Genomic DNA, 72,089 nt, shown 5'->3' with positions numbered 1-72,089 from the left:
CGTGTCTCTAGTCTTGTTCAATGGTAATCCTAAAATTCAATTAAACCGAAGAACCTTTGACGGGTATTTTACATACGTGCAAGCTAAAAAATACCGAATTACACCCGTTCACTGCAAGTATACATATCAACTAGTAGTTTAGGGTATATATCGGGTTGATCCCACAGGGAAGAGTGAACAATTACCGGTATTACTAAAGCTTCTCTATTATTTAGACTATCAATGAATTATGACAAATTTATCCTACTGAAATTATACAAAATAACAAATAAATGCTCCTTAGGTTGTGGTATCCCTAACTACTCATGCAAGTGCTATATTTGGATCATTGAATGCTACATCTAGGCTAATTATGGTGTAATTTCTTTATGTATTTGAATCCTACTTTCGTAGTGAATCAATTATACTTATAACTAATCCATACCTATTCTCATGGTTATGAAATTAGTTACAAATTCATTTCTTCAGTGAAATTACATGAAATGAATCACTAAAAACCACATAGGTGCACCTCTATTCTCGTGAGTGTACTTCCTATGTTTAGCACTTCTTGAACTAGTGTTAAATCTCAATTTTCATTGCAGAAATAACACCTTAGATAATCACAATTAATGGTACCAGATTAATCATGATTTCAAGAGCTAAAGTGCTAAATAACTTGCTCAAATCATAGCAGTTAATCATCTTTTTATTCTATTTAAACAGATATTTATTCATATAACGTAGCTAAATATTATTTAAGTTGTGAAAGTATCTTTTGAAGCGAGAATCGACATTTTTAGATGAAAATCACCGGTTACTCAACACTTCACAGACTCAAGTTGTTTTGCATACTCTTAATTCAAGTACCATTTTACGCGAAAGTCGACATTTGTAGATGAAGACTCCCGGTTACTAAGTACAAGAATCATTGGAGTAGAATAAATCTTTTTTTTCTTCTTTTTTTTTTCATTTTCTCTTTTTTTTTTTCTTTTTTTTTAATAGCAAAGAGAATAATAATTTTCTAAAAAAATAATCATGAGAAGAGTATTGCACTTATTGACCATATTTGTCACTTAACTAAATAAAATCAAGTAAAGAAAAGAAATTTCATTAAATATGCAAAAAAAAAAAATAGGCATAATTTTCTGCACTTCGCAAGATATATTTTCCTACAAATGCAAAATTATAATTACATAATAGTCATTTCCAAATTAAATGAGAAAAGTAGTTTCCAAATCATATATATTTATCTCAAATGTAGAAGGAATTTGAACTACTAATGGTATGGAACTTTGTTACCCCTTTGGATGAAATTTAAAATTTAAAATATTTGGGGCAAATTTGCAATTTTTGACAAGATGTTAGAAAAAATTTAAATTTTAACACAAGTCCAATATTTGCAACTAATAAGTCAATCACATACAATATATATAATCTCAATTCTCCCCCCACACTTAACATACACATTGTCCTCAATGTGTAAAAAGAAAAATCAAGATAAAGAAAGTAATACTCCCCTATGATGTGATTGAGTATGAAGCTTCAAGGTACGTTGTTCGCCTTTCTTCATCGCTTCATGAGTTCCATTTGGTAACCATTAGAGATATAAACCTAAAAATAGAAAATGAGAAACAAAAGTGATAATAAAGGCTTAATAAACATATAACGGCGATCCGTAATTCCTTAGCCTTTGTGGTGGTGATGTACCTATAGAAAATACATAATAAGCAACTCAAGGTACAAGAAAATATATGAGGAAAAGAAGAAAAATAGAACCAGGGAAGTTGCATTTTTTTTTTTCAAAAAAACGTGCTCAGAAAACGCGACTCTTAAAAAAAAATGCTCAGAAAACGTGGCTGAACAAAACGTGCCATAAAGCTGCGTTTTTGAAGTCGCATTTCCTTCACCAATCTTGCAGGATTGAAAACGCGGTTCTTTGAGAAAACGCGACTTGGAGGCGCGTTTTCTAAGCCGCGTTTTTAGTTTGATCCAGGCTTGAAAACGCGACTGCCATCAAAATGCGACTTCAAGTCGCGTTTTAAGGGCTCGTTTTCTGTTCTGCAGGTGCAGAATTGAAAACGCGATTCTGTGAACACGCGACTCAGAGGCACGTTTTCTTGAGAAACGCGTTTTCTGCTGCGAATTTTAGCAGAAATTCAACTTTTGAAAATTTACAAATAATACCCCAATCATTCAAAATGCATCATAAATCATTTGTTTGTAAAATTTATCAATGTGCACACATGTAAAACATTAAAAACATGCATTTTAGCCCCTTTTAACGGATCAAAAACAACAATTACTCAAATCGAGGGGTTGAGTTCCTTGATCAAATTTCGCCTTTTTCACCTCATTTGGTCACTTTTGCTTCCATTTCCAATACCTACAAATGAAAAATAACAAAATAACTCAAACACATACTTTAAACATAAAATCACCCCAAAATAACATAAACTTAAACAAACATTGGGTTGCCTCCCAATAAGCGCTTCTTTAAAGTCAATAGCTTGACTATTTCACCTTATTTTTCAAGGAGACTTAGTTAACGAATAATCCATCATTTTAGGTCGTGGTGGATCATTAAAAGGTGGCTTTATCGCGAAAGCCACATAATCTAATGATGTGAGAAATGAAAGTGCCTTACATATTCCAAATGTTTCATAGATCTTACCTTGAATATGCACCACTTGAGAACTTACCAAAGGAAATGCCATGAAAGTATCTTGGGCAGGAATATCTTTAAAACCTGTACTTTTTATACACTCCTCAAGAGGGGTGAAAATTGAGCCATTAAAACTCACCTCTTGAGGTTCAAAGTTAGTTCCAAAGATATTATCATGTGAAATGGATATTTGCTCATTAAAACACTCTTGAGATTCATCATTTTCATCAAAATGCAACCCATTTTCACATACAACATTCCCATCATTCATGCTAGGATCATTTTGCACATTATTAGAGGAAATAACTTCACACAATGCATTCAATTGCTCATGTATTCTACCAAAGTGAGAAGCTAATTCATCTATTCTTTCCTCAATCCTATCAAAACGGTCGAAAGTTGCATTTGCTAGCTTTTCTATTGCTAAATCAAATTGATTAGAAAAATTTTCTACAGCTAGCTCCCAAGATGCATTAGAATCATTAGCTAATGGTTCACTTTCTAATTCCCAAGGCAGAGGTGCATTAGCTAACTTCTCTATTGCCAACTCCCAAGATGGTTTTGATTCATATTGGACACTTTCAGGTTGGTAATCATAAAAATTTGGAGAGTCACTATATACACATTGATTTTTCCAACCATAAGCAGGAGAATTGCTCCAATTAGCACTATATTGATCAAAACAAGGATTGTAATGCTCTAATTCATCATAATAATCCACATTTTGTGCTTGCATACATGTATTAGTAGCATGATAACCTCCACACAAGTCACAAATCACATGATAAGAATTAAAAGCATTAGCATTCCCCCCTTGCTCAATTTCATGCATCATGGTGTCCATTTGAACTTGTAACTTAATTACATCAAATTTTGCCTTTAAGCACCTTAAACCATCTTCAAAAGACATACATTCAGTAAATTCTTGGTTACATCTGTTGAAGGAGCTTTGCACTTGATAACCATCCATTGCCAATCTTCCACTTCTCAAGCATTGTCCTCCAAATTGACCTACCCTTCTCATCACCTAAAATTGCTTTTAAACAACTTAAGAGCAAGATTAGTAAGAAGAATAGGTTATAAAACACATACACATAAAAACACTAAAATAACAGAAAATAACATTCACACTATAACTAATAAAATGTCTAAACTAATAAAGTTGCTCTTCACACCGATATTGCCAAATCTTCCCCGGCAACGGCGCCAAAAACTTGACGGGTATTTTACATACGTGCAAGCTAAAAAATACCGAATTACACCCGTTCACTGCAAGTATACAGATCAACTAGTAGTTTAGGGTATATATCGGGTCGATCCCACAGGGAAGAGTGAACAATTACCGGTGTTACTAAAGCTTCTCTATTATTTAGAGTATCAATGAATTATATCAAATTTATCCTACTGAAATTATACAAAATAACAAATAAATGCTCCTTAGGTTGTGGTATCCCTAACTACTCATGCAAGTGCTATATTTGGATCATTGAATGCTACATCTAGGCTAATTATGGTGTAATTTCTTTATGTATTTGAATCCTACTTTCGTAGTGAATCAATTATACTTATAACTAATCCATACCTATTCTCATGGTTATGAAATTAGTTACAAATTCATTTCTTCAGTGAAATTACATGAAATGAATCACTAAAAACCACATAGGTGCACCTCTATTCTCGTGAGTGTACTTCCTATGTTTAGCACTTCTTGAACTAGTGTTAAATCTCAATTTTCATTGCAGAAACAACACCTTAGATAATCACAATTAATGGTACCAGATTAATCATGATTTCAAGAGCTAAAGTGCTAAATAACTTGCTCAAATCATAGCAGTTAAATAGCCAAATAATAAACACTAACAATCATAGAAAGTTCAACCAAACCCAAGGCATAAACTTTAGAGACACATAAATAACACAAAATCCAGAACTTGCATATTAACTAAATTTGGAATCAAGTACAAAAGATAAAGAATTGGAAAGGAATGTAACCCATGTCACTTGAGCTCATCACCTTGCCTTCTTCATCTCCATCTTAATCCTAGTCTAGCAATATACAAGAATGGATGAACTACACTAGCTAAACTATCATACACAAAGGAAATTGAAGAACTACATTTCTGCACTTCAAGCTCTCTCCCCCGTATGATTCTCTCCCTCTGATTGCTCTCTATATAAAACTGATATGAGGTGCCTTTCCACTGGTCCAAAATTTCTGCTATGATTCTCCAAATCTGAATTTGTTAAGGGAGTCAAAAATAATGGCTTTTGACTTGGAACCTTGGCTATATCTCTTCCTTATATCTTCTGAAGCATGTGCAGCCTACATTTTCTCTCCAACTCTAGCTGGAAAGTAGAGTGAAGATGAGAAAAATGGCTGAGCAAATTACAGAAATTCGGCTGCCATACACGTTTTCACTTTTGACCTCACTTCAACTGCATTTTTCTCCATGATGAAGGCCGAACTGGCTTTTGTGGAAAACAAAAAAGTTGTAGCCCTTTGAATTAGCGTTCCAATGCTTCAAGAATCATCTAATTTGGAGATCAGCGGACAGAGATATGGTCAAAATACCATAGACTGGTCAATTCTGGGCTTCAGCTTTCGACCATCCAGATAAGTTTCTGTGTTTCTACCTTTTGACCAAGAAAACGGCTGAATTGGACTTTGATGTCTTCATACCAAATGTAGATATATCTCTTAGCTTCAAAATGGTACCAAGATCACCTTGATCCGATCATTGTAGCTCCTGATATAGTCAAAATACGAAAATGTGTCTGAGTTGTCAAAGCTGACTTTTCTTGATTTTTGTCCTCAAATTGCATTTCTTCCTTTTACACTTCATATTTTATTTTCACCACTTTTGATCCATCATCAATCATCCAAATATCTTCTCAATGCACTTCATTTGATGATTGAATAATTAAACCTACAAAATATGAAGTTTTTCCCATAAAAATCAATAGAAATGCAATGTTAGCCACTTTAACATAAAATGTAGATTTTTACCAAAACCTTAGTTATTTTAGTTATAAAACTAAATAATCAAACCAAAATTAACTAATAAAACACACTAAAAATACGTAAAATAAACTCTTATCAACCTTAAATCAAAAGGTAGTGATGAAGTATACAGAACATGCAATAATGAGTTAAGATTAATGATCGGTTTGATAGACTCGATCGGTTTGATCGTATCTAGTTCGATCGGTTCGAAAATTTATAAATGATCACTAAGCAAATTGTCTTACACTTGGATCGGGTTGATCGATTTGATCGAATCCACCGGTTCGATCTGTTCGATCGTGTCTTCAGTCTTATATTTATTGTTAATCCCAAAATTCAATTAAACCAGTTTCTCGACCAAAGATTCAAAATTCAATTAAACAAATTGAATGATCAGTTCGATCGATTTGATCGTGTCTCTAGTCTTGTTCAATGGTAATCATAAAATTCAATTAAACCGAAGAACCTTAAATCAAAGAGTAGTGATGAATTATACAGAACATGCAATAACGAGTTAAGATTAATGATCGGTTTGATAGACTCGATCGGTTTGATCGTATCTAGTTTGATCGGTTCGAAAATTTATAAATGATCACTAAGCAAACTGTCTTACACTTGGATCGGGTTGATCGATTTGATCGAATCCACCGGTTCGATTTGTTCGATCGTGTCTTCAGTCTTATATTTATTTTTAATCCCAAAATTCAATTAAACCAGTTTCTCGACCAAAGATTCAAAATTCAATTAAACAAATTGAACGATCGGTTCGATCGATTTGATCGTGTCTCTAGTCTTGTTCAATGGTAATCAAAAAATTCAATTAAACCGAAGAACCTTAAATCAAAGAGTAGTGATGAAGTATACAGAATATGCAATAACGAGCCAAGTTCAGTATGATCGGTTTGATAGACTCGATCGGTTCGATTGTGTTTGGTTCGATCGATTCGATCATGTCTTCACTACATTCACCAAAACCCAGTATTGTTCACTAAATTTTTATTAATTTAAAAACATTATTTCAGTTAAATTCAAATTTTTTTATTACATTCACAAATAAAACCACGGGTTCAAACCTGTTGCGGGTTTGAAAACATTGGTATATTTGTTTTTATTGTTGTCGGTTTGAATTGTTGTTTTTTGAAAAACTAATTTTCCATTGTTTTAAAAAATTATTTAAGAAATTTAGAGATAAAAGTTTCAAACGGATTCAGTCAATTAGCTACTATTAAAAAAATTTTTTTACACCAATTGTCACCCCTTTAACTTTATATATTGTATAGATAGATGTATAGATGTTGCTCTCCTAAAATGGCCAAGGAAATAAGCTAATCCAAAAAAGCTTCATTATCAAGCTCTTGAAATTATATAAGCGATATTCCGTTCTTAAATTATCTCAAAATTTAGTTGGCATGGCATTGGCCACTACTAAGTGATTTGGACAAAATTTAGTTGCTGCGTATAATAATCAAACGAACCAAAACTCAAAAGCTTCCTTCAAGACAGTCCGTACATGGGAAACAATGTCCAGGTCCAAATTCTAACATCTAACTTTCAAAGAACAATAGAAGACCAACAAACCACATCTTGACCACTCATTGAATTGCAAATTGAAATAAATGACAGCCACTAGTAGACCCCTAGCAATTCAAACAGAGAAGAATAGGGCCAGCAAGCTTAGCAACTATAAAAGATACTAAATCAGATTATATTGGCTCAAATCAACTTCAATCCCAAGTCCATCCTCACGAACCCAACTGATTTCCTCATTTTCATTCTCAACAGCAGGATTGCCTACATCACTTTGCAAATATGTCTCAACATCCATGGTTGTCCCCATGTTATATCCAGCTCTTGCAGTGGTAGAGATAACAACTTGCCAATCCTTATCAGTTGGATCCTCCACATAAAAAACCTGTGATGCTTGTGAAGTGAGTATAAATGGCTCAACATGAGGCCTCACATTTGCAAAATTGACTACAGTAAACCCATCAGCATCTTGTTTCATTCTCGAACCATTCGATATCCAATCACATTCGAATAACACCACCCGACGACCTCCGTAAATTAATTGAATTATATTTTTCAAGACGCCAAAGTAAACTAGTTCACTCAAAACTGAATTTTGATCCCTTACACTTGCAAAACTGGATGTTGTTGCATTGACTGTAACACCACTATTCTACGTTTTTCTTTTCTTCTCAACTTCATTGGTATGAAACCGAAATCCATTCACAACGTACTTGTCATGTTGGATTCCAACAACATCTGGACCTTTAGCAAGGAACCTCAAGTCTCTCAACACCGAAACATTTTGAGGAAGTTCTAACTTGTCAATCTGAAAAAAAAAGATGATGAAACTATATTTCAATATGAAGAATTTGAATATTACTTAATAAATTATTCAGAATTTTACTTACATGTTCAGCAAACCAACAAGCAAAATTTTTGTCGTGCAACCGCTCTTTTAGATGCTGTGCAACTTGAGGATGAGCTTCTTTTATCAACCTACGATGCTGCCTAGAAGCACCAAAGGTCAATATTGTAATCATACATCAATTCTACAATAAAATTTTAATGCATCAAGTTCTAGTTGAACTTACTCTATGTAAGGTGTGATAGCATCACAGTTAAATAAAATATACTGATGCGCTTTACTCAAGATATGAGCATCAAAGACTGTTGGCTTGCCCCTCCCCAAAGGATGTCCTGATTCAGAGAATATATCTAAACCATCTTCAATTTCCTTACGTACTTCTTCATTTCTGCTTGAACGATTGAATTTTGTCTCAACATAGTCCGCAAGATACAATGAGCAAAAGTTAATGCATTTTTCTGCCAAGTAGCCTTGAGCAATCGAACCTTCAGGCCTACTTTTATTTTGAACATAAGATTTTAATGTTCCTAGGTACCTAAAGTATCATCATTCCAAACTCTCTAATTAGTTCCAAAAATCAAAGAAAGCAAAAAAGGAATAAACATTTAGGGCATAATTAGAATTACAAGCAGTACCTCTCAACATGATACATCCAACGATAATACACCGGCCCACCTAATTTCACTTCAGTTGCCAAATGAACAACTAAATGCACCATGACATCGAAGAAGGTTGGTGGAAAGCATTTCTCAAGATCGCAGAGTATAACGGCAATTTCACTTTCCAAATGAACCACATCTTGAGGACAAATAACTTTAGAACAAAGTTGCCTGAAGTATCTACTCAATCGAATCAAAGGATAGCGCACAGATTTTGGCAAAGTCTTTCTCAAAGCTATAGGCATCAATTGCTGCATTAGGATATTATTATCATGACTTTTAAGCCCCGAAATTCTTGGTGGTTTTACTCGAACGCATCTTGAGACGTTAGCTGCATAACCATCTGGAACTTTCACCTTTTTTAGCACATTGCAAAACATAGTTTTCTGTATTTTATATCCATTGCAAAGGAAGATGGAGGTAAGTACACCTTTCCAGGTTCTGTCTCAATGGGATGCAGCTCTTTTCTTATTCCCATTTCTCTCAAATCACGGAGGGAATTATAATGGTCCTTTGTTTTATCCTCAATATCCAGCAATGTCCCCCAAATGTTTTCACAAACATTCTTCTCAATGTGCATGAAGTCAAGATTGTGTCTTAAGACATTATCTTTCCAATATGGCAAGTCAAAGAAAATACTTATCTTTTTCCAATTAAAAGGCAGCTTCGGATTACCTTTCACAAGTTTTCCAAATTTAATTTGCAAGTCTCCCAATTCACTCACAATCATATCCCCAGTTTGCAAAGGTGGTCGCTTTCCATATTCTTCGGTGCCATCAAAGAATTGGGCTTGCTTTCTAAATTTATGCTTACTATCTAAGAATTTACGATGACCCATATAACAATATTTGAAACTATGAGTCAAACGTCGTGCATGAGTGAACTTGTGACAAACAGGACAAGCATATTCACCTTTAGTGCTCTACCCAGATAACATTGCATATCCAGGGAAATCACTAATGGTCCACAATAGAGCTGCATGCAATTGAAAATTTTCTTTTTGGGATGCATCATAAGTTTGAATACCAAAATCCCACAATTCGGTCAGTTCTTTAACTAGAGACTGTAGATAACATCAATATTATTCCCAGGAGAGGATGGTCCGGGTATTAACAAGGACAACATGAAGTACGGTTGCTTCATACACATCCACGGAGGTAAGTTATATGGTATTAAAACCACAGGCCAAGTACTGTGTGTAGAACTCATGTTGTTGAATGGATTAAACCCGTCAGATGCCAACCCCAATCTAACATTTCGACAATCCTTAGCAAATTCTGGATGTAGATGGTCAAAAGTTTGCCAAGCTGGAGAATCAGCTGGATATCTCATACAACCATCTTTTGTACGTTTTTCCTCATGCCATTTCATTTGAGATGCAATTTTAGAAGACATAAATAGTCTTTGTAATCTAGGTTTTAAGGGAAAATGCCACAACACTTTTTGAGGAATTTTCCTTTTTTCCCCAGTTGGATCATTTTCTGAAGCAACCCACCTAAGCTCGTTACATGTTTCGCATGAAGTTCTTTTTTCAGCACTACCCCAATAAAGAGAACAATCATTAGGACATGCATCGATCTTTTCATAACCCAACCCCAATGTATTCATCAATTTCTCAGCCTCATAATAAGAATAAGGCAAATTAGTCATGGCCTCCGGAAATGCTTCTCTCAACAGCTCAACAAGCATATTAAAAATCTTGTTACTCATCTTACCAAGGCATTTTAGGTGAAGCAAACGAATAATGAAAGACAACTTCGAGAAATTTTTGCAACCACTGTACAAATCCTGTTGAGAATCATCAATCAATTTGTAAAATTTTTCAGCCTCTGACATAGGAACGTCCCCTTCTCTATTCAATTCACTTGTTCCATGTGGTATCCCAAATACATCATGGACCAAGTCTTGCATGTCATTAGTCCCATTTGAAACCCCAATTGATGTATTTTCAGAATTAGATGTGGCTTCATTGTAGTTTGAAAGTTCTCCATGTGCTATCCAATTATTATAACCCTTGATAAATCCTACCACTTTCAAATGATCACATGCTTCCATTTTAGTCACACAAACACCCATGCCGCAATCTTTACAAGGACACAAAATCATTCCGTGACAACTTGATCTAGAAAATGCGAAGTTTAGAAATATTTGAAGTCTTGTCTCGTACTTTTCACTTGTTCTTGGAAAATCCATCCAACTTTTATCCATACTTTTAATATAAATAAATGTCCTCCAACAAGCTTCCAACAGCAAGAAAACAACAACTACACATTAGTACTTAATCAAGCAGTCTCGAATTGCAAGTTCAAGAATTTACAGTCTCCTAAATCAAGCAGCCCAGCAAATAAAGGAAATCAACAAAATGCACAATTTCTCAACAATCTGTCAAAACAGAAATTGCAAGCAAGCGAATAGAAATTTTATTTACCTAATAACAGGACAAAGCTCTTCGTACCAACTCCTGCGCTCGCGTTTTCGCAAAATTCCTAAGTTCAATCTGAAATGTCAAAGGTTAAACAAACATATGACCTCAGTGCTAAACTGCCCTCAGTGCACCAAATATAGGGATGGGCACAATATAAATATCAAATATTATTATCCACCTTTGAATTAAGAAAATTTTAGTGAAGAAATTTTAAACTTTTTAAACAACTAAATGTCAGCCTCATCTCTTATCCTATACCCTTAGAACCCTTTCTAATAAACTGTTCAACTTTAATCCAGAACAATTCATCAATCACATAAAAAGAACTAAAGAAACCAATTTATATATTTGCACAAATATGCGAGATTTACCACTTGACCATGATATTAATTGATACGCATTATAAAGAATCAAAACTCTCTAAAACTTTTATGAAATAGAAGGTTTTCAGCCCTTTCGACTACATAGATCCATTTAAATAATTCAAGGAGCAAGTTACATATGAAGTGAAATGCAATGCAAAAGGGAAACAAATCAATTATGTTCACCAAATAAATTTTATCTGCCCAATAAAAGGCAAAAAAACAATTTGAGAAATCACATTGAACAAATTACGTTGTTATAGAGACAATAAATTCCGACCACATTTCCTCTTTTTGAAGCAAAAGAACATTGCCTAGGTAAAGGGTTGCCTTCATTTTGGCTATTGATGTGAAAAAGATGACAGTCAGAACAGAGTGAAATAGTCTCAAGGCTTAATTGGAGTTCACACATCCGAAGCCACCTCAATTCTGGAATTCCAACACTTAGGTAGCTACGGCTAAGATGAGGAAAGCAAAGGAATGGAACGAGGAAGATCAGGGGAAACCTCTACACTAGCCGACTAAATTTAAGCCAACCAAAACTTCAAAGAAACATATATCACAAGAACAGGGTAAGAGGTTCTTTTCACATTTGGATAAATGTTGCTGCACAAAATCAAGAATGAAGAAAAATATGAACATAGTTGCTTAAAGAGAACTTCAATTATAACTAAGTTTCATAGATTAACATCAAAAAGAGATTCAGAGAAAGTAATGAAAAACAGGGGGGATTGACATTTTATCGAATAGGTTATTTTATCGAATAGGTTATGGGCAACAAGTTCATTGTGTTTACCACTTTCTTTTGGAACAACATATGCCTGAAGTATCTTCCCGCTTTCCCAATGTAGAACTCCAATCTTCTAACTATTACTCCTTGCCTGCCCTTCCAGATGTCTTAGCCGAGGGACAACAGTTGATGTTAGAAAAGATGAAGATGGTTTTCAAGGTGCTTGGATTCCTACAACTTTCTTTTGGCCGAGATATAGCTTGTTTGCGGAGAGGTGAGAGAGATGAGAAGAAGAAAATTTTGGCCGACACATATAGCTTGTTTGCCGGCAGAATGAAACTTCAAAGTATTTCACCAAAGTGTTTTGGATTTTGCCAGCAAAATGTTTTGCAAAATTTTCACCAAGTTTTGGCAAAATAAAACGACGTCGTTTTGTGTCTTTTTTTTTTTTTGGTCATCTCACATTTTTTCAAGTGTCATGATAGGTAGTCTAAAGGCACATTATTATTTTTATATCAGATGAAATAAAAAAATTTATAGTACATATTATTGAGTTGATTAATAAGTGTCATGATAGGATTGCTATAATAACACAAACCAGAAAGTGTCCTTATAGGTATGTCAGGAAAGGCTATTTTTGTTGTAGTGAATAATGCTCTTACTTTAGCCAATACACTTGTCAAAAAACCGAATGGAATTGAAAAAGCAAACATTTATAACTGTGTTTGGATAGATTGCTATTTGAAATAATTACGGTAACACTTTTTGTGATATGATGTATATGGGATAAAAAATAATTGAAAATATAAAAAGATGGGTTGGAAAATATGTTTACGATGCAAGCAAAATATTATGTGAAATAATTCAGGATCTTGCTGTAGTGACGACAAGTCACCTCACGAAATACTAAAATAATGTTAGGTGCCGGTAGTTGTCTAAGTTACCTACCTTTAGCGACAATTTTGGTCCTTTAGCGTCTTTTCTAATTCCATTAAAATAATGATTATAAATTATGTGTAAGTTTTTAATTAAAATGGTAAGTTTGTTCACTAAACTAGTAACTTTAATCATTCATCAAATTTAAACTTACTAATTATAGTTGTTGTAACTTTCTTAAGTAAAATGGTAAGTTTGTGAAAGAAAATAGTAAGTTTGGACAATTCACCAATTTACCATTTGATTTGTAAAAGTTACCATTTTTCAACAAAAACTTACCATTATGTCAATTAAACTTACTAATTATAATTGTTGTAACTTTTTTAAGTAAAATGATAAGTTTGTGAAATAAAGTAGTAAGTTTGGACAATTCACCAATTTACCATTTTATTTGTAAAACTTACCATTATTTGAATTAAACTTACTAATTATAATTGTTGTAACTTTCTTAAGTAAAATGGTAAGTTTGTGAAATAAAGTAGTAAGTTTGGACAATTCACCAATTTACTATTTTATTTGTAAAACTTACCATTATTTGAATTAAACTTACTAATTATAATTGTTGTAACTTTCTTAAGTAAAATGGTAAGTTTGTGAAACAAAGTAGTAAGTTTGGACAATTCACCAATTTACCATTTTATTTGTAAAACATATCATTTTTCAACAAAAACTTACTATTATTTGAATTAAACTTACTAATTATAAAGTAATAAGTTTCATTAGAGAAGTAGTAACGTTTGGTATTTAAAGGGTAAATTTCATATCACACTTATAATTTACTAATTTTATTACCAAAGTTACCATATTACCACTTGATGTTACTGTGAATATTAGAAACCTAAATGAATAGTGGTGCAATTGTCGCTAAAGATACCAATCTTGGATGTGGGAACCGCTGTTAACTGGTTGTACCAATACTTTAATGTAAAATATTCACAAGTTATAATAATGATCGGCACTATACGAACAGCCATCAATATTTAATTTGAGCGTACCCATGGGAAACTGCCAAGCCACCAATTTGAAAAAAAAAAACCGAGGCTGACAAGATGAAACATAGGCATAGAAAGGTTGCCATGAACTAGTATCCACCAATCACCCCGGAAAATTCAGCATAAAAGCAGCAACTAATTCTGCCATAATGCTATCCCAGATCGTGTGAATTTGTGTTTTCTTTCACTCAAAGACAGCATAATTACGGGCCTTCCACAGGAACCAGCAAATATAGCAAGGCAAATTTTGATTGACAAAATCAACAAATCTGTTCTGACGAGGCCGAAACCACCATGCAAGAACCTTCCTTTAATATATTTTTAAATACTTTTAATCTTGATTTAACATTGAAAATGGCAAATTAACATACTCTTGCAATAATTTTTAAAATATTTAAGGAAACTTCAAGCATTAGGCAACAACCTACAAAACTCAAAAAAATTCCTTAATGTACCAAATTTAACGTTGTTAACAATTAAATTTGTACTTATCAACTACCTCCCACTTTGTACGACCCATCCCAACAATTGGTTACATAAATAATCAAATAATATAATCAAAGAGAAATCTAGTAATCTAATAATTCAAATGCCAATTAAACCCAAAACATGAAGTCCGAAAGGTGTTTCTGAGTTTAGCCATTTATCAAGTTTCTTGCAATCACTTAGTCAGGGTCATGCAAGCTCATCTTACTCGAATCTCAAGGTCATCGAGAAGTAGGATATTATATTAAGATGCTAGAAGACCAATTTTGAATTCATTTATATTAGTTTCTTTTGCTTTTTGCTCAAATGGTTTGAACAATTCACTTAAAATTAGAACCTTTGTTGTGTTCGCAATTGTCCATTCTGGTTGCATATCAAGTCTAGTATACAGATACGAGTAAGAAGCACAAATGTTATCAAAACATAAATACTCGTTGTGAGCAATTGTAAAAGAAAAGTATTTATAAATGAGTTTGAACGTGTGTTGTGTGTTATTCCATACATTACATGAATATATTGTTACTTGTCATGATGACTATTGGTGTTAGGAGTTATTCTTTAGAAGGACTAAAAATATTTGCTATTATCAATTTGTGTCCTCACTGAAAAATATTTGTAACCCCACCACTAAAAGTACCTATTTTTAGAAAAATGTTAATAAGAAAGAAGAGTATAAAGATATTCAAAGTATGGGATAATTAAAATTGAATTTTTTTTTTCGAGTAAGGGCGACAATCGACAGAAATTGATTACTGGAAGGTTAATTGCAGATCTTAAGCTTAAAAGAGTGTGCACGTATGCATGAACATTGTTGGCTTGTCAAACCAGCAAAAATAAAAATTTCTACTCTAATAATATGAATTCGAGTGTAGTGGTGTGTAGGATTGTATCTACAATGACTGGGTGATTTATCTTCTTAGAGAAGCAATAAACAAAAAGGGAGATTGTGGAAAATTAACCTAAGTAATTTACTTAAATAAAAATAATAATTCAAAAACTAATTAAATAAAACTAAATGAATAATATACAACTCTCTAGTCAAAGGTTTAATCTCCACTTTGGTCCATTTACTGATCATCGATGCAAAGGTAAAATCAATTATTCATAAATAAATTGGTTATGATTGTTAACAAGTTCTGCCAACCTGCCTTTCCTTACTTTTTCAATAACCATAACAAGTTCTGTGATTATTTCTCTTGCCAATTAAGCAACCCTAAACAAGCTCTTAAGATTTAACCTATTGACAGCATTAATAATTAGAGAAACTATCAATTCTAACCAACAAACACACAATCTCGATTAATTTAAACTAGATTATATATTCCAGTGACATAAATTCGAAAGTTTCTATACAATCAAATTATATCAATTGCCACAAACACTAAAACCATCAAACAATTACGGATTTGATATTTTAGATGACAGTAAATTATTCCTACAATTAAATAGTGGCCAATTATTTAATCGTATAAAATAATCATAATCATGAATGAACAGGAAATATATAGATACTTATAAATAAATGAAATAACTAAACTAAATTAGATCTCACAGTGTTGTTGAACTAAAACTTCAATTACCCTTCAACTAGAGAAAAAGTTTAGCCACTCCTCGCGGTGGATTCGCGGCCACAAGAAATACTAGGATTTATTGTAGAGAAAAAGAGAAAAATGAATAATCTCCCAGGGCTCCCCAAGTTCCACTCTATTTTACCCAAAAAGGGAAACTCTTTCCTAACTAAAAAGGAATCCTATTAAAACAAGGGAAAATGGCCAATTTCGTCTCTATACTTTTTTATAGTGTCAATTTAGTTCCTATACAATTTTTTTTGGCCAATTTGATACCTATATTTATTTTGCGGTACCAATTGAGGAATGCCGCGGCGGCTACACCGTGTAAATTCGATTAACCTACTAATTGAGCAACTAAGCAGGGGTATTTCGGGTACTTCACTGCTGGGTTGAACCGACGAACGATGCAATTCTAAACCTACTGGATTTATGTTGGCAAGATTCCTGTGGAGTTTTGGGAATATTGGGGCTTTGCTGAAGAAGCTCTACTGGATTTCAGTTTCCTCTGCTGTTCTGTTACAAGCTATCACCAATTAGAAATCCCTCTTCTCTGCAAACCAGCAGAGAGCTCTCTCTTCTTTTCCCAGCTGTTTCAGTACGTTTGAGGCCCAAAAGGACTTGTTCTGGAGTAATATGTTTTGGGGACTTCACATAAAGTGATTTTTATCACTTTTTTTATTCTTTAGAGGGCCTCATACCTGATATACATCCCCTTTTCTTTTATTTTTTTGGAAGAATTTAAATTATGTTAGGTAATTGATTTTTGTTTAATTCTGTTGCAGGGATACAAGCACATTCTTGGAGATTTTCTAAGTATTTGATTCAGGGTTTTGGAGATGAGTGATTGAAGAAAAAGAAAATAAAAATGCCAGAGCCTCGGAGATAAGTCTTACTGAATCAAGAGTACCATAACAAAAGGCCAAAAATCATGGTTGAATCCACCAAGCCCGTGAGGAAGATTCGGGTCTTGTTACGATTCGGATGCTACTGATACTGATTCATCAGATGATGCAAGGGTGATTCAGAAGAAGCCTAAGAGATTTCTTAGGGAGATTATTCTCCCTATTGTGGAGTTGAAAAGGCAACCTCGTTAGCCTGTGGCTATGGCTGTTGCACCGAAAGCTAAAAATTCCTGTCAAGAGAGCAATAATTGGGAGAAAAACACCCCCAAGAAAAAGACTGGTTTAGCTAAACTGTAGAGTTAACCTCAATCAAAGCCTTCCTCTTCCAAATACAAAGGTCTCAGGCAGAGGAAATGGGGAAAATGGGCTGCAGAAATTCGCTTCCCGTTCAAGGGAAAGAGGATCTGGTTGGGTAATTATTTTATAAATGAAGCTTCAAGAGCCTATGAAGCGAAACGACTTGAATTTGAAGCTAGGGCCATGGCTGATCAAAATGCGTCTGAGAAATGTTCTAATGTCAATCATGAATATAATAATCAATCTAGCTCAATGGCGGTTTCCCAGCCACATAATCAAAATGACATTCCTTCTTGTGTATTTGAGGACTCTGCTGAAAGCCTGGTCTTGCGTACGTCACCGGCATCTATCCTTGAGTTGGAGTGAGACCTTGTCTGCTACTCCGGCTATGGCTTCTGTGGATGGTGATAAGCAAGATGAAGAAGAAAAGGTGAAAAATGAAAAAGCAGTGAAGTGCCTGAAATACCCTTGCTTAGTTGCTCAATTAGTAGGTTAATCGAATTAACATGATGGCGCCGCCGCGACGTTCCTCAATTGATACCACAAAATAAGTATAAGTATCAAATTGGCCAAAAAAATTATATAAGGATTAAATTGACACTATAAAAAAGTATAGGGACGAAATTGACCATTTTCCCTTAAAACAATGATTCTATTTCCTATGAACATAAGATATGGCCAATTGGTTTTGTGATAGAATCGAAAATCTCCAGCCCAATAAGGAATTTGAATTCTTTCCTAATTAACGACAACAATGAGATGGTGCCTGATATTTTAAGCAATGAATCCGAAATCCAATCCCGCGAAATACGGACATTGTAGATGCACTAACGCGCCCCATGCCATGTAGAATAAGAAATTCAGCCTTTAATTTAGTTTTTATTCTCTTTTCACCACAAATTCCTAGAAACGACATCAAAATCTAAATATAAGTATAATCTAGCAATTAAACTCATAATTTAGCAAAATAAAGGAGAAAATATTCACAAATTAAGTGCACAATTAACTATCTAACAAACATCTCAGAAAACATGTCTGTGAATGTGATTGTTTGAAATTTTGTTTTATTATTTCCAACATGTTTTTTTTAAAAAAAATTTCTGTCACACATATCACATCATAAAAATGGCTAATAACAAAGACTCATCCTCAATTATAGCTAGTTTTACACTTTGCCTCTTAAGGTGATGTTTGGTTCACTTACACCCAAAATCATTAGTCAACTGTAACATTGTATAACGGGAATTTCAAAAAAACCCTTAAGGATTAGTTACAGTGAATCTGCTTAAGATATAGTGTGTTCACATTTAACCCTTAGCATTATTCTTTTCTTACGGTCATTTATCTCCAAGACCATTAGTCAATTCTAATGTTTATAACAACCTAAACAAAAATTGTTTAAAAAAGCATTAATATTCCTGACATAATAATGAACAGACTGATAAATGTATGGATATGGATTTTGTTAATTTCATCCCACAAGTACACTTTTTGTGCTTGAGAGAAATATCCTGCCCATTATACACGAGATGGGAAAAAATATATCATTGAAAAATTAAAATATTAGAATATTACTAAAAGTTCAAAATTGCTTATAGAGTGTTAGTGCCTCCTCTCGGACGTGCATATGGGTGTTCTTTTCATTTAGTAACTAGATATTTGCTTTTTATGAAAGCATACATTTTTTTTGCTGTTGGTCATACTAAAAGAGGGGATAAAAATAATGGGCTTGACTTCCAAAACTTCCTGGGTCTTTCTTTAACATACTATGTTGAAAGCCACTTTTCTCAAATTTCAACAATTTAAAATAGGGGCTTTATGATCACATTGATGAATTTGACTGATTGCAAAACTCGCTCGCCATATCCAGTGGCAGAGCCACAATGGAATGAAGGTGGGCAATCGCCCCCTCAAATCTGATAAAATTATAGAATGGTTTTAAAACTTCTTAACATATTTAAGTTTCCACTATATTTTGCACCCATTGAATTATGTAAAATTCTCTTTCTTAGTTGATTTGCCCTTTTGTAGATTTAAGAAAATTCTTTCTTTATATAGATTATCCTCTAAAGTTTTATGTATTCCCTACTCGTTCTCCATTGACCCCCTAAAAAGTAAAAATTTTTATTGATTACTTCTTTCAAACATTTTGGACATGTTCCAAATTAAACTTTGACTTCACTTTAATAGGGAAAAAGGATTTTCATTTTAAATTGAAATACATAGTATTTCTTTTAATATAAATCTCAGAGCATCTTTTATGCTGAAATTGACAATCGCACCCCCTCAATATAGGATCCTAGCTCTGTCATTGGCTATAACTAAGGGTGAATTTTTGTACTTAATCCTAAAATGTGTTTTAGTGATTGATACAACAAATTTGATTATCATATGTTTAGGAAAATATTATTTATACCCATTTTTGTTAATAATGTTCCCACTGTCATTTTAATTATACGATTTTCATTTATTAGACTATATGATAAAACAAATAGTGAGAGTGCAAATAACAAAATTGAAGTGCAAATAACATTTCTCTATGTTAATTATAAAATATCACGTCATAGTTACAGTTATGTATTAATCATCATTCATTTACTCTAGATTTTTAACAAATAGCTGTCCCATTTTGCTTAAATTTCATTCTTAACCTCAGTAGTTGGGTAATAGAGTGGTATGTATAAAGATTTTGCGAAAATATATTAACTTTAGTACTGTAAACACAAAACTTATCTTTGACATTTTCTTATACTTAGCAGAATATGATGACCTTTTGACAATATATATACATATATATTAGCAGAATTTCAATCGAGTGAACATGAGTAATTGGCAACTGAAAGACGACTCTCCCGTCCAAGCAGCACGTGACAATGTTGGACTTCCATGGAATCTTACAATCATTGACTACTATTCATGAATCCATGATCCACTACTGGATTGGGAATGGAGGGAGGGCCCTGATCTGTGACAGGCTTACAGAGTTATGATCAGATAACTGAGTACTCCATTCCCTAACTGGTGGCTATCTGAGGCTAAAATTCAAGGCCTAACCAAGTACAGCCACAACTTCTAGAATGGTACTTGGTACATTATTGTCATGAACTCCCTATATCTGTATCTCTCTAGCACATTGAATGTGTATTTGTCACTTGGTATTTGCTTCATGATTTGCAAAATGGGCAGCACGAACTTCATTCTGAGTAGCGATGCATGGAGAGATAAAGATGCCGCCAAATCTGAAGGCTGCGCCGCAAATGTAAGAAAATTATAAAAGTCGTATGTGACATTTAGGGGGAGTAAATTCGGACCATGCATGTTGCAGAATGTTAGAACACGACCAGTGTACATGCCTCATTCCAAAATTGGTGTTCATCAATAATTTCTTTTATATTTTTTGACAGGCAACGATTTTGCAGTCTGCTGAGATTATGACCAAATTTTCTTAAAGGCATAATTCAGAATGGAAAGAGAAAAAAGCATGGTTTATTTTTCTCTTATGGAAAAACAACATCCCGAAGCAGTGAAGTGTACTGAAAATTTTCTTATCCATCCCACTATGGTCCAATAGGCAATGGTCTTGAGAGAAGTTGACAAAAATTCATTCCACTTTGCACCCTTAAACTTTTGATGTATTCTCCCATTCTCTCCCTCAACTTCAATTTGAGACCTTTTTGCACCCTGAAATGTTTTAACCATCCCATGTAGTCCAATGGTTGTTGCTATCCAAAAATTGACTAAATCACAGGCACGTGAGTATTAAAAACTAGCAAGGATATTCTATGCAAAACAAAAAATGTCAAAGATAGTCATTATGTAAGGCCAACAATGCAAAAATCAGATTTACATAGGCAACTAGAAATACTAACGCACCTCCTATTTGATGCTCGCTTGCCCGTTTTTAAATCAGGAGTTTTGTGGACAATGAACTAATTTGGACCAATTCGAAATAGATAAAACATATTAGAGTTCAGCAAATTCTAAAATTGAAGTTTAGGATACACTGTGAGTATTGATGTGATATTTAAGGGTGCAAAGTAGACACTTGATATAGTGTTGATGTTTCACTTAATTTTTCTTGACACTTAAACTATCCAATGAAAATGGGACAAAATAAAACGATTTAGGGTACATATTGTTTGAAAAGCAAATTTTGGGGTGCAATGTTGGAACAATATCAAGTTTAAAGGTGCCAAGAGGAGTTAGTGTTTTATTTAAGTCAACATGGCCCTGTTTGCTTGGCCAGTATGGTTTGAATCCAACCAGATGTCATCTTGCTTGTAGATAGTTGACTAAGAGGTCATCTGGTCTCTATCTCTAGTTTAGTTAATAATCCACTTGGAAGGGGAAGTACCATAGGAACTAGAAAGTACAAAAGTAAAATGTGTATACCTGATAAATTGAGGACACTAGTGCCTTCCCCACCTACATTCCAACGCAGAAATAAATAAAAGATAAAAAGCTATCTCTAACAAATTGGGAATTGGGAATTTCCTTTGCATGTGTGATGGAACTGTATGGTTGTGAGATATTGAGAATAGGTAACCGAAAAGAGAAAAAAGAAAAAGATATTGAGGGTTGAGAGTTGAAACGAACCAGTCAAATAGGGACCAAAAACGGCCATAGCGATCCAGTAAGTAGTGGAAAATCTGCCACAGCAACCTTTTCTGCAACTAGCTTAGCGGCATGTTACATATGTTTTGTTCTTTAAACGAGCAGATTTCAAAAAGAACAAGGTATAAAGCTGTAAATGTTCCAACAGTATTTTTGACAATCCATATTTGGAAGATAAGTTTTATTTAAAGGAACACTGGAAATAAGTTATTTTTGTATTTTTTTTAGGTAAAATTGGTCACTTTCATTAATACAGAAATAGGCTTGTACAAAGAATTCATTCAATACATGAAAAAGCACTACTGCTAAATAGTATATTATACTGTAGGTAAATACTATACAAAGCAAGAATGTGAAATTCCCAACCCCATAGCGAGGTCCATAGCAAGAATGTGAAACAAGTTAGTTTGTATTATATTTACGGCTTTCTTCGCAGATTTTTCGAAATTGGATATTGCACTGATCGGGATCAAGGGAAACGACCTTAGATAATTTGTGATTATTAATGAGACTGTATTTTCATGTGACTAGCTAGGATACAATTATGTACATTTCTCAAGTTCAACAATAAATGTTTCAATGGTTAGCTAAGGACAACATTTTTAACCCCTTGTCCCCGTAATCCTTAGCTAGAAATACTGTAATTCTTGCATGAGTTGCATGGCTCTTTCTATTCCCACCGTACTCCTTGTTATGGTAAAGGATGAAATGCACATTTCAACGTTATAAGTGTTCGGTATGGAACATATTGCTGATGAATCACAGTACTGACACCATGTGCTGCAAAGTAGTGCAGAAGCTGGCTACAGCACAAAGACATCCCTGGCAAACTTCACTTCATTGAAATGTATACTCATTGGTCAACTTCCTTTTTTTTTTTTTTTTTGATTTTTGGGTAATTAGTTGGTCAACTTCTTTCTTTATCTCATTTCTTTTCTTCAACATCTGATATTCTGATAAACGAATTTAGACGAAATCCAAGCCGATGAGGATTCAATTAACCCATGTTTAGACTTATTCCATAAATATTGCCTCGTTTATCATATAGAGGTGCAACCGTGCAACAGAATATGTTGCTAATTTTTCTCGTCAATATGTTAGCAAAAATCTTATGATATTTTTACATATATTATAGTTAGTTAAGTAATTTAATGCCATACAAGAAGAACAAATTCAACATTAGGGCCACATATTATTTGCCTTTAAGGGCAATAATTATTTGTTATCAATTTCACAATTTTATTTCCTTGTTTATCTCTTAAAATAATTGAGGCACACTTTCCAAGTTCTCTATATATTAGATGGCCATCTTTTGACGTGAGAACATGCTCTCCATTCCCTTTTATCTTCTTGCAATCTTTACTTGTTTTTGTCTCTCACTTTCTTCAGATAAAATGCCTAAGCAAGTTGAGATCGAAGGCAGAGAAACAGCACCAAAGGGGCACTTTGTAGTGTACGTGGGAAGTGAAATGACTAGGTTTGTCCTTCCTACATCTTTTCTGAAGAATCCATTATTCCAACAACTGCTTGATAAGGCTGCTGAAGAATTTGGTTTCGATAACAGAAGCAGAATTGTTCTTCCTTGTGATGTGTCTAAGTTCCAAAGACTCGTTGCCTTCTTGGCCAAACGCTAGCTAGATACTTCTTGGTATATTCCAATGATGCTTTGTCCAATGTAAGTAGTGCTAGTTCTAAACTTTTGTTGCTTTCCTCAACATTAGCGAAGACATTGGGTAAGACGTTTTATTGGCTTTGAGGTAGGATCAAAACCCGAAAGTCCAAGGTGTAAGCCCACTGAAATTTTAATTTTGAATTATGAAATGGGTTACAAATCAAAATAAAAGTGTTGTAATGCATCAAATACTTAGTTAAGATACATCAATGAATTAGCTTAGAATTTTCTGGACCTCGCACATATTTAGGACCAATCTCAATTCTAAGAAGGTTAATATTGCAAAATTAGAAGTTGTGCACGACTTTCATAAAGTAAACTTGTTTCTTTGAAAAATTTCAGCTCAAACTTTGGACCTTAGTTGCAAAAGAATTACCTAAATAATACATTGCATGCCCATCGCTAGCTGCTCCAAATGCTGCCTACAGTCTTCTTCGTCTAATCAAACGTTTCTTCTCTTATAGTTCTGAAAAATTCACCAATTATTTAGTACACAATTTTGAAGAATTTGCTCTTTCCAGTGCATCACATCAATTAGCAGAGCCAAATGTCCATTCAGCATGTATTCCTGTCTCTTTATTTGACCTCAAGAATTTTGTCCATTAATCGGCTTCTCTGCAACCCATATTATTTTTGTCTTTTTTTACCTGTTTATTCTTAGTCTCAGGGCCTACGCTTTTTATGCACTGGCTACGCCTCAAATGTTGGGGCATTATTGGGCGTTTAACCAACGAAAATGCATTGAACATGTTTTGTAAAACAATGAGTGTAGTATTTCACTAGACAATAAACACAACAAAAGCTTAGTTTATTGAGTACCTATTTGAGACACAGAATAAACGAATGATCTCAGAAGGAATAGGTTCATGTCAAAGTCCATCTACTAAAGGGAAATCCTAAGCTGGATTCATATGCTAAAATGTTCCAACTCAATGACCAATCTGAGCTAGATCAGCTTGACCAATTTGAGCCATCCAATTCAAGTTTTTAATAAAAATCCAATTCAAGTTAAAGTTTTTTTTGGCTCTTTCACTTGTTGATGGCCCAGATCTGAACCACATTAGCTCAACCTAATGTCGGGCCATCAACTATTCTCTTCAATTGCCCATTACTGTGTCAGTAGGGTTACAAGCGAACAGATTAGAGTTGAACTTCCGTGTAATCTTTTTTTTTTGTTCCTGAAATGATAGAAGTTTTTATTTCTACTAATAGAGAAATTACACTGTATGAGCAAGGGCTCAAGTTTTTCTTCACAAAAGTGTACTAAGACACTGAGGATCAAAGAATTCCTCATCAAAATGTAAATGCATTGCTTGCTTGCTCAGTTTATGACTGAGGCAATTAATCCTATCATTACCGGACTGAATATCAAATGAGCATGTCCTAAACATTAAGTTAAGATCTTTTATGTATTGTACGTGGGCTGCTAGTCGCATGTTGCATGGGACTTGACAGTTGATAAGCTTGGAAACCTGATTGCTTGGTGTCTGAAGTTTGATATTGAGGCAGCCTCGTTCCTTTAGCTTGCAAAGTGCCAACTGTATAGCCACAAGATTGTCCAGTACAGGTGATCCAGTGCTTCTTTCTTTCATCATCCACACTGCACATATGTGGTGCATGCTGTTTTCTGCCGTAATGCCAATTCCCATTTTCTGACCTTCGAAGTGCTGTCCCACATGTACACAAATGCTCAGTGTGTTTGCATCTTCGCCCACCATTTCCTCTTGTGCATTTGCTGTATCTATTTCTGAGATGCTCACTTGTTGTTCAGCCTGTTGGGATTTCAGATATTCCTCCCACTCCATGACTGCCTTTGTAATCACTTTCATTGGATGTCTCTCTTTGTCTTCGAACTCTACTGCATTCCTGGCTTTCCAAATCTGCCAGAGAATGTCAACTGTCAATGTTTTATGTTCCCTTCCTTCCTTCCTAGCTTTAACTTCCATTAGTATACTCCACCATTTTCTGAAGTCGTTTGTGAACTCATGAAGACCATCCCATTGTAATGGAGCCATCTTCCATATCATCCTTGCTTTCCTGCACTGGAAGAAAATGTGCTCCACTGTCTCACGGTTTTCACCACATTGCTTACAAATTAATTCCCCTTTCCCTGTTCTCCGAAAGATTGCCTCTCGTCCTGGTAACACTTGATGCAGACACTTCCATAAAAAACAACTTGTGCTTGTGCTTTACTCTAAGTTCCCATAGCTGTTTCCAGATTTTGCTATTTCCCCCTGTCCAACTTGTTTCCCCCTTGTTGTTCATTTGTACAATAGACTGCCTGGCAGGACATGTGAGTGCTGCATAAGCAGACCTGACAGTGTAGGTTCCGTTTTTGCTATGAGTCCAAAAGTAGCAATCCGGTCTTCCTATCAAGCTTATAGGTGTTTTGAGTATGTGGCCTGCTTCCTGTGAACTAAAAAGCCTGAAAATGAGAGCTGATTTCCACCTAAAGTTGGATATCGGCTCACAAACTTTTGTGACCTTGCAACCAGGGGGTTTTGTGGACTCAATCTTACCTCCCTTACCCTCCAACATCCAAGCATCTTCCCAAATTCTGGTACTTTTCCCATTTCCAATTTGTTTCCTAGCTCCTCGCTGCACCTCCTCTCTTGCGCTCATCAAACTCTTCCATATCCATGATGCATTACCCTTTACTTCACAGCTCAAGAGTGTTGTCTTGGAATAGTACCTAGCTCTCAACACTTTGCTAAGCAAAAGATTGGGGCATGTGAGGAGCCTCCAAATCTGTTTGCCTAGCAAAGCTTTATTAAAACTTTGAAGATCTTTGAAGCCAAGTCCACCAGCTTTTTTTGCAGTTGTCATTTTCTTCCATGAAACCCAATGCATTTTCGTTTTACCTTTCCCCTCCCCCCACCAAAATCTTGCCATCAGAGAGTTGATGTCTTTGCATAACCTCACGGGCAGCTTAGAACACGACATGGCATAAGTTGGCATTGCCATAGTTACCGCTTTCAGCAAAACCTCTTTCCCTGCTTGACTTAGTTGTGTATTTCTCCAGTTGAGGATTGTTTTTTGGCATTTATCTCTGATGAAGCCAAAGATTTGCTCTTTGGTTTTCGTGATTACCATTGGCAACCCCAAGTACTTCCCTTGCTTCATCACCTTTACACCTTGTAAACTTCTGCAAATTTCTGCAAACTTCTGCAAGAACTTCCGTGTAATCGAGTCGCACTTAATTCAGTTTTATGAAACTTGAACTCGATGAGCTCTCAAGATAAAATTCGAACTTGAGTTTGAAGGGTTACAAACAAATAGACTAGACTTGAACTTTCGCCTAATCGAACCGAACTCAATTTAGTTTTACGAAACTTGAACTGGATGAGCTCTCAAAATAAAATTCGAACTCGAGTTTGATTTCAAGTTCAAGCTTAGTTAAGTTTGAGTTTGAACCTACAGGAGTTCAAAAAAAAATAAATTTATTTATTTTTTAAATAAATAAAATATACATTCACCTTAATTAATAGTAATGAGGGCATACACGTAATTTTACTATTAAATTATAGACATAAAAATTTTACTGGTTTGATGAGATAATGAGTTGAGCACATCTATACTTGCTTGAGCTCGAGTGATCAACTTAATCTGAGGTCGACTCGAGTTTTGATCGGTTTCACGAGTCGGCTTGATTTGTTTGCAGCTATACTGCTCAATTACTGTATACTACTCTGTGTGAAGAAGTGAAAAGGAGCATGTGATGTTTAATTCCTGTGTATGCAAAACATGGTAATTAACCAAACAATGTGTATTGCAAGTGAAAAGTCAGGCTAACGTGTGTGCATTTGAGGAACACCTTGTGCCATCCAAATACCATTTATTGCACAAAGATGATGTGTACAGCTCTAATCAGTTTATCTTTTCAGCAGGATAATGCACAGACTAGCAAGGCAGTGTGCAGCAAGTTATATACAACACAATTTGACAGTGCTTTGGATTTATTCAAAAATCTTGCTGACATAATTGCAATTATTTTCAAGGAGAGCAGATAATCATATTGAACGTATCTATAACAAAATAAGAAGTAACATTTGACTTTCTAGTGTTTAAACTTTTAAAGGGTATATATTTCAAGCAGTGTGTTGGAAATTTTCAAAATTTGTATCTAGTGATTCTAGGATGTACATACATATATTGTATTATGAATCAATTGATTCTAAGATGTATTTACATTATGATAAATGTATATTCATTCATGAATTTGAATGTATATATATTCATGTACGTGAAGATCCTTGAATGTAAGGATATATTCATGTCTTTGATCATAGGATCATGAGATGCATAAATTAAAGTGCATGAATTTGTACACAATACCTTGAATCTATTCATACAAGTATTTATTAAATTCATTTATTTTTTAAATAATTTCTCCTATATAAAGAGGTCAAGTAGAGAGTGATTTGTTGCAGAAAATCACTTTCCTACTACTTAGTGACGAACGCGGGGTATACATATAACAATTAGTTCATCCACAGTCAAATTTTATATTTATAAATTTCTAAATACGCTACACGCGATTTTTTGCAAGTATACGAGTCGTTTATTGAGCATAGGGGTATTAGGTGTCGATCCTACAGGGAAGATTGTCAATTACCGATGATTTTCGAATTCCTTTATTATTTAGACTATCACAAATATAAGAAATTAAATTTACACTATAAAAGTAACAAAAATACAATAGAAAGTTCCTAAAGGTATGGAATTCCTTACTAGTCTTGCAAATGAAATTACCGGTTACTTGTATGTTATTATCCTGACTAGTTATGGCGTGATTTCTTAATGTATGTGAAACCTACTTTCGTAGTGAATCAACTATACTTGTAGCGAAGCCATACCTACCCCATGGTCATGAAATTAACTATAAACTCATTTCTTCTATAAAATTATATGATACAAGTCACTTAAGCCACAAAGGTGCACCTCTACTCTCGTGAGTGTACTTCCTAGGTTTATCATTTCCTTGAACTAGTGTTAAATTCCAATTCTCATTGCAAACTTAACACCTTAAGATTATCACAATTAATAGTTGGTTAATCATGATCAGGAAAGCAAAAGTGACAAATAACTTGTTCAAAATAATATCATCAAATAACCAAGTAAACATCACCAACAAGATATAGAAAGTTCATCCATACTCTAGGCATAAACTTTAACTAAACATGATAAAAACAAATCCAAACTTATATTATAGTTAAATATGAATTTAAATACAAAAGAGAAAGTGATAGGAGAGAAGTCACTCTTGTCACATGAGCTTCAAACTCTTCATCTTTACTCTTTATATCTTCATCCAAATCTAACTACAAATACAAGAAGAAAAAGCTACACTAACTATACTACACTACCCTAACTAATGAACTAAGGAAATTTTAGTGAAGATTATATTTTTGGTGACTTTCTCTAGCCTTCCAAAGTTATGAAAATGTCCTCCAAAGGCTGCTATTTATAGAGAATTCAAGCTCAAGGTGAGTTGTTTTTTGGTTAGCAAAGTTGGCTTTTGAACTCACCAAGAGTTGTTCTCCAAGTTTTCACATTCTTCTTGGTCAGATACAGTCGAAATTGCTTGCTGGAATTGAGTTGGAAAGTTGTGTGAACAAAGAACAAGTTGCAGAGCAAGTTGCAACTGAAAATGATGAATACGTGACCTAAAATACGCGACCTTGAGTCGCGTATTGTACCCCATATTTTCTCTTTTATAGGTTTGCACTTTCGGGGCAAATTTCATCCTTGCTCTATTTTTGGTCCACTTTCAACTGATATTTTCTTGATGATTGAGACTGAACTAGCTCGTGTAAAACATGAAAGTTGTAGCTCTGTAACTTATTTCCAATGCATCAAGAATCATCCAATTTGGAACTCTGTGGACCGAGAAATGACCAAACTACCCTCAACTGATCCGAACTCTGTTTTAGCTTTCAATAATGAAATTGCACTTCTACATTTCGACTTTTTGACAAGGAAAAAGACTAAAATGGACTTCAATGTCTCATACCAAATGTAGATATATCTCTTAGCTTCAAAATGATTCAAGAATCACCTCAATCCAATGCTTGTAGCTCAAAATATTGTCAAAATATCACAAGGTGTCAAAGTTGTGAAACTTCCTTTCTTTTGTTCTTGCTTGCATTTCATCTTTGCACTTCGTGTCTTCTTTAAACTACTTCAAATCATCAATAATCATCCAAATATGTTCTCAATTCACTCCCTTTGATAATTGAATCATTAAACCTACAAAAACATGAAATTTGCACCATTAAAATCCATAGAAATGCAATTTTTACACTTTAAACCACAAAATATATATTTTCACTAGAAACTTAGGGCCTATTTGGAACCCAAGTTTTTTGGCTAGTTTGTTTGCTACTAGTTTTTTAATAATTTTAGCTACAGGAACCCAAAAAAACTTATCAAATTTTTTAATCTACACACTTCAAAAATATCTAATACACAAAAAACTTTCTCTTTTCTTCTTCTTTCTCCCCCACCCCAATCCACCACACCTTCATCGCCGGCCACCACCTCCGCCGCCGTTTCCGGCGCCGGCCACCTATTCTGGCGCCGGGGTTCCCTTTTTTTTTTTCCTTCCTTTCTCCCTCCCTCTCTCCTTCCCTCCCCTCTCCCCCTCTTCTTCCCCTCCCCTCCCTGGCCACCCTCCCCCTTCCCGAGACTAGATCGTATCCCCTCTCCCCCTCCCCTCCCACGACCAGATCCACCCTCCCCCTTCCCACGACCAGATCGCATCCCCTCTCCCCCTCTTCTCCCCCTCTCCTCCCTGGCCACCCTCTGGTCACGCGACCAGATTGGGCAAAGGGGGAGAGGGAGATGGAAAAGAGGGGGAGAGAAAAAACAAAAAAAAAATTGAAAAGGGCTTGGGTGCCGGTTCTCTAGCTTCGGGAGGGAGGGGGGAGGGTGAAGGGGAGTAGAGAGGGAGAGGGGAGCAGAGAGGGAGAAGAGGGGAAGAGAAAAAGAAAAAAAAAATTTGGGCGTGCAGGCTGCTGCTTCTTGTGGGAGATAGAGGTGGCGGGGAAGGGAAGAGGGAGGGGGAAGGAAGAAGAAGAAGAAGAAGAGAGGAAAGAAAAAGAAAAAGGAAAGAAAGAGAAAAAGAAAGAAAAGAAAAAAAAATGGGTAGGGCCATGGCTGCTGGGGAGGCAGAGGTAACGGCGGAGGGAAGGGGGAGGGGGAAGGAAGAAGAAGAAGAAGAGAGGAAAGAAAAGAAAAAGGAAAGAAAGAAAAAGAAAAAGAAAAAGAAAGAGAAAAAAAAAAGGAAAAAAAGTTTTTCATCTTAAAAAATTTTTCCAAAAACTTATACAGTACACTACAGTAAAGTTTTAGACAAACTTCCAAAAAACTTAGGTTCCAAACGGGGCCTTAGTTACTTAGCTATAAAAGTAGTTAAAACACACCAAAACTAACTAATAAAACACACTTAAAACGCGTAAAATATGCACTTATCACTTAGAATTCTCTCAAAAGCACTTCTTAGTTCAAGAGGGTTTGTCTTACTTTGTGCAAGAGTCTATGACAAACAAATTTCATCTTATCCTAAAGGATATTTGTCCAAGATTATTGCACGTTATACCGGACAAATAAAGCCTAAAGGAGAGTGATATTCTATCATGATTTGAAGCCAATTCTTGTCACAATATTCGCCAGTTCCTTGTGATACTCCCAACAATCTTTAGGCTTTATTTTGTACTCTACAATGGCTGGTACCTTGAAAGAGTTGGCATCCAACATTGTCAATGTCGCGCCCCACTTTTTGAATGAATGTGTGGTGTGTGTAGTGTGGTGTGAACGTGTGCAAAATGAAAATAAAGGCCATGGGACTTGATAAAGCGACGGTTTGGCCATATAAAGTTCAAAAAGGGTTTTTTTGAAAAATGGAGTCGCCACTTGGTATAGAGTTAGGGTGTACCAAGTCACCCAAAAATGATTTTTGTTTTTGAATGAAAAAAGTAAATAAACCCTTTTAGAGAACTTTTGGGTCTACGTAACCAAAAGAGGGATCGGGGGTCACATTTGACGAAGGGGAAGGCAAGGATAAAAATCCAAAGCACCCCTTCGACCTAGCCAAGGCTAGTTGCGTGACTTAAACCAATTTTTCCTAATTTTTCTACCCAAGGTATGTATCGCGTGTTGGATATGTCTATATGAATGCAAAAACCTAGACCTAGGGGGACATGGGGGAAATTTCTCTTCAAAGGTTGAGTGGTGCCAATCACATTAATTGTGAAGCCCAATAATGATCCTTTGGAGAGGTCACACGTAATCCTAAATGACGTAAAAATGAGTGGAATGCATGCCATGTGAAAGTGTGAGTTTGTGTGAAGTGAGAAAAATGATAAAAGTAATAAGATATAAGTGGAGGTGTGCAAATGTCTTTGCAAGGTAAAGTAAGTAAAGAATAATAAGGTGAAAAATGCCATAAGGTGCATGTGTGAAGTGAGAATGTAGAAAGTAGTGTGAAAGTAGTGTGAAGTGAGAATGTAGAAAGAGGAATGGAATATAAAGTAAGTGATATTGAATGAATGAAATGCATGAATCCTATGGGAATGCAAGCAAAACGGGTACGGGGACTCTTAACTTTGTGACTTGATTTTTCCTTTGATAGAGGGAATATAAGCGTGCTAAGGCTTAGAAAAAGCCACACTCGTCTATATCCTATATTTAAGGGGACTCTTCAGGCAAATGTACCCTAACTAGCATGAGATGCAAGACCTAAAGTGAGGGGAAAGGGGAATCGAGGAGCATGCCAGATGATAAAACTAAGGAAAAATGCATGATATGTAGTGAACAGGCAAATAATGCATTAATGAATGGGGATGACCTATTGGGTCTAGCGTTGGACTAGCCCTTTCTATGAATTCCTAATGAAATAATGAGCCACAACTAGCATTGGACTAGTATGGTGACATACATTCATCCATTCCATTCATTCATGGCTATGAAAGCAAGTAGACATGCCAAAACACTCGTAAACACGTAACACGTAACACTTAGCATGCTCGACTAGATGCAAGAGCCTAATAAAGCAATTAAACATGTAGCAACAAAAACAAGCAACCAAGGGGAAGGGGAAATGGACCAGATGCTCTCCAAGCCCTATCTATTACAAGCCAAGAGGTGTACACATACCCCATAATGAATAACTTAAAGAGCCTAATAAAGCAATTAAGCAAGCAACCAAGGGGAAGGGGAAATGGACCAGATGCTCTCCGAGCCCTATCTATTACAAGCCAAGAGGTGTACACATACCCCGTAAAAACATAAAGGGGAAGGGGTAAATGGACCAAATTGCTCGCCAAGCCCTATCTATTACAAGCCAAGAGGTGTACACATACCCCATAAAACTTAAATAAAAGTAAAGTAAGTAAATGCATGCAAGGAGGTAAGGAAAGCGAAGTAGACAGGCATATTCACATAACACATAAGATCACATAGGAGAGACAAAAAGGGATAAAAGAAATTGTACCTCCCCCCGTGTGTAATGCTAGTAAGGTGAACAAGACTCAACTTGGGCTATGGTCACTAAAGAAGGAGCTAATTTGGGCTAAAACCATTCAAAGGAAAGGATTAATGCACCAATATAATGATAAAAGACAAATATGACAATCGAAATCCATCAAACATCGAATCCGTCCTCACTTTGCAACTTAGAAATGATCAAATAAAAAAACAAATTAGACCAACCAATCATCTAAACCATCTCAACATGCAATCAAATAATGCACGGTTACCAAGAAAAAGAGATTATCAACCAAGTCCTAAGGTAAACACTCCTAATGATTCACTTATAAATATTAACAACCCCTCAAGTCCGATTAATTATTATAGAATTTCAAGGGCCCAAGATCAAATACGGGTCAATGAGTGGTTTCACTTGCATTTTAGAATCCCTAAAGCAGCCATTAATCAATCAAACCGAAATTAATTAAAACGTTTTAAAAACCTTAAAGGTCCCAGAGCAAGACAAAGGTCAAGCAACAAATTTGTTTAAGAAAATTAAAGAAAATAGGCAAACATAAGCTCATGTAGACATAAGGTTCACAAAATCATGCATTAAGTACCACCTAAACAAATGAAAACAAACAAGCAATCGAGTTGAAAGATTGAGGCTACCAAGGACTCAAATGCGAACATTAACCAAACACTCAAGCTTATCAAACACTTCTAGGCACTTCAAAATCCAAAAGCAAAGAAAAAGTCAAGTAATGGCTTGAAATCCAACTATTCTAAGATCTATTTGCAAAAATTAGAACTTAATTGAGCCTTTATAATATTGCTGCAAAAATTCAGGGACCCAATTGATTGATTTTCAAAGCTTATGGGCCTTAAAGGGATTAGATAGAAGCCAAGGGGTTGGAGTGCAATTATTTTAGAACACTTTACATGCAAGTTTCATGCAACCACGTAAAGAATGCTTCTGCAAAATTTTCGACCATGTTGCCTGCAATACTTATGTTCATTTTAATGCCATTTTCATCCAGACCAAGTTAGTATTTTATCCTAACATCAAATGTCTTGATTCCAAAACAACAAAACATAACAATCAACGTCCAAAACAAGCCAAAGGAGAAAAAGAAAAGCGGATGAATGGAAGCATACAATTTTCTGAAAAATTTTCTGGTATTGCTCCTATCCATTCTATCATGCAAATAAGTTCATCAAACAGCAAATTTCCCCTCATTCATCCTCAATTAAACACGCAACTTCACTGAAGGGTTGGAACAAAGAAATAGAGTTGACCATTAGGGGAAAAAAAAACTAACAGCCATAGAAGGAACAAAAATGCAGCAAAACCTTTTGTAATTCAGCACTTTGCAAAATCCAGCTCTCAAACGTTATTCAAACCCAAACAAAACCCCCATACAATCCCTTCACTTTGCCACATGAAACTTGTAGACTTAAAACTCCAAGAACCGGACAAAAGGCATGCAGATTAAGTGTAAAAACTCGAAGAGCAGCTACGGAAGAGAAAACGGAACAGAAAATGCAATTCCTTTTGTTCTTTGCTGCGGAACTTTCTGCAGCTATGGGTTCACGTAAATTAAAGGCAGAAACATTGCATTGGACTCCCCATTCATCTACCAAACATCAATCTCAGTAGTGAGGAAACAAAAGAAAAATAGCAAAGAAAGCATCAACGCCCACTTAAAATTTTGAACCCAGAAAAATCTGTTTCTGCAATTATTTCAGTCCAAACCCAATCTACTCATGCGTAAGAAGAAAAAAGAAAACTCAGACAAGCTTCACAACAGCCCATCCACAATCACATGACTCTCATAACATTGCCCCAAAGCCAGATAACCTGACCGTGTTGCCAATCACAGAAGTGCAGAAAAAGAAAAAACAAAACTCGCGGCAAAACAAAAGCTAGCATCGCAGCAAAGTTTCAACCTTTCTGGCATGATTTTATAAGCTATGGGCAGAAAACAAATGAAAGGCGTTACCTTTATCCCTTTCCAGAGGAAAGAACAGAATCTGGGATGATGAATAGGGCGTCCTTGCTCAGCCCAAAAAGCTTTATCTTCCTCGGCTGTCAACGCTCTTCTTCTGGTTCGCAGTACTCGTATTTCTTGATGAATCGAAGATGATGATGGTGACGCTGGGGCTCCTCCTCCTTGCTGCGCCGCCCCTCTCTAGTTCTCCCTTGGCCCTCCAACCTCGCGGCCCTCAACTCTCTCGAAGCTCTCAAACTCTCAGCCGCCCAGTCCTCTCTTTGTTTTCTTTCAAAAACCCTCAGCCCGTAACCTCTCCAAAACCTCCGTAACCCTTTTTCTTGTTTTCTGCTCTCCGCCGCCCACTTAAACCCTCCTTCAAAGCTCTAACCTTTTGCACAGCCCTCTATTTTCTCTCTTTCTCTCACAGACCTCAGCCCGTAGGTTTCTTTTCTTGAGCCGCCCATCCCCAAATTTTCTCTCGGCTCTTTTCTTTTTCCTTTGCTGTTTTCTGTCTCCCCCCGACCCTCTCTCTCTCTTCGTGGGTTTTTTTTTTCTTGCGGCTGTGGCTTCCTTTCCTTTTATAGGAGGCCAGCCAACCCTAAAACCTTGAACCTCTTCCATATTTTGCAGCTAAGGGCTGCCCGAGGTCCTCCCTTGCAAGCTGCAAAAACGCAGCTTGCAAGTCGCGTTTTTTTTTTTTTAAAAATAATAAGTACAAAATTGATAAAATATAAATAATAATAATAACAAATTTTAAAAACCAGGTAATAACAATAATAATACTAATAATGATGAAAACAATTAAAAAAACTAACAACTAAAAACAACAAAAAATGGCCATTTTTCAATCTTTTTCTACATTTTCCCTTTTTCATTTTCATTCATTTTTCCTTCTTTTTTTCTCTTTTTCTAAATGAACCAAATAAAAGATAAATGAAGTAGAGATGACTAAAATAGATAAATAAAATCAAAATAAAACAAAAACTCTATTTTTCTTTTTCCTCGATTTTCTCTTAATGCTATGCTAAAATGGCTGACAAATAAAAATAGAACAAACAAAAAATGAATAGTAAATGAATAAATAATAAAACACCAAAAATTTGGTGTCTACAGTTTGCCCCTCTTTGTCTGAGTTTTGAAAAAACTTGAGACAAAGAAGTAGACACCAAATACTTACCTGTGTTATTCGGCTGCGAATTACTCAAACGATGGGGACTGACCCCTGACAGGAAATTTAAACGGGACTGACCCGAACAGGAATTTAAACGGGACTGACCCGAACAGAATTTAAACGGGACTGACCCGAGCAAAAATTTAAACGGAACTGACCCGAATTTAAACGGGACTGACCCGAACAGGAATTTAAACGGGACTGACCCGAACAGGAATTTAAACGGGACTGGCCCGAACAGGAATTTAAACGGGACAGGAATTTAAACGGGACTGACCCGAACATGAATTTAAACGGGACTGACCCGAACAGGAATTTAAACGGGACTGACCCGAACAGGAATTTAAACGGGACTGACCCGAACAGGAATTTAAACGGGACAGGAATTTAAACGGGACTGACCCGAACAGAAATTTAAACGGGACTGACCCGAACATGAATTTAAACGGGACTGACCCGAACAGGAATTTAAACGGGACTGACCCGAACAGGAATTTAAACGGGACTTCACTGGGGAAGTTTGAATAATGAATTGAGTCTTTACCTGGGAGTATTTCAACCTTTGGTACCAAGAGGGAGGTTTAGCTAAAACAATAGCTGATGTTGTTCCTTGTGATCATTTCGTCTTTGATTACTGAGGAGTTGTTTCTGACATTGATTTCGGTGTGAAGAGGAGAGTGGTTGTTCTCATTTGTAAATGTAAGGTTCCTGCAAGAAAAGAAGAAATAATGGACTTGCCACCATCATCTGATCCGGTTTGCCTTGAGAATCGTGTAAACATGAGTCTTATGACGCTTTTGCCTCTATTCCGCGGCGTCTAGTTTAGCCGAACTTGTAATTTCGAAACCTTCTGATTTTCTGAGACTGATGAAGTACGTCTTCATTACGTCACCAAATCCATGTAACCTTGTTGTACTTTACCCATTTTAACAGATGATTGATTCTTGCACAAACCCTGGGGTTATCATCCATTCAAATCCAATGGTGCAAGAATGATGCATGAAAATTAGTCATACAAGAAACAATAATATGTGCAAGATGATTTCCTATGTCAGGCAAAGATGATCATGCAAAAGAATGTAGTCAAACCAATAGCAATTGAACGCAAATAGTCAAGAGAAATCAAGAAATTTATAAAGATACATTTTGCAAAAGAATATTTATGAAGAAAAATACAAAACTTGGCCAACGAATATCATATTCGAGACTTTGGACATATTTGCTTCGGAATTCGATACCGGCAGAAGTGTCACAATCATGAGGGAAAGCCCAAGCGGAACAGGTCACCAGCTATTCCTTCTCGTGCATGTCTCATTGAGAAAACCTACCTTGGCGCCCTTTCGGGTTTTCACCAAGGTTGCCCCCACCCTTTTTGTTTTGTTGTTTCTTTTTTTTTTTTTTTTTTTTCTTTTTTTTTTTTTTTTTTTTTTTTTTTTTTTAAAAAAAAGCGCCCTTTCGGGTTTTCGCCTAAAGAACAATGAAACATCTTGGCCATGATCGACTCAAAAATATGAATGAAAGATTTCAGGTATCAGTAAAATGCACTTCCCTTGTAAGATTAGGCGAAAGCATTATGGACATCATTTGCCAGTTGACTATCAAATTTCCTAATAGAAATGCACCAAGCGACGAAAGCCAGGACTTTGGGTTTTGTGATGAGGTCAGGTGGGGTGTTTCCAAAAAAGTTGAAGCTTGAAAGCAAATTCGATGCCAGGGGTAAAATAAACTGAGATTGCCCTATTTTGGAATCATTTCCGATTTTGAACGAAACCGAGGAAAATTTGCCCCAGTTTGATCGGATTTTCACTCTTTGCATTTTTCATTGCATTTTCCTCACTTTTGCATTTTTCTTTAAAAATTAAATTTGCCCCAGTGTGGGGTTCTTTTTCTTTTCTTCATCTTTCTTTCAAAATAAAAATTTTGCCCCAGTGTGGGGTTTGCAATTCTCAGGGGTTATCAAACGAAAATTTTGTCAATTCTGATGGCTCAAAGGGGACAAGTAGGGATAAAATGCTTTAAGTGTAAAAGAAGATGGCCTGACTTGCATTTCATCATTTGCATGAATTTCTAAAGAAAATTTGAATGATCAAATGAAAAACTTTCTGCACATGTCTGAGTTGATGAGTTGAGGGAATGCTCGTCCATCCATTTCTGCTAAGATAAGTGCTCCGCCAGGTAATGCCTTTTGGACAATGAACGGCCCTTGCCAGTTTGGAGCGAATTTGCCCTTAGCTTCATCTTGCATTGGCAAAATTCGCTTTAACACTTTGTCACCTTCTTCAAATGCACGCCGATGGACCTTTTTGTTGTAAGCCCGGGCCACACGCTTTTGATAACACTGACCATGACAAATAGCATTGAATCGCCTTTCATCGATCGACGTCAATTGTTCATGGCGCTGCTTTATCCAATCAGCCTCCTCCAATTTAGCCTCCATAAGGATCCGCAACGAAGGAATTTCAACTTCGGCTGGTAATACAGCTTCCATTCCATACATCAGTGAATATGGCGTTGCCCCAGTCGATGTCCGGATAGAAGTCCGATACGCCATTAGTGCATAGGGCAACTTTTCATGCCAATCGCGATGCCTTTCAGTCATTTTGCGGATAATCTTCTTCAAATTCTTATTCGCGGCTTCTACAGCTCCGTTCATTTGAGGCCTATAAATGGCGGAGTTGCGGTGTCTGATTTTGAATTGCTCGCATAGTCCATCCACCATGTCATTGTTCAGATTTTTGGCATTGTCAGTGATAAGCGTTTCGGGCACCCCAAAGCGACAGATGATGTGATCTCTCAAGAAATTGGCAACTACCTTCTTCGTCACATGTTTGAATGACTCCGCTTCAACCCACTTGGTGAAGTACTCGATTGTCACCAATATAAATCGATGTCCATTCGAGGCGGGTGGATCAATTGTACCAATCACGTCCATACCCCACATTGAACAGGGCCACGGGGCGATCATACTATGCAATTCAGTGGGTGGAGCGTGTATAACGTCACCGTGCATTTGACATTTTATACATCGTCGGACAAAATCTATACAATCACGCTCCATAGTAAGCCAGAAGTACCCGGTTCTCATGATTTTCTTTGCTAGCAAGTGGCCATTCATGTGAGGTCCGCAAACGCCACTATGTACTTTCTTCATCATATACTGAGCTTCATCTTCATCAATGCACCTTAAGAGGTTCAAATCTGAGGTTCTTTTATACAAGACTTCTCCACTCAAGAAAAATTTTGAAACCATTCTACGCAGAAAGCTCTTGTCCTTGGTACTAGCATGCAGGGGGTAAGATCCAGTTTTGAGAAACTCCTTAATATCATTATACCAAGGAACATTGTCAGAAGGCTTATCTACAGCCCAACAGTGGGCAGGCTTGTCTTGAAATTGAATCTGGATTGGTTCGATCTTCAACTCATCTGGATACTGGATCATAGAAGCTAAAGTGGCCAAAGCATCGGCAAACGCATTTCGGGCTCGTGGGAGATGTCTGAACTCCAAATTTTGAAATTGCTTGGCCAGAGTGAGCAAACTACAATGGTAGGGCAAAATCTTTGAATCTTTGGTCATCCACTGCTTCAAGGTTTGGTGCACGAGCAAATCTGAATCACTGAAAGCTACCAACTCCTTGATCTCCATTTCTAAAGCCATTTTGAGACCAAAAATGCAGGCTTCATATTCAGCCATGTTGTTGGTACAAGCAAATTGCAATTTGGCAGCGGCAGGGTAGTGTTTTCCTTCGGGCGAAACCAGAACAGCTCCAATTCCAGCTCCTAGAGGATTTGAAGCTCCGTCGAAGAAAAGCCTCCATTCAGGGCTCTGCTCACTTATATCGTCCGTGGCGCCTACAAATAAGATCTTTTCATCAGGGAAATAGGTGTGAAGTGGCTGATAATCATTGTCCCTTGGATTTTCCGCCAGATGATCAGCTATAGCTTGCCCCTTGACGGCCTTCTGTGAAGTGAAAACAATATCGAACTCTGAGAGAATTATCTGCCATTTAGCTAGACGTCCAGTTAGCATCGGCTTCTCCAGGAGATACTTCAAAGGATCGGATCGGGAAATAAGATAAGTGGTATGGCTCAACAGATAGTGTCTCAGCTTTTGAGCTGCCCAGGCCAATGCACAGCAGCTTTTCTCAATGAACGAATAATTAGCCTCGTACTGCGTAAACTTCTTGCTTATATAGTAAATAGCTTGCTCCTTCCTTCTAGAGTCATCGTGTTGCCCGAGGACACAACCAACCGCTCCGTCGAGCACAGATAAGTACATGATCAATGGTCGGCCCGGTTTGGGTGGCACCAGGACCGGAGGCTGCAGCAAATAATCTTTAATTTTGTCAAAAACTTGTTGGCACTCTTCATTCCAGTACAACGGCACATTCTTTCTCAATAATTTGAACAACGGCTCGCATGTGGCCGTTAACTGGGCAATGAATCTCCCAATAAAATTGATCTTCCCTAAAAAGCTTTTCACGTCCTTCTGAGTTTTTGGCACTGGCATATCTCGAATCGCCTTGATTTTTGCTGGATCTATCTCTATGCCTCTCTTGCTCACGATGAAACCCAACAATTTACCAGCTGGTGCCCCAAAGGCGCATTTCGCAGGATTTAACTTCAAATTGTATTTTCGCAGCCTTTCAAATAGCTTCCTCAAATCATCCAAGTGGTCCTCCGCCCTTTTAGACTTGATTATGATGTCATCCACGTAGACCTCCATCTCTCGGTGGATCATATCATGAAATAGGGTAGTCATGGTTCTTTGATAGGTAGCTCCAGCATTCTTTAGACCAAACGGCATCACCCGATAGCAAAACGTGCCCCAAGGGGTGATAAAGGCGGTCTTTTCTCTATCCTCTTCCGCCATCAAAATCTGGTGATATCCAGCAAAGCAATCACAGAAGGATTCAATCTCATGCCCAGCGGTATTGTCCAGGAGAATGTGAATATTCGGCAGTGGAAAATCATCTTTAGGACTGGCTTTATTGAGGTCTCTATAATCAACACAAACTCGCACCTCTCCATTCTTTTTTGGAACAGGGACTGGATTCGAAAGCCAAATAGGGTAATGGGAAACAATGATAATGTTGGTTTGGAGTTGTTTTTTAATTTGTTCTTTTATTTTGAGGCTCATATCTGGTTTGAATTTTCGGGGTTTTTGTTTCACGGGTGCAAAAGTAGGGTCGGTGGGCAACGTATGCACTACCACATCAGTTGAAATGCCAGTCATATCATCATAGGACCATGCGAATACATCCTGGAACATAATCAAAAATTCAAGCATCTCCTTTTTCTGCCCCTCATTCAAATGAATACTAATTTGCACTTCCTTAACTTCATCTTTAGTGCCAATGTTAACCTTTTCTGTTTCTTCCAAGTTCAGTTTTGGTTTCTCCTCATATTGCTCAAGATCCTTTGCAAAAGAATCGAATACCTCTTCATTATCACTCTCGCTTTGGAGTTCGGATTCACAGACCTCCAAATCGTGAGTGATATAGAGATTGCCATTATCGAATTCCAGAATTGTGATATCCAAAGGATCAAATAATTTTATTTTTGGCCATCGAAACTCCTTCCGAACGGGCAGAAACTCGGCTGTCCAATTGGGAATTGACCCTTCGGGGATGTCAGGAAATTCAGCTTTGTCTGGAAAACTATCTTCAAATGTTGCCCCAATGAACAATTGGGCCAAACTAGCTTCAATTTCATCAACTGGGTTAATTTCCGACATGATCACCTCGGCTGGTCGTGGGAAAGTATAATGCAGTGGTGGAATGTCAAGAGCCCCTTGCCTTCCTTCTTTCTCCGCTTTCTTGCGTTCCTTCATCTCTCTGATGTCCTTGGCAGTCGGTCGGAAACCCAAACCAAATGAATCCTTTTTCTCCACAATCTCCACTGGCTTCAGAATTCCTTGCAAATCTCGTCCCAGCCCTTTGTCAAATTCATAGCCTCCACGGATCATTTCTTTGGCCATCATGACACTGGCCTTTGGTAAAGCTCACTCCTCGTTTGTGATCCAACTTACAGAGACGATGTCAGCCGTGCTATGAGGAGTCATGGTGACATTGCGGCTTCCATCCTCTTTTGACCCAGAATCGGTGATTACAAGGCAATCCTCTTCGGCAAATATAGTTATCAGCTTGTCATTTACTACAAACTTCAGCAACTGATGTAATGAAGAAGGCACAGCCCCAGACTTATGAATCCACGGCCTTCCAAGTAGAACATTGTAAACACTAAGAAAGTGCATGACTTGGCAGGTTATTTGAAATTGGTCGGGCCCTATCTCGACGACTAAATCCACTTTTCCTATTGGCTCTCTTTGCGCTCCATCAAAACCTCGAATTATAGTCCCTGAAGGCCTCAGCTTTATGTCTTGCAACCCTAGCTTTTCCAAGGTGCTCCAAGGACAGATATTAAGTGCAGAGCCATTGTCAATCAATACTTTCGGCAGCATTTTCCCATTGCACCTCACAACTATGTATAGGGCCTTGTTATGTCCAATACCCTCCACCGGCAATTCATCGTCAGAAAAAGTAATTTGTTTGGTAAATAACACACTTCCAACCACATGCGAGAAATTATCAACTGAAATATCCCTAGGGATTTGAGCTCTAGTCAATACTTCGATCAACGCGTCCCTATGCATATCTGATGAAAAGAGCAGGTCCAACATGGATATCTGAGCAGGTGACTTGCTTAGCTTCTCGATTACATTGTATTCGCTTCTCTGGAGCCTTTTAAGAAAATCCAAAGCCTCTTTCTCGGTGATTGTTGGTTTAGCAGGCGGCTCGGAATTATTTGCTTGTATCGGAATGGTAGTTTCAAACGGACCGGCAGTCTTCCCCGATCTGGTAACCACTGACACCTCCTTCTTTGCAATTGACTTCTCCCCAATCTGTATGACGGGTTCATCGTAATTCCATGGCACTTGTTGCAGACTTAAAACAGGCTCTTGCTTCGGGAATTCAATGACTACGGGCTCCAAAACCTCCCTCTCAGCTGGCGTGAGATCCAAGATAAAAGGCTTTTCATCCTCTTCGAATGGCAATTCTATGACAAATGGCTGGTCTGTGATCCCAAATACTTCAGCTTCCCTCGCCAATTTCTTGACTTGTTCCACATACTCTGCATCGTCCAGAATGACCCCAACGATATTAGCGTGCTCCGGCAAGGGGTTTCTATTTACGTTCGGTCCTTGTGCCTCCCTTTTCCTAATTACAATCTCTCCGGCTTCAATCATGTCTTGAACTTTATGTTTGAGAGCCTTGCAATCCAAAGTGGAATGCCCGGGTGTCCCTGAGTGATAAGCACAAACAGCTTGCGGGTTATACCAGGCGGGCATGCCATACGGATAGGTAGGAGGGGGTACCATACCAATTTTTCTCCGGCCTTTAACTGGTCATACAATTGGTCTAAAGGCTTACCTAAATTGGTCAATGTACGGCTAGGGGGTCGGTTGTAAAGTTCAGTAGGTTGAGGATGGTTGTAATCAGGTCTATTCGGTGGAGGAAATCTTGGGTTATACGGTGGGCGAGGTCGGTTTTGGGGTGGATTTGGTTGAGAGATTTGAAAAGGAACTGAAGGTGGGTTAGGATAGCTTGGGCGAGGTCGAGGGTGGTGGATATTGGTAGTATATACATGGTGTGGGTTTGGATAATAAGGGTAATATGGTTGGTAGGTTGGATTGTGTTGATATCGGGGTCTGGGTGAAGGGTTTTGATTCCATATGAAGGCAGCTTCCCCCCCTTCTTTTTAAGTTGCGGGTTCTTCCCACTACTCCCTTGCCCTTGCAAAGCTTCCACTTGCGATTTCAGGGCAGAGACGTTGACAATTTTTCCGGCTCTCACAAAGTCATCAAACTCCTCGAGTTTATTTACAATTGCAGCAAACGAACATCCGGTCATACGAAAAATCTCTTCGAAATATGGAGGATCATGCGCCTTTATGAATGTGCGAATAATTTCATCCTCAGTCATCGGAGGTTCCACCTTAGCAGCTACCTTTCTCCATCTTTTGGCGTATGTCTTGTGATCCTCAGATGGTTGCCTCTTTGTGCCCTCCAAAGTAGTCCGGGTCGGTGCCAATTCACAGTTATACTCATACTGTCTGATAAAAGCATTGGACAGATCGAGCCAGGTTTTCACCTCCTCCAGCTTTAAATTTGAATACCAATCAAGGGCATCGCCTTCTAAACTCTCCGGGAATAACCTTAACGGCAAGTTCTCATCATCCACTGGTCTACCCAACTTGTTAGCGAACAAACGCAAGTGCGTCTTTGGGTTGCCCGTACCGTCATATTTGTTGAACTTCGGGGTCTTGAACCCCACCGGCAGTTGCACGTTTGGAAATAGGCACAGATCATCGTAATCTAACACCCCTTGTTTGCTTAACCCTTGGCTCTTGCGGATGAACTCATCGAAACGGTCCAACCGCTTAAGTAACTTCAGATCAATTGGGGCAGATGACTCTCCCATTTCTGGCTTGTTTTGAAAAACGTGCTCCGGCACAACGGGCTCTGCAGTAGTTTGATAAAAGGCGTGTGGATCTGGAGGCATGTTTGGACCACCTTGGCCACCTTGGGTTTGAAATCCCTGCCCATAGAGAGGATAGAACGGAGGATTTTGAGTGTAAGCATATTGCGGGTTGACAATTCCCTCAAATGTAGTTTGAATTGGAGGAATAACAAAAGGTAACGTGGTTTGAATTGGCGGAATAACAAATGGTTCGGATTGTGGTTGTCTGACGGGCGGAGACTCGGGTTGCACTCCGCTACTAACGAGCTCGTCGATCAATTTCTTTTGGGCGGCCATTTCAGATGCCATCTCCCCAAATTTGGTGAGCAATTCGGTCAACTGAACCCCGGGACTTGCGATCTCCGGCTGGGTCGTTGCAACGGTCTTTTCCGATGACTCTTGCTGGGTACTCATGTCTACACGATTCCTTTGGGCCTTACTTCGGGATCGCGTTATGATGGGGCTTCGTCGAGAAGCTATGGTTAAATGTTACCTGAAAGTACGAAATGACGTGCTTTTAGATTTAGCCTTGGCTTAGCCCCTTTTTAGCAAAAAATAAAACAAAGAAAAAGAAAAAGACGAGAGTTAGTAGATGTTCCAAAAATTCGGATGCATGTCCTACGGGGGGAACCCTTTTGTGCCAAGGGTAGGCCTAGCATGATGCAAACCTTCGGCGTAAAATCCCTTTTTCAAACCTGTGAGTGAATATAGAAGCAGGAATTCTCATTAAAATATGGACAAACTCAGTCCTTCTTTACAATTTCATTGATGGTTCGACCAACCATTCTTACAAAGTCTTCATGTCTAGCTAGTTTAGTGTGTTGGGACTCCCTAGAACTCCCGATGCTAAGTTTCCGAATTTCATCTTGGATTTTGTCAAATGCACTCAATGCCTTTTCTAAGTTCTCGGTCTTTTTGGCCTCTTTCTTCAATTGTGAGCGGGCGTCTTCCAATGCTTGATCGGCTACCATGATCTGCAACTGACGATTCTCCAACTCTTTCTTCAACTTTTCATTCTGCTCCTCAAGACTAAGGGAGACCAACGATGCCCTTTCTCTTCCTTGTTCCATCATTGATTTGATCCATTCGTTGTACTCTAAGACGACCTTAGGCTCTACTTTATTCACTTGGTCCAAATGCAGGTTGTCCAGACTACACAGATTCCCCCAAGCTTCCAGCACCATAGTCTGGCATTCGGTGACTGTATTGAGTTCGATGCTCCCCATCCTTTGTATGATCGGCACTCGCTGCGGATACCCAAACTGTCTCATAACTCGTTGTGGCACATACACAATCAATCCACCGGTGCTTGCTAACGGGATAAAATCAAGTTGTGTTGTCCTGAAAGCTGGATCCCTTACTTTCGTCCAATCAAGAACCCATTGTATCTTATCCGAAGTCAAAGCATTGAATTCCTGAACAAACAAACTCGGAGACTCTATTCGATAGTATTTTCTAACCCTCTCTCGGTGCGACTCAACCCAATTTGTGGTTGGAAGGCATGATCCCAACGGATTCAGTGTTCTTTTTGACAGATGCTCCATCGCCTATATTTGAAGTACCAGGTTGGATGCATAGAAAAACCCTCTCTTCTTTCGGCATTCAGTAACAGCGGCGAAAATGTCAGCAATGATAACGGGTACTAGGGTAGGAGTTTTTCCTCTAATTCCCAAAAACACACTCTGAACCATGTTGACCGTTGAAAACGTAACTTTCCCATGCTTTTTCGGAAACAGGAGTAGATTAATCAGAGTTATCCCAAAAGCTAGTACTCGTTTCTCTTCCCACTGTTCTCTACTAACGAAAAAGTCCTCGTGGTGATGATCATAGGATTCCTTTTCCCCGAATCGCTTGTATAAGAACTCCAGCGGGCATGATCTTACGTCCGGGTGTTGACTCATGCTAAACTGTTTCAACCCTAAGAACTTACAAAATTGTTCTCTGGTGCCATTCATTGGGTATACCATAGGGTGACCTTTCCCAGGCACTTGTAACAATCCTTCTATCTCCTCCAGGGTTAGTGTCAATTCGCACTCTCCAAATCGGAAAACAGAGTTGTCCGAGTCCCAGAACTCGAGCAAAGCTTGGACAATGGCTACATTCGGAGTTATGTTCAAGAGACTAGGTAAATGTCCTATATACGGGAAAAGTCTGTTCACTTCATGTGCCACATTGTTCTTCCAATCTACTAGCTCACGAGGTATCTGATTGAGCATTCTACACGGAGCCATCTGGGGAAGAAATTCACTTTAGTACCTTACCTCAGGATTTTACCCTTTAGGTAATACAGAAATAGTAAACGTGTAAGTCCCATTGGATTAAATATCCGAGACATGTGGCGGCTTATTCCTAAACACGGGATTCCCTACGTGGCATTCCCTTTCTATGGTTTATGCGTGATGCCAGTTATTAAAGCGATGTAAATATGTGGCAAATATGGCCTAAAGGACATAAATAATGCATCGGGGGGAAAAGGTCTAAAATGAAGTGTACTTATTGAAAATTAATTGTAATGACTGAAATTTAAACATGTGAGTTATCTAGTGGGTAAGTCACTAAAAGAGTGCCAAAGAGGCCTCTTATTGCTAAGGCATATGAATGCAAGCCAAGAAAACAAAGAAATGGTTAGTGCAATTGATAGTACACATAACACATTGGGAGCAATTAAGAAAAGAAATATAATAAAAGCAAGTAAAAGGGGTGGAACCCCCTCCCTCGTGCCTATCGTGCTTAAAAGGGTGAGGCTGACTCTAACCTAGGCAAACTCTAACATGGATGCATGAGGCTGGGGCTCACTAATGCAACTAGACTCGATAAGTCTCGGCTCCCAAGCCTTCAGACCTAAAGGCGAAGGGTCATCACTCCCAGGGCCTTTGATCGGTGGCTCGAGTGATCCCTTAGGTAGCGCTATGGGCGCAGAGCACACCAGCCGCCTACCCAAGGCAATCGATCCTAATCCTACAAGGCGGTGTGGGAAACGCCCACGAAAAATAAAATAAAATGGGATAAAAGCAAGTAAACGTGCACGTATGAAGTGTTTTCCTATTTTGAGGGAAGGGGTTGAGAACCACGAGAGGCTCTAAAGGTGACACCCCCCCCCCCAAATGCAATGCAAGCGCGAGATAAACAAGTAAACATACATCCAATCAACCAATCACACGTACGTGAGTGAGGGAATAGTTTGATACGCGCGTGAGGAAAAGGGTCCTAAAAAGGGAAAATGCAACCCTAATATCCACATGCTATACATAAAAAAGGTAGAAAAAGGAAAAGAACAGCTAAATCAAATGCTCGGACCCACTTAGGAAGTCCCCAGTGGAGTCGCCAACTGTCGCGCCCCACTTTTTGAATGAATGTGTGGTGTGTGTAGTGTGGTGTGAACGTGTGCAAAATGAAAATAAAGGCCATGGGACTTGATAAAGCGACGGTTTGGCCATATAAAGTTCAAAAAGGATTTTTTTGAAAAATGGAGTCGCCACTTGGTATAGAGTTAGGGTGTACCAAGTCACCCAAAAATGATTTTTGTTTTTGAATGAAAAAAGTAAATAAACCCTTTTAGAGAACTTTTGGGTCTACGTAACCAAAAGAGGGATCGGGGGTCACATTTGACGAAGGGGAAGGCAAGGATAAAAATCCAAGGCACCCCTTCGACCTAGCCAAGGCTAGTTGCGTGACTTAAACCAATTTTTCCTAATTTTTCTACCCAAGGTATGTATCGCGTGTTGGATATGTCTATATGAATGCAAAAACCTAGACCTAGGGGGACATGGGGGAAATTTCTCTTCAAAGGTTGAGTGGTGCCAATCACATTAATTGTGAAGCCCAATAATGATCCTTTGGAGAGGTCACACGTAATCCTAAATGACGTAAAAATGAGTGGAATGCATGCCATGTGAAAGTGTGAGTTTGTGTGAAGTGAGAAAAATGATAAAAGTAATAAGATATAAGTGGAGGTGTGCAAATGTCTTTGCAAGGTAAAGTAAGTAAAGAATAATAAGGTGAAAAATGCCATAAGGTGCATGTGTGAAGTGAGAATGTAGAAAGTAGTGTGAAGTGAGAATGTAGAAAGAGGAATGGAATATAAAGTAAGTGATATTGAATGAATGAAATGCATGAATCCTATGGGAATGCAAGCAAAACGGGTACGGGGACTCTTAACTTTGTGACTTGATTTTTCCTTTGATAGAGGGAATATAAGCGTGCTAAGGCTTAGAAAAAGCCACACTCGTCTATATCCTATATTTAAGGGGACTCTTCAGGCAAATGTACCCTAACTAGCATGAGATGCAAGACCTAAAGTGAGGGGAAAGGGGAATCGAGGAGCATGCCAGATGATAAAACTAAGGAAAAATGCATGATATGTAGTGAACAGGCAAATAATGCATTAATGAATGGGGATGACCTATTGGGTCTAGCGTTGGACTAGCCCTTTCTATGAATTCCTAATGAAATAATGAGCCACAACTAGCATTGGACTAGTATGGTGACATACATTCATCCATTCCATTCATTCATGGCTATGAAAGCAAGTAGACATGCCAAAACACTCGTAAACACGTAACACGTAACACTTAGCATGCTCGACTAGATGCAAGAGCCTAATAAAGCAATTAAACATGTAGCAACAAAAACAAGCAACCAAGGGGAAGGGGAAATGGACCAGATGCTCTCCAAGCCCTATCTATTACAAGCCAAGAGGTGTACACATACCCCATAATGAATAACTTAAAGAGCCTAATAAAGCAATTAAGCAAGCAACCAAGGGGAAGGGGAAATGGACCAGATGCTCTCCGAGCCCTATCTATTACAAGCCAAGAGGTGTACACATACCCCGTAAAAACATAAAGGGGAAGGGGTAAATGGACCAAATTGCTCGCCAAGCCCTATCTATTACAAGCCAAGAGGTGTACACATACCCCATAAAACTTAAATAAAAGTAAAGTAAGTAAATGCATGCAAGGAGGTAAGGAAAGCGAAGTAGACAGGCATATTCACATAACACATAAGATCACATAGGAGAGACAAAAAGGGATAAAAGAAATTGTACCTCCCCCCGTGTGTAATGCTAGTAAGGTGAACAAGACTCAACTTGGGCTATGGTCACTAAAGAAGGAGCTAATTTGGGCTAAAACCATTCAAAGGAAAGGATTAATGCACCAATATAATGATAAAAGACAAATATGACAATCGAAATCCATCAAACATCGAATCCGTCCTCACTTTGCAACTTAGAAATGATCAAATAAAAAAACAAATTAGACCAACCAATCATCTAAACCATCTCAACATGCAATCAAATAATGCACGGTTACCAAGAAAAAGAGATTATCAACCAAGTCCTAAGGTAAACACTCCTAATGATTCACTTATAAATATTAACAACCCCTCAAGTCCGATTAATTATTATAGAATTTCAAGGGCCCAAGATCAAATACGGGTCAATGAGTGGTTTCACTTGCATTTTAGAATCCCTAAAGCAGCCATTAATCAATCAAACCGAAATTAATTAAAACGTTTTAAAAACCTTAAAGGTCCCAGAGCAAGACAAAGGTCAAGCAACAAATTTGTTTAAGAAAATTAAAGAAAATAGGCAAACATAAGCTCATGTAGACATAAGGTTCACAAAATCATGCATTAAGTACCACCTAAACAAATGAAAACAAACAAGCAATCGAGTTGAAAGATTGAGGCTACCAAGGACTCAAATGCGAACATTAACCAAACACTCAAGCTTATCAAACACTTCTAGGCACTTCAAAATCCAAAAGCAAAGAAAAAGTCAAGTAATGGCTTGAAATCCAACTATTCTAAGATCTATTTGCAAAAATTAGAACTTAATTGAGCCTTTATAATATTGCTGCAAAAATTCAGGGACCCAATTGATTGATTTTCAAAGCTTATGGGCCTTAAAGGGATTAGATAGAAGCCAAGGGGTTGGAGTGCAATTATTTTAGAACACTTTACATGCAAGTTTCATGCAACCACGTAAAGAATGCTTCTGCAAAATTTTCGACCATGTTGCCTGCAATACTTATGTTCATTTTAATGCCATTTTCATCCAGACCAAGTTAGTATTTTATCCTAACATCAAATGTCTTGATTCCAAAACAACAAAACATAACAATCAACGTCCAAAACAAGCCAAAGGAGAAAAAGAAAAGCGGATGAATGGAAGCATACAATTTTCTGAAAAATTTTCTGGTATTGCTCCTATCCATTCTATCATGCAAATAAGTTCATCAAACAGCAAATTTCCCCTCATTCATCCTCAATTAAACACGCAACTTCACTGAAGGGTTGGAACAAAGAAATAGAGTTGACCATTAGGGGAAAAAAAAACTAACAGCCATAGAAGGAACAAAAATGCAGCAAAACCTTTTGTAATTCAGCACTTTGCAAAATCCAGCTCTCAAACGTTATTCAAACCCAAACAAAACCCCCATACAATCCCTTCACTTTGCCACATGAAACTTGTAGACTTAAAACTCCAAGAACCGGACAAAAGGCATGCAGATTAAGTGTAAAAACTCGAAGAGCAGCTACGGAAGAGAAAACGGAACAGAAAATGCAATTCCTTTTGTTCTTTGCTGCGGAACTTTCTGCAGCTATGGGTTCACGTAAATTAAAGGCAGAAACATTGCATTGGACTCCCCATTCATCTACCAAACATCAATCTCAGTAGTGAGGAAACAAAAGAAAAATAGCAAAGAAAGCATCAACGCCCACTTAAAATTTTGAACCCAGAAAAATCTGTTTCTGCAATTATTTCAGTCCAAACCCAATCTACTCATGCGTAAGAAGAAAAAAGAAAACTCAGACAAGCTTCACAACAGCCCATCCACAATCACATGACTCTCATAACATTGCCCCAAAGCCAGATAACCTGACCGTGTTGCCAATCACAGAAGTGCAGAAAAAGAAAAAACAAAACTCGCGGCAAAACAAAAGCTAGCATCGCAGCAAAGTTTCAACCTTTCTGGCATGATTTTATAAGCTATGGGCAGAAAACAAATGAAAGGCGTTACCTTTATCCCTTTCCAGAGGAAAGAACAGAATCTGGGATGATGAATAGGGCGTCCTTGCTCAGCCCAAAAAGCTTTATCTTCCTCGGCTGTCAACGCTCTTCTTCTGGTTCGCAGTACTCGTATTTCTTGATGAATCGAAGATGATGATGGTGACGCTGGGGCTCCTCCTCCTTGCTGCGCCGCCCCTCTCTAGTTCTCCCTTGGCCCTCCAACCTCGCGGCCCTCAACTCTCTCGAAGCTCTCAAACTCTCAGCCGCCCAGTCCTCTCTTTGTTTTCTTTCAAAAACCCTCAGCCCGTAACCTCTCCAAAACCTCCGTAACCCTTTTTCTTGTTTTCTGCTCTCCGCCGCCCACTTAAACCCTCCTTCAAAGCTCTAACCTTTTGCACAGCCCTCTATTTTCTCTCTTTCTCTCACAGACCTCAGCCCGTAGGTTTCTTTTCTTGAGCCGCCCATCCCCAAATTTTCTCTCGGCTCTTTTCTTTTTCCTTTGCTGTTTTCTGTCTCCCCCCGACCCTCTCTCTCTCTTCGTGGGTTTTTTTTTTCTTGCGGCTGTGGCTTCCTTTCCTTTTATAGGAGGCCAGCCAACCCTAAAACCTTGAACCTCTTCCATATTTTGCAGCTAAGGGCTGCCCGAGGTCCTCCCTTGCAAGCTGCAAAAACGCAGCTTGCAAGTCGCGTTTTTTTTTTTTTAAAAATAATAAGTACAAAATTGATAAAATATAAATAATAATAATAACAAATTTTAAAAACCAGGTAATAACAATAATAATACTAATAATGATGAAAACAATTAAAAAAACTAACAACTAAAAACAACAAAAAATGGCCATTTTTCAATCTTTTTCTACATTTTCCCTTTTTCATTTTCATTCATTTTTCCTTCTTTTTTTCTCTTTTTCTAAATGAACCAAATAAAAGATAAATGAAGTAGAGATGACTAAAATAGATAAATAAAATCAAAATAAAACAAAAACTCTATTTTTCTTTTTCCTCGATTTTCTCTTAATGCTATGCTAAAATGGCTGACAAATAAAAATAGAACAAACAAAAAATGAATAGTAAATGAATAAATAATAAAACACCAAAAATTTGGTGTCTACAGTTTGCCCCTCTTTGTCTGAGTTTTGAAAAAACTTGAGACAAAGAAGTAGACACCAAATACTTACCTGTGTTATTCGGCTGCGAATTACTCAAACGATGGGGACTGACCCCTGACAGGAAATTTAAACGGGACTGACCCGAACAGGAATTTAAACGGGACTGACCCGAACAGAATTTAAACGGGACTGACCCGAGCAAAAATTTAAACGGAACTGACCCGAATAGGAATTTAAACGGGACTGACCCGAACAGGAATTTAAACGGGACTGACCCGAACAGGAATTTAAACGGGACTGGCCCGAACAGGAATTTAAACGGGACAGGAATTTAAACGGGACTGACCCGAACATGAATTTAAACGGGACTGACCCGAACAGGAATTTAAACGGGACTGACCCGAACAGGAATTTAAACGGGACTGACCCGAACAGGAATTTAAACGGGACAGGAATTTAAACGGGACTGACCCGAACAGAAATTTAAACGGGACTGACCCGAACATGAATTTAAACGGGACTGACCCGAACAGGAATTTAAACGGGACTGACCCGAACAGGAATTTAAACGGGACTTCACTGGGGAAGTTTGAATAATGAATTGAGTCTTTACCTGGGAGTATTTCAACCTTTGGTACCAAGAGGGAGGTTTAGCTAAAACAATAGCTGATGTTGTTCCTTGTGATCATTTCGTCTTTGATTACTGAGGAGTTGTTTCTGACATTGATTTCGGTGTGAAGAGGAGAGTGGTTGTTCTCATTTGTAAATGTAAGGTTCCTGCAAGAAAAGAAGAAATAATGGACTTGCCACCATCATCTGATCCGGTTTGCCTTGAGAATCGTGTAAACATGAGTCTTATGACGCTTTTGCCTCTATTCCGCGGCGTCTAGTTTAGCCGAACTTGTAATTTCGAAACCTTCTGATTTTCTGAGACTGATGAAGTACGTCTTCATTACGTCACCAAATCCATGTAACCTTGTTGTACTTTACCCATTTTAACAGATGATTGATTCTTGCACAAACCCTGGGGTTATCATCCATTCAAATCCAATGGTGCAAGAATGATGCATGAAAATTAGTCATACAAGAAACAATAATATGTGCAAGATGATTTCCTATGTCAGGCAAAGATGATCATGCAAAAGAATGTAGTCAAACCAATAGCAATTGAACGCAAATAGTCAAGAGAAATCAAGAAATTTATAAAGATACATTTTGCAAAAGAATATTTATGAAGAAAAATACAAAACTTGGCCAACGAATATCATATTCGAGACTTTGGACATATTTGCTTCGGAATTCGATACCGGCAGAAGTGTCACAATCATGAGGGAAAGCCCAAGCGGAACAGGTCACCAGCTATTCCTTCTCGTGCATGTCTCATTGAGAAAACCTACCTTGGCGCCCTTTCGGGTTTTCACCAAGGTTGCCCCCACCCTTTTTGTTTTGTTGTTTTTTTTTTTTTTTTTTTTTTTTTTTTTTTTTTTTTTTTTTTTAAAAAAAAGCGCCCTTTCGGGTTTTCGCCTAAAGAACAATGAAACATCTTGGCCATGATCGACTCAAAAATATGAATGAAAGATTTCAGGTATCAGTAAAATGCACTTCCCTTGTAAGATTAGGCGAAAGCATTATGGACATCATTTGCCAGTTGACTATCAAATTTCCTAATAGAAATGCACCAAGCGACGAAAGCCAGGACTTTGGGTTTTGTGATGAGGTCAGGTGGGGTGTTTCCAAAAAAGTTGAAGCTTGAAAGCAAATTCGATGCCAGGGGTAAAATAAACTGAGATTGCCCTATTTTGGAATCATTTCCGATTTTGAACGAAACCGAGGAAAATTTGCCCCAGTTTGATCGGATTTTCACTCTTTGCATTTTTCATTGCATTTTCCTCACTTTTGCATTTTTCTTTAAAAATTAAATTTGCCCCAGTGTGGGGTTCTTTTTCTTTTCTTCATCTTTCTTTCAAAATAAAAATTTTGCCCCAGTGTGGGGTTTGCAATTCTCAGGGGTTATCAAACGAAAATTTTGTCAATTCTGATGGCTCAAAGGGGACAAGTAGGGATAAAATGCTTTAAGTGTAAAAGAAGATGGCCTGACTTGCATTTCATCATTTGCATGAATTTCTAAAGAAAATTTGAATGATCAAATGAAAAACTTTCTGCACATGTCTGAGTTGATGAGTTGAGGGAATGCTCGTCCATCCATTTCTGCTAAGATAAGTGCTCCGCCAGGTAATGCCTTTTGGACAATGAACGGCCCTTGCCAGTTTGGAGCGAATTTGCCCTTAGCTTCATCTTGCATTGGCAAAATTCGCTTTAACACTTTGTCACCTTCTTCAAATGCACGCCGATGGACCTTTTTGTTGTAAGCCCGGGCCACACGCTTTTGATAACACTGACCATGACAAATAGCATTGAATCGCCTTTCATCGATCGACGTCAATTGTTCATGGCGCTGCTTTATCCAATCAGCCTCCTCCAATTTAGCCTCCATAAGGATCCGCAACGAAGGAATTTCAACTTCGGCTGGTAATACAGCTTCCATTCCATACATCAGTGAATATGGCGTTGCCCCAGTCGATGTCCGGATAGAAGTCCGATACGCCATTAGTGCATAGGGCAACTTTTCATGCCAATCGCGATGCCTTTCAGTCATTTTGCGGATAATCTTCTTCAAATTCTTATTCGCGGCTTCTACAGCTCCGTTCATTTGAGGCCTATAAATGGCGGAGTTGCGGTGTCTGATTTTGAATTGCTCGCATAGTCCATCCACCATGTCATTGTTCAGATTTTTGGCATTGTCAGTGATAAGCGTTTCGGGCACCCCAAAGCGACAGATGATGTGATCTCTCAAGAAATTGGCAACTACCTTCTTCGTCACATGTTTGAATGACTCCGCTTCAACCCACTTGGTGAAGTACTCGATTGTCACCAATATAAATCGATGTCCATTCGAGGCGGGTGGATCAATTGTACCAATCACGTCCATACCCCACATTGAACAGGGCCACGGGGCGATCATACTATGCAATTCAGTGGGTGGAGCGTGTATAACGTCACCGTGCATTTGACATTTTATACATCGTCGGACAAAATCTATACAATCACGCTCCATAGTAAGCCAGAAGTACCCGGTTCTCATGATTTTCTTTGCTAGCAAGTGGCCATTCATGTGAGGTCCGCAAACGCCACTATGTACTTTCTTCATCATATACTGAGCTTCATCTTCATCAATGCACCTTAAGAGGTTCAAATCTGAGGTTCTTTTATACAAGACTTCTCCACTCAAGAAAAATTTTGAAACCATTCTACGCAGAAAGCTCTTGTCCTTGGTACTAGCATGCAGGGGGTAAGATCCAGTTTTGAGAAACTCCTTAATATCATTATACCAAGGAACATTGTCAGAAGGCTTATCTACAGCCCAACAGTGGGCAGGCTTGTCTTGAAATTGAATCTGGATTGGTTCGATCTTCAACTCATCTGGATACTGGATCATAGAAGCTAAAGTGGCCAAAGCATCGGCAAACGCATTTCGGGCTCGTGGGAGATGTCTGAACTCCAAATTTTGAAATTGCTTGGCCAGAGTGAGCAAACTACAATGGTAGGGCAAAATCTTTGAATCTTTGGTCATCCACTGCTTCAAGGTTTGGTGCACGAGCAAATCTGAATCACTGAAAGCTACCAACTCCTTGATCTCCATTTCTAAAGCCATTTTGAGACCAAAAATGCAGGCTTCATATTCAGCCATGTTGTTGGTACAAGCAAATTGCAATTTGGCAGCGGCAGGGTAGTGTTTTCCTTCGGGCGAAACCAGAACAGCTCCAATTCCAGCTCCTAGAGGATTTGAAGCTCCGTCGAAGAAAAGCCTCCATTCAGGGCTCTGCTCACTTATATCGTCCGTGGCGCCTACAAATAAGATCTTTTCATCAGGGAAATAGGTGTGAAGTGGCTGATAATCATTGTCCCTTGGATTTTCCGCCAGATGATCAGCTATAGCTTGCCCCTTGACGGCCTTCTGTGAAGTGAAAACAATATCGAACTCTGAGAGAATTATCTGCCATTTAGCTAGACGTCCAGTTAGCATCGGCTTCTCCAGGAGATACTTCAAAGGATCGGATCGGGAAATAAGATAAGTGGTATGGCTCAACAGATAGTGTCTCAGCTTTTGAGCTGCCCAGGCCAATGCACAGCAGCTTTTCTCAATGAACGAATAATTAGCCTCGTACTGCGTAAACTTCTTGCTTATATAGTAAATAGCTTGCTCCTTCCTTCTAGAGTCATCGTGTTGCCCGAGGACACAACCAACCGCTCCGTCGAGCACAGATAAGTACATGATCAATGGTCGGCCCGGTTTGGGTGGCACCAGGACCGGAGGCTGCAGCAAATAATCTTTAATTTTGTCAAAAACTTGTTGGCACTCTTCATTCCAGTACAACGGCACATTCTTTCTCAATAATTTGAACAACGGCTCGCATGTGGCCGTTAACTGGGCAATGAATCTCCCAATAAAATTGATCTTCCCTAAAAAGCTTTTCACGTCCTTCTGAGTTTTTGGCACTGGCATATCTCGAATCGCCTTGATTTTTGCTGGATCTATCTCTATGCCTCTCTTGCTCACGATGAAACCCAACAATTTACCAGCTGGTGCCCCAAAGGCGCATTTCGCAGGATTTAACTTCAAATTGTATTTTCGCAGCCTTTCAAATAGCTTCCTCAAATCATCCAAGTGGTCCTCCGCCCTTTTAGACTTGATTATGATGTCATCCACGTAGACCTCCATCTCTCGGTGGATCATATCATGAAATAGGGTAGTCATGGTTCTTTGATAGGTAGCTCCAGCATTCTTTAGACCAAACGGCATCACCCGATAGCAAAACGTGCCCCAAGGGGTGATAAAGGCGGTCTTTTCTCTATCCTCTTCCGCCATCAAAATCTGGTGATATCCAGCAAAGCAATCACAGAAGGATTCAATCTCATGCCCAGCGGTATTGTCCAGGAGAATGTGAATATTCGGCAGTGGAAAATCATCTTTAGGACTGGCTTTATTGAGGTCTCTATAATCAACACAAACTCGCACCTCTCCATTCTTTTTTGGAACAGGGACTGGATTCGAAAGCCAAATAGGGTAATGGGAAACAATGATAATGTTGGTTTGGAGTTGTTTTTTAATTTGTTCTTTTATTTTGAGGCTCATATCTGGTTTGAATTTTCGGGGTTTTTGTTTCACGGGTGCAAAAGTAGGGTCGGTGGGCAACGTATGCACTACCACATCAGTTGAAATGCCAGTCATATCATCATAGGACCATGCGAATACATCCTGGAACATAATCAAAAATTCAAGCATCTCCTTTTTCTGCCCCTCATTCAAATGAATACTAATTTGCACTTCCTTAACTTCATCTTTAGTGCCAATGTTAACCTTTTCTGTTTCTTCCAAGTTCAGTTTTGGTTTCTCCTCATATTGCTCAAGATCCTTTGCAAAAGAATCGAATACCTCTTCATTATCACTCTCGCTTTGGAGTTCGGATTCACAGACCTCCAAATCGTGAGTGATATAGAGATTGCCATTATCGAATTCCAGAATTGTGATATCCAAAGGATCAAATAATTTTATTTTTGGCCATCGAAACTCCTTCCGAACGGGCAGAAACTCGGCTGTCCAATTGGGAATTGACCCTTCGGGGATGTCAGGAAATTCAGCTTTGTCTGGAAAACTATCTTCAAATGTTGCCCCAATGAACAATTGGGCCAAACTAGCTTCAATTTCATCAACTGGGTTAATTTCCGACATGATCACCTCGGCTGGTCGTGGGAAAGTATAATGCAGTGGTGGAATGTCAAGAGCCCCTTGCCTTCCTTCTTTCTCCGCTTTCTTGCGTTCCTTCATCTCTCTGATGTCCTTGGCAGTCGGTCGGAAACCCAAACCAAATGAATCCTTTTTCTCCACAATCTCCACTGGCTTCAGAATTCCTTGCAAATCTCGTCCCAGCCCTTTGTCAAATTCATAGCCTCCACGGATCATTTCTTTGGCCATCATGACACTGGCCTTTGGTAAAGCTCACTCCTCGTTTGTGATCCAACTTACAGAGACGATGTCAGCCGTGCTATGAGGAGTCATGGTGACATTGCGGCTTCCATCCTCTTTTGACCCAGAATCGGTGATTACAAGGCAATCCTCTTCGGCAAATATAGTTATCAGCTTGTCATTTACTACAAACTTCAGCAACTGATGTAATGAAGAAGGCACAGCCCCAGACTTATGAATCCACGGCCTTCCAAGTAGAACATTGTAAACACTAAGAAAGTGCATGACTTGGCAGGTTATTTGAAATTGGTCGGGCCCTATCTCGACGACTAAATCCACTTTTCCTATTGGCTCTCTTTGCGCTCCATCAAAACCTCGAATTATAGTCCCTGAAGGCCTCAGCTTTATGTCTTGCAACCCTAGCTTTTCCAAGGTGCTCCAAGGACAGATATTAAGTGCAGAGCCATTGTCAATCAATACTTTCGGCAGCATTTTCCCATTGCACCTCACAACTATGTATAGGGCCTTGTTATGTCCAATACCCTCCACCGGCAATTCATCGTCAGAAAAAGTAATTTGTTTGGTAAATAACACACTTCCAACCACATGCGAGAAATTATCAACTGAAATATCCCTAGGGATTTGAGCTCTAGTCAATACTTCGATCAACGCGTCCCTATGCATATCTGATGAAAAGAGCAGGTCCAACATGGATATCTGAGCAGGTGACTTGCTTAGCTTCTCGATTACATTGTATTCGCTTCTCTGGAGCCTTTTAAGAAAATCCAAAGCCTCTTTCTCGGTGATTGTTGGTTTAGCAGGCGGCTCGGAATTATTTGCTTGTATCGGAATGGTAGTTTCAAACGGACCGGCAGTCTTCCCCGATCTGGTAACCACTGACACCTCCTTCTTTGCAATTGACTTCTCCCCAATCTGTATGACGGGTTCATCGTAATTCCATGGCACTTGTTGCAGACTTAAAACAGGCTCTTGCTTCGGGAATTCAATGACTACGGGCTCCAAAACCTCCCTCTCAGCTGGCGTGAGATCCAAGATAAAAGGCTTTTCATCCTCTTCGAATGGCAATTCTATGACAAATGGCTGGTCTGTGATCCCAAATACTTCAGCTTCCCTCGCCAATTTCTTGACTTGTTCCACATACTCTGCATCGTCCAGAATGACCCCAACGATATTAGCGTGCTCCGGCAAGGGGTTTCTATTTACGTTCGGTCCTTGTGCCTCCCTTTTCCTAATTACAATCTCTCCGGCTTCAATCATGTCTTGAACTTTATGTTTGAGAGCCTTGCAATCCAAAGTGGAATGCCCGGGTGTCCCTGAGTGATAAGCACAAACAGCTTGCGGGTTATACCAGGCGGGCATGCCATACGGATAGGTAGGAGGGGGTACCATACCAATTTTTCTCCGGCCTTTAACTGGTCATACAATTGGTCTAAAGGCTTACCTAAATTGGTCAATGTACGGCTAGGGGGTCGGTTGTAAAGTTCAGTAGGTTGAGGATGGTTGTAATCAGGTCTATTCGGTGGAGGAAATCTTGGGTTATACGGTGGGCGAGGTCGGTTTTGGGGTGGATTTGGTTGAGAGATTTGAAAAGGAACTGAAGGTGGGTTAGGATAGCTTGGGCGAGGTCGAGGGTGGTGGATATTGGTAGTATATACATGGTGTGGGTTTGGATAATAAGGGTAATATGGTTGGTAGGTTGGATTGTGTTGATATCGGGGTCTGGGTGAAGGGTTTTGATTCCATATGAAGGCAGCTTCCCCCCCTTCTTTTTAAGTTGCGGGTTCTTCCCACTACTCCCTTGCCCTTGCAAAGCTTCCACTTGCGATTTCAGGGCAGAGACGTTGACAATTTTTCCGGCTCTCACAAAGTCATCAAACTCCTCGAGTTTATTTACAATTGCAGCAAACGAACATCCGGTCATACGAAAAATCTCTTCGAAATATGGAGGATCATGCGCCTTTATGAATGTGCGAATAATTTCATCCTCAGTCATCGGAGGTTCCACCTTAGCAGCTACCTTTCTCCATCTTTTGGCGTATGTCTTGTGATCCTCAGATGGTTGCCTCTTTGTGCCCTCCAAAGTAGTCCGGGTCGGTGCCAATTCACAGTTATACTCATACTGTCTGATAAAAGCATTGGACAGATCGAGCCAGGTTTTCACCTCCTCCAGCTTTAAATTTGAATACCAATCAAGGGCATCGCCTTCTAAACTCTCCGGGAATAACCTTAACGGCAAGTTCTCATCATCCACTGGTCTACCCAACTTGTTAGCGAACAAACGCAAGTGCGTCTTTGGGTTGCCCGTACCGTCATATTTGTTGAACTTCGGGGTCTTGAACCCCACCGGCAGTTGCACGTTTGGAAATAGGCACAGATCATCGTAATCTAACACCCCTTGTTTGCTTAACCCTTGGCTCTTGCGGATGAACTCATCGAAACGGTCCAACCGCTTAAGTAACTTCAGATCAATTGGGGCAGATGACTCTCCCATTTCTGGCTTGTTTTGAAAAACGTGCTCCGGCACAACGGGCTCTGCAGTAGTTTGATAAAAGGCGTGTGGATCTGGAGGCATGTTTGGACCACCTTGGCCACCTTGGGTTTGAAATCCCTGCCCATAGAGAGGATAGAACGGAGGATTTTGAGTGTAAGCATATTGCGGGTTGACAATTCCCTCAAATGTAGTTTGAATTGGAGGAATAACAAAAGGTAACGTGGTTTGAATTGGCGGAATAACAAATGGTTCGGATTGTGGTTGTCTGACGGGCGGAGACTCGGGTTGCACTCCGCTACTAACGAGCTCGTCGATCAATTTCTTTTGGGCGGCCATTTCAGATGCCATCTCCCCAAATTTGGTGAGCAATTCGGTCAACTGAACCCCGGGACTTGCGATCTCCGGCTGGGTCGTTGCAACGGTCTTTTCCGATGACTCTTGCTGGGTACTCATGTCTACACGATTCCTTTGGGCCTTACTTCGGGATCGCGTTATGATGGGGCTTCGTCGAGAAGCTATGGTTAAATGTTACCTGAAAGTACGAAATGACGTGCTTTTAGATTTAGCCTTGGCTTAGCCCCTTTTTAGCAAAAAATAAAACAAAGAAAAAGAAAAAGACGAGAGTTAGTAGATGTTCCAAAAATTCGGATGCATGTCCTACGGGGGGAACCCTTTTGTGCCAAGGGTAGGCCTAGCATGATGCAAACCTTCGGCGTAAAATCCCTTTTTCAAACCTGTGAGTGAATATAGAAGCAGGAATTCTCATTAAAATATGGACAAACTCAGTCCTTCTTTACAATTTCATTGATGGTTCGACCAACCATTCTTACAAAGTCTTCATGTCTAGCTAGTTTAGTGTGTTGGGACTCCCTAGAACTCCCGATGCTAAGTTTCCGAATTTCATCTTGGATTTTGTCAAATGCACTCAATGCCTTTTCTAAGTTCTCGGTCTTTTTGGCCTCTTTCTTCAATTGTGAGCGGGCGTCTTCCAATGCTTGATCGGCTACCATGATCTGCAACTGACGATTCTCCAACTCTTTCTTCAACTTTTCATTCTGCTCCTCAAGACTAAGGGAGACCAACGATGCCCTTTCTCTTCCTTGTTCCATCATTGATTTGATCCATTCGTTGTACTCTAAGACGACCTTAGGCTCTACTTTATTCACTTGGTCCAAATGCAGGTTGTCCAGACTACACAGATTCCCCCAAGCTTCCAGCACCATAGTCTGGCATTCGGTGACTGTATTGAGTTCGATGCTCCCCATCCTTTGTATGATCGGCACTCGCTGCGGATACCCAAACTGTCTCATAACTCGTTGTGGCACATACACAATCAATCCACCGGTGCTTGCTAACGGGATAAAATCAAGTTGTGTTGTCCTGAAAGCTGGATCCCTTACTTTCGTCCAATCAAGAACCCATTGTATCTTATCCGAAGTCAAAGCATTGAATTCCTGAACAAACAAACTCGGAGACTCTATTCGATAGTATTTTCTAACCCTCTCTCGGTGCGACTCAACCCAATTTGTGGTTGGAAGGCATGATCCCAACGGATTCAGTGTTCTTTTTGACAGATGCTCCATCGCCTATATTTGAAGTACCAGGTTGGATGCATAGAAAAACCCTCTCTTCTTTCGGCATTCAGTAACAGCGGCGAAAATGTCAGCAATGATAACGGGTACTAGGGTAGGAGTTTTTCCTCTAATTCCCAAAAACACACTCTGAACCATGTTGACCGTTGAAAACGTAACTTTCCCATGCTTTTTCGGAAACAGGAGTAGATTAATCAGAGTTATCCCAAAAGCTAGTACTCGTTTCTCTTCCCACTGTTCTCTACTAACGAAAAAGTCCTCGTGGTGATGATCATAGGATTCCTTTTCCCCGAATCGCTTGTATAAGAACTCCAGCGGGCATGATCTTACGTCCGGGTGTTGACTCATGCTAAACTGTTTCAACCCTAAGAACTTACAAAATTGTTCTCTGGTGCCATTCATTGGGTATACCATAGGGTGACCTTTCCCAGGCACTTGTAACAATCCTTCTATCTCCTCCAGGGTTAGTGTCAATTCGCACTCTCCAAATCGGAAAACAGAGTTGTCCGAGTCCCAGAACTCGAGCAAAGCTTGGACAATGGCTACATTCGGAGTTATGTTCAAGAGACTAGGTAAATGTCCTATATACGGGAAAAGTCTGTTCACTTCATGTGCCACATTGTTCTTCCAATCTACTAGCTCACGAGGTATCTGATTGAGCATTCTACACGGAGCCATCTGGGGAAGAAATTCACTTTAGTACCTTACCTCAGGATTTTACCCTTTAGGTAATACAGAAATAGTAAACGTGTAAGTCCCATTGGATTAAATATCCGAGACATGTGGCGGCTTATTCCTAAACACGGGATTCCCTACGTGGCATTCCCTTTCTATGGTTTATGCGTGATGCCAGTTATTAAAGCGATGTAAATATGTGGCAAATATGGCCTAAAGGACATAAATAATGCATCGGGGGGAAAAGGTCTAAAATGAAGTGTACTTATTGAAAATTAATTGTAATGACTGAAATTTAAACATGTGAGTTATCTAGTGGGTAAGTCACTAAAAGAGTGCCAAAGAGGCCTCTTATTGCTAAGGCATATGAATGCAAGCCAAGAAAACAAAGAAATGGTTAGTGCAATTGATAGTACACATAACACATTGGGAGCAATTAAGAAAAGAAATATAATAAAAGCAAGTAAAAGGGGTGGAACCCCCTCCCTCGTGCCTATCGTGCTTAAAAGGGTGAGGCTGACTCTAACCTAGGCAAACTCTAACATGGATGCATGAGGCTGGGGCTCACTAATGCAACTAGACTCGATAAGTCTCGGCTCCCAAGCCTTCAGACCTAAAGGCGAAGGGTCATCACTCCCAGGGCCTTTGATCGGTGGCTCGAGTGATCCCTTAGGTAGCGCTATGGGCGCAGAGCACACCAGCCGCCTACCCAAGGCAATCGATCCTAATCCTACAAGGCGGTGTGGGAAACGCCCACGAAAAATAAAATAAAATGGGATAAAAGCAAGTAAACGTGCACGTATGAAGTGTTTTCCTATTTTGAGGGAAGGGGTTGAGAACCACGAGAGGCTCTAAAGGTGACACCCCCCCCCCCAAATGCAATGCAAGCGCGAGATAAACAAGTAAACATACATCCAATCAACCAATCACACGTACGTGAGTGAGGGAATAGTTTGATACGCGCGTGAGGAAAAGGGTCCTAAAAAGGGAAAATGCAACCCTAATATCCACATGCTATACATAAAAAAGGTAGAAAAAGGAAAAGAACAGCTAAATCAAATGCTCGGACCCACTTAGGAAGTCCCCAGTGGAGTCGCCAACTGTCGCGCCCCACTTTTTGAATGAATGTGTGGTGTGTGTAGTGTGGTGTGAACGTGTGCAAAATGAAAATAAAGGCCATGGGACTTGATAAAGCGACGGTTTGGCCATATAAAGTTCAAAAAGGATTTTTTTGAAAAATGGAGTCGCCACTTGGTATAGAGTTAGGGTGTACCAAGTCACCCAAAAATGATTTTTGTTTTTGAATGAAAAAAGTAAATAAACCCTTTTAGAGAACTTTTGGGTCTACGTAACCAAAAGAGGGATCGGGGGTCACATTTGACGAAGGGGAAGGCAAGGATAAAAATCCAAGGCACCCCTTCGACCTAGCCAAGGCTAGTTGCGTGACTTAAACCAATTTTTCCTAATTTTTCTACCCAAGGTATGTATCGCGTGTTGGATATGTCTATATGAATGCAAAAACCTAGACCTAGGGGGACATGGGGGAAATTTCTCTTCAAAGGTTGAGTGGTGCCAATCACATTAATTGTGAAGCCCAATAATGATCCTTTGGAGAGGTCACACGTAATCCTAAATGACGTAAAAATGAGTGGAATGCATGCCATGTGAAAGTGTGAGTTTGTGTGAAGTGAGAAAAATGATAAAAGTAATAAGATATAAGTGGAGGTGTGCAAATGTCTTTGCAAGGTAAAGTAAGTAAAGAATAATAAGGTGAAAAATGCCATAAGGTGCATGTGTGAAGTGAGAATGTAGAAAGTAGTGTGTAGTGTGAAGTGAGAATGTAGAAAGAGGAATGGAATATAAAGTAAGTGATATTGAATGAATGAAATGCATGAATCCTATGGGAATGCAAGCAAAACGGGTACGGGGACTCTTAACTTTGTGACTTGATTTTTCCTTTGATAGAGGGAATATAAGCGTGCTAAGGCTTAGAAAAAGCCACACTCGTCTATATCCTATATTTAAGGGGACTCTTCAGGCAAATGTACCCTAACTAGCATGAGATGCAAGACCTAAAGTGAGGGGAAAGGGGAATCGAGGAGCATGCCAGATGATAAAACTAAGGAAAAATGCATGATATGTAGTGAACAGGCAAATAATGCATTAATGAATGGGGATGACCTATTGGGTCTAGCGTTGGACTAGCCCTTTCTATGAATTCCTAATGAAATAATGAGCCACAACTAGCATTGGACTAGTATGGTGACATACATTCATCCATTCCATTCATTCATGGCTATGAAAGCAAGTAGACATGCCAAAACACTCGTAAACACGTAACACGTAACACTTAGCATGCTCGACTAGATGCAAGAGCCTAATAAAGCAATTAAACATGTAGCAACAAAAACAAGCAACCAAGGGGAAGGGGAAATGGACCAGATGCTCTCCAAGCCCTATCTATTACAAGCCAAGAGGTGTACACATACCCCATAATGAATAACTTAAAGAGCCTAATAAAGCAATTAAGCAAGCAACCAAGGGGAAGGGGAAATGGACCAGATGCTCTCCGAGCCCTATCTATTACAAGCCAAGAGGTGTACACATACCCCGTAAAAACATAAAGGGGAAGGGGTAAATGGACCAAATTGCTCGCCAAGCCCTATCTATTACAAGCCAAGAGGTGTACACATACCCCATAAAACTTAAATAAAAGTAAAGTAAGTAAATGCATGCAAGGAGGTAAGGAAAGCGAAGTAGACAGGCATATTCACATAACACATAAGATCACATAGGAGAGACAAAAAGGGATAAAAGAAATTGTACCTCCCCCCGTGTGTAATGCTAGTAAGGTGAACAAGACTCAACTTGGGCTATGGTCACTAAAGAAGGAGCTAATTTGGGCTAAAACCATTCAAAGGAAAGGATTAATGCACCAATATAATGATAAAAGACAAATATGACAATCGAAATCCATCAAACATCGAATCCGTCCTCACTTTGCAACTTAGAAATGATCAAATAAAAAAACAAATTAGACCAACCAATCATCTAAACCATCTCAACATGCAATCAAATAATGCACGGTTACCAAGAAAAAGAGATTATCAACCAAGTCCTAAGGTAAACACTCCTAATGATTCACTTATAAATATTAACAACCCCTCAAGTCCGATTAATTATTATAGAATTTCAAGGGCCCAAGATCAAATACGGGTCAATGAGTGGTTTCACTTGCATTTTAGAATCCCTAAAGCAGCCATTAATCAATCAAACCGAAATTAATTAAAACGTTTTAAAAACCTTAAAGGTCCCAGAGCAAGACAAAGGTCAAGCAACAAATTTGTTTAAGAAAATTAAAGAAAATAGGCAAACATAAGCTCATGTAGACATAAGGTTCACAAAATCATGCATTAAGTACCACCTAAACAAATGAAAACAAACAAGCAATCGAGTTGAAAGATTGAGGCTACCAAGGACTCAAATGCGAACATTAACCAAACACTCAAGCTTATCAAACACTTCTAGGCACTTCAAAATCCAAAAGCAAAGAAAAAGTCAAGTAATGGCTTGAAATCCAACTATTCTAAGATCTATTTGCAAAAATTAGAACTTAATTGAGCCTTTATAATATTGCTGCAAAAATTCAGGGACCCAATTGATTGATTTTCAAAGCTTATGGGCCTTAAAGGGATTAGATAGAAGCCAAGGGGTTGGAGTGCAATTATTTTAGAACACTTTACATGCAAGTTTCATGCAACCACGTAAAGAATGCTTCTGCAAAATTTTCGACCATGTTGCCTGCAATACTTATGTTCATTTTAATGCCATTTTCATCCAGACCAAGTTAGTATTTTATCCTAACATCAAATGTCTTGATTCCAAAACAACAAAACATAACAATCAACGTCCAAAACAAGCCAAAGGAGAAAAAGAAAAGCGGATGAATGGAAGCATACAATTTTCTGAAAAATTTTCTGGTATTGCTCCTATCCATTCTATCATGCAAATAAGTTCATCAAACAGCAAATTTCCCCTCATTCATCCTCAATTAAACACGCAACTTCACTGAAGGGTTGGAACAAAGAAATAGAGTTGACCATTAGGGGAAAAAAAAACTAACAGCCATAGAAGGAACAAAAATGCAGCAAAACCTTTTGTAATTCAGCACTTTGCAAAATCCAGCTCTCAAACGTTATTCAAACCCAAACAAAACCCCCATACAATCCCTTCACTTTGCCACATGAAACTTGTAGACTTAAAACTCCAAGAACCGGACAAAAGGCATGCAGATTAAGTGTAAAAACTCGAAGAGCAGCTACGGAAGAGAAAACGGAACAGAAAATGCAATTCCTTTTGTTCTTTGCTGCGGAACTTTCTGCAGCTATGGGTTCACGTAAATTAAAGGCAGAAACATTGCATTGGACTCCCCATTCATCTACCAAACATCAATCTCAGTAGTGAGGAAACAAAAGAAAAATAGCAAAGAAAGCATCAACGCCCACTTAAAATTTTGAACCCAGAAAAATCTGTTTCTGCAATTATTTCAGTCCAAACCCAATCTACTCATGCGTAAGAAGAAAAAAGAAAACTCAGACAAGCTTCACAACAGCCCATCCACAATCACATGACTCTCATAACATTGCCCCAAAGCCAGATAACCTGACCGTGTTGCCAATCACAGAAGTGCAGAAAAAGAAAAAACAAAACTCGCGGCAAAACAAAAGCTAGCATCGCAGCAAAGTTTCAACCTTTCTGGCATGATTTTATAAGCTATGGGCAGAAAACAAATGAAAGGCGTTACCTTTATCCCTTTCCAGAGGAAAGAACAGAATCTGGGATGATGAATAGGGCGTCCTTGCTCAGCCCAAAAAGCTTTATCTTCCTCGGCTGTCAACGCTCTTCTTCTGGTTCGCAGTACTCGTATTTCTTGATGAATCGAAGATGATGATGGTGACGCTGGGGCTCCTCCTCCTTGCTGCGCCGCCCCTCTCTAGTTCTCCCTTGGCCCTCCAACCTCGCGGCCCTCAACTCTCTCGAAGCTCTCAAACTCTCAGCCGCCCAGTCCTCTCTTTGTTTTCTTTCAAAAACCCTCAGCCCGTAACCTCTCCAAAACCTCCGTAACCCTTTTTCTTGTTTTCTGCTCTCCGCCGCCCACTTAAACCCTCCTTCAAAGCTCTAACCTTTTGCACAGCCCTCTATTTTCTCTCTTTCTCTCACAGACCTCAGCCCGTAGGTTTCTTTTCTTGAGCCGCCCATCCCCAAATTTTCTCTCGGCTCTTTTCTTTTTCCTTTGCTGTTTTCTGTCTCCCCCCGACCCTCTCTCTCTCTTCGTGGGTTTTTTTTTTCTTGCGGCTGTGGCTTCCTTTCCTTTTATAGGAGGCCAGCCAACCCTAAAACCTTGAACCTCTTCCATATTTTGCAGCTAAGGGCTGCCCGAGGTCCTCCCTTGCAAGCTGCAAAAACGCAGCTTGCAAGTCGCGTTTTTTTTTTTTTAAAAATAATAAGTACAAAATTGATAAAATATAAATAATAATAATAACAAATTTTAAAAACCAGGTAATAACAATAATAATACTAATAATGATGAAAACAATTAAAAAAACTAACAACTAAAAACAACAAAAAATGGCCATTTTTCAATCTTTTTCTACATTTTCCCTTTTTCATTTTCATTCATTTTTCCTTCTTTTTTTCTCTTTTTCTAAATGAACCAAATAAAAGATAAATGAAGTAGAGATGACTAAAATAGATAAATAAAATCAAAATAAAACAAAAACTCTATTTTTCTTTTTCCTCGATTTTCTCTTAATGCTATGCTAAAATGGCTGACAAATAAAAATAGAACAAACAAAAAATGAATAGTAAATGAATAAATAATAAAACACCAAAAATTTGGTGTCTACAGTTTGCCCCTCTTTGTCTGAGTTTTGAAAAAACTTGAGACAAAGAAGTAGACACCAAATACTTACCTGTGTTATTCGGCTGCGAATTACTCAAACGATGGGGACTGACCCCTGACAGGAAATTTAAACGGGACTGACCCGAACAGGAATTTAAACGGGACTGACCCGAACAGAATTTAAACGGGACTGACCCGAGCAAAAATTTAAACGGAACTGACCCGAATAGGAATTTAAACGGGACTGACCCGAACAGGAATTTAAACGGGACTGACCCGAACAGGAATTTAAACGGGACTGGCCCGAACATTTAAACGGGACAGGAATTTAAACGGGACTGACCCGAACATGAATTTAAACGGGACTGACCCGAACAGGAATTTAAACGGGACTGACCCGAACAGGAATTTAAACGGGACTGACCCGAACAGGAATTTAAACGGGACAGGAATTTAAACGGGACTGACCCGAACAGAAATTTAAACGGGACTGACCCGAACATGAATTTAAACGGGACTGACCCGAACAGGAATTTAAACGGGACTGACCCGAACAGGAATTTAAACGGGACTTCACTGGGGAAGTTTGAATAATGAATTGAGTCTTTACCTGGGAGTATTTCAACCTTTGGTACCAAGAGGGAGGTTTAGCTAAAACAATAGCTGATGTTGTTCCTTGTGATCATTTCGTCTTTGATTACTGAGGAGTTGTTTCTGACATTGATTTCGGTGTGAAGAGGAGAGTGGTTGTTCTCATTTGTAAATGTAAGGTTCCTGCAAGAAAAGAAGAAATAATGGACTTGCCACCATCATCTGATCCGGTTTGCCTTGAGAATCGTGTAAACATGAGTCTTATGACGCTTTTGCCTCTATTCCGCGGCGTCTAGTTTAGCCGAACTTGTAATTTCGAAACCTTCTGATTTTCTGAGACTGATGAAGTACGTCTTCATTACGTCACCAAATCCATGTAACCTTGTTGTACTTTACCCATTTTAACAGATGATTGATTCTTGCACAAACCCTGGGGTTATCATCCATTCAAATCCAATGGTGCAAGAATGATGCATGAAAATTAGTCATACAAGAAACAATAATATGTGCAAGATGATTTCCTATGTCAGGCAAAGATGATCATGCAAAAGAATGTAGTCAAACCAATAGCAATTGAACGCAAATAGTCAAGAGAAATCAAGAAATTTATAAAGATACATTTTGCAAAAGAATATTTATGAAGAAAAATACAAAACTTGGCCAACGAATATCATATTCGAGACTTTGGACATATTTGCTTCGGAATTCGATACCGGCAGAAGTGTCACAATCATGAGGGAAAGCCCAAGCGGAACAGGTCACCAGCTATTCCTTCTCGTGCATGTCTCATTGAGAAAACCTACCTTGGCGCCCTTTCGGGTTTTCACCAAGGTTGCCCCCACCCTTTTTGTTTTGTTGTTTCTTTTTTTTTTTTTTTTTTTTTTTTTTTTTTTTTTTTTAAAAAAAAGCGCCCTTTCGGGTTTTCGCCTAAAGAACAATGAAACATCTTGGCCATGATCGACTCAAAAATATGAATGAAAGATTTCAGGTATCAGTAAAATGCACTTCCCTTGTAAGATTAGGCGAAAGCATTATGGACATCATTTGCCAGTTGACTATCAAATTTCCTAATAGAAATGCACCAAGCGACGAAAGCCAGGACTTTGGGTTTTGTGATGAGGTCAGGTGGGGTGTTTCCAAAAAAGTTGAAGCTTGAAAGCAAATTCGATGCCAGGGGTAAAATAAACTGAGATTGCCCTATTTTGGAATCATTTCCGATTTTGAACGAAACCGAGGAAAATTTGCCCCAGTTTGATCGGATTTTCACTCTTTGCATTTTTCATTGCATTTTCCTCACTTTTGCATTTTTCTTTAAAAATTAAATTTGCCCCAGTGTGGGGTTCTTTTTCTTTTCTTCATCTTTCTTTCAAAATAAAAATTTTGCCCCAGTGTGGGGTTTGCAATTCTCAGGGGTTATCAAACGAAAATTTTGTCAATTCTGATGGCTCAAAGGGGACAAGTAGGGATAAAATGCTTTAAGTGTAAAAGAAGATGGCCTGACTTGCATTTCATCATTTGCATGAATTTCTAAAGAAAATTTGAATGATCAAATGAAAAACTTTCTGCACATGTCTGAGTTGATGAGTTGAGGGAATGCTCGTCCATCCATTTCTGCTAAGATAAGTGCTCCGCCAGGTAATGCCTTTTGGACAATGAACGGCCCTTGCCAGTTTGGAGCGAATTTGCCCTTAGCTTCATCTTGCATTGGCAAAATTCGCTTTAACACTTTGTCACCTTCTTCAAATGCACGCCGATGGACCTTTTTGTTGTAAGCCCGGGCCACACGCTTTTGATAACACTGACCATGACAAATAGCATTGAATCGCCTTTCATCGATCGACGTCAATT

At 38.5% G+C, this 72,089-nt stretch overlaps 3 protein-coding genes across 3 annotated transcripts; all 3 read right to left on the bottom strand.

Moving 5' to 3' along the window:
- Nucleotides 1-7,341: 7,341 nt before the first annotated feature.
- Nucleotides 7,342-9,519, bottom strand: LOC140015111 (uncharacterized). Its single transcript, XM_072066997.1, has 6 exons — nucleotides 9,112-9,519; nucleotides 8,658-9,037; nucleotides 8,249-8,557; nucleotides 8,066-8,165; nucleotides 7,889-7,983; nucleotides 7,342-7,792 (listed from the first exon to the last, which is right to left on the bottom strand). The coding sequence occupies exons 1-6, from the start codon at nucleotides 9,517-9,519 to the stop codon at nucleotides 7,342-7,344; spliced, it is 1,743 nt and encodes a 580-aa protein (XP_071923098.1).
- A 32,783-nt stretch (nucleotides 9,520-42,302) lies between these two features.
- Nucleotides 42,303-44,862, bottom strand: LOC140015110 (uncharacterized). The gene is made up of 2 exons (XM_072066996.1): nucleotides 44,262-44,862; nucleotides 42,303-43,702 (listed from the first exon to the last, which is right to left on the bottom strand). The coding sequence occupies exons 1-2, from the start codon at nucleotides 44,860-44,862 to the stop codon at nucleotides 42,303-42,305; spliced, it is 2,001 nt and encodes a 666-aa protein (XP_071923097.1).
- A 14,140-nt stretch (nucleotides 44,863-59,002) lies between these two features.
- LOC140015109 (uncharacterized) lies at nucleotides 59,003-61,562 on the bottom strand. Its single transcript, XM_072066995.1, has 2 exons — nucleotides 60,962-61,562; nucleotides 59,003-60,402 (listed from the first exon to the last, which is right to left on the bottom strand). Exons 1-2 carry the CDS (start codon nucleotides 61,560-61,562, stop codon nucleotides 59,003-59,005), a joined length of 2,001 nt encoding a protein of 666 aa, XP_071923096.1.
- Between the last annotated feature and the right edge of the window lie 10,527 nt (nucleotides 61,563-72,089).

This window comes from Coffea arabica, chromosome 10e (genome assembly GCF_036785885.1).
Source record: "Coffea arabica cultivar ET-39 chromosome 10e, Coffea Arabica ET-39 HiFi, whole genome shotgun sequence".
Taxonomy (NCBI): Eukaryota; Viridiplantae; Streptophyta; class Magnoliopsida; order Gentianales; family Rubiaceae; genus Coffea; species Coffea arabica.
The sequence above is the reverse complement of the archived record's forward strand: the minus strand, read 5'-3'. Positions and strand labels throughout refer to the sequence as shown.

What these genes read in the sequence shown, in the direction of transcription:
- LOC140015109 (XM_072066995.1), bottom strand. Translation starts at nt 61,562, where the DNA reads ATGCCTCCAGATCCACACGCCTTTTATCAAACTACTGCAGAGCCCGTT. An exon ending in GACTGAGGATGAAATTATTC is followed by an intron (nt 60,403 to 60,961) that starts GCACATTCATAA and finishes TTGTATGACCAG; the next exon opens with TTAAAGGCCGGAGAAAAATT.
- LOC140015111 (XM_072066997.1), bottom strand. Translation starts at nt 9,519, where the DNA reads ATGGGTCATCGTAAATTCTTAGATAGTAAGCATAAATTTAGAAAGCAA. An exon ending in TGGATGTATCATGTTGAGAG is followed by an intron (nt 8,558 to 8,657) that starts GTACTGCTTGTA and finishes ATGATACTTTAG; the next exon opens with GTACCTAGGAACATTAAAAT. An exon ending in CTTGTTGGTTTGCTGAACAT is followed by an intron (nt 7,984 to 8,065) that starts GTAAGTAAAATT and finishes TTTTTTTTTCAG; the next exon opens with ATTGACAAGTTAGAACTTCC.
- LOC140015110 (XM_072066996.1), bottom strand. Translation starts at nt 44,862, where the DNA reads ATGCCTCCAGATCCACACGCCTTTTATCAAACTACTGCAGAGCCCGTT. An exon ending in GACTGAGGATGAAATTATTC is followed by an intron (nt 43,703 to 44,261) that starts GCACATTCATAA and finishes TTGTATGACCAG; the next exon opens with TTAAAGGCCGGAGAAAAATT.